The sequence below is a fragment of the Onychostoma macrolepis genome, chromosome 02 (assembly GCF_012432095.1).
Source record: "Onychostoma macrolepis isolate SWU-2019 chromosome 02, ASM1243209v1, whole genome shotgun sequence".
NCBI classification, from domain to species: Eukaryota; Metazoa; Chordata; class Actinopteri; order Cypriniformes; family Cyprinidae; genus Onychostoma; species Onychostoma macrolepis.
In genome coordinates, this window is record NC_081156.1 from 18,499,359 (window position 1) to 18,571,447 (window position 72,089).

General features: G+C 36.7%; 1 protein-coding gene across 1 annotated transcript; it reads right to left on the reverse strand.

Moving 5' to 3' along the window:
* Positions 1-5,231: 5,231 nt before the first annotated feature.
* Positions 5,232-34,737, reverse strand: cdh6 (cadherin 6). The gene is made up of 12 exons (XM_058750831.1): positions 34,617-34,737; positions 21,871-22,207; positions 19,483-19,777; positions 18,020-18,139; positions 16,334-16,507; positions 15,549-15,736; positions 15,144-15,394; positions 13,414-13,550; positions 13,036-13,166; positions 9,943-10,060; positions 9,485-9,736; positions 5,232-7,450 (listed from the first exon to the last, which is right to left on the reverse strand). The coding sequence occupies exons 2-12, from the start codon at positions 22,081-22,083 to the stop codon at positions 6,945-6,947; spliced, it is 2,385 nt and encodes a 794-aa protein (XP_058606814.1). The 5' UTR covers positions 22,084-22,207; positions 34,617-34,737; the 3' UTR covers positions 5,232-6,944.
* Between the last annotated feature and the right edge of the window lie 37,352 nt (positions 34,738-72,089).

Below are 72,089 nucleotides of genomic sequence, written 5' to 3' on the forward strand. Positions count from 1 at the left end.
TCGATATTTCAAGCTCTAATGAATTTTTGCTGGCCTTTTTGACATCGGCTGTCTTCCATACCACTCACTCTTCTGTTGTTCTGATGGGCAGACAGTGATTACCAAATACCTGTCATGTACCCAGATAAGCAGGGTGAAAGGACAAAAATTGAAGGCCCTGTGAATTGTCTAATGCCACAGTATCGTCTGGCACTAGGACTTTTGGTTCGCAAATCACAGTGGTAGATGAAGTACACAAAAAGTAGATAAACCCTAATAAATTATTACTCTGGCAAATGTATATCTGTAGAAAAACGGATACTGTTATCCATTACCAGTACATTTTCTGTTAAGTTTACAGACATTTCCCTCAACCTTAAAACATAGCACGGTGCAATACATAATTCAAAATATGAGTGAATAAAAACCAACATCAACATTTGCAGAAGATCAATGTGGAAATTCTGTCATAGTACATTGGTCAAATATTTATTTAGAGTGTATTGCTCAAAATACCAACACATTTTCATGTCAGTTCTTAATTTGTTAGCATTTTGGTCGAACTGGTGGCTAATTCGACCTCATTCATATTGATTTCTCATAACACATTGGTATTTTTTAAATAGAAATTGCATGTTTTTGTATGATTCACATCATAAAAAAATTCACACGAAATCGCCTCCTCATTAAATAGGTTTTCCTGTGAGATTTGGTTTCAAAATACCTAAGGAGAGAGGGGTCTAATGTCCTAGACACACACACATAGGATAGGATCTGACATTATTATGATTTTTTATAAATTCATGGAAAAATTACTAGAAAACTAATGTAGTTGTCAACATTCAAATATTTCAAGTTATGAACCAAGCTGTTTGCCCTTAACAGCAGATTTAGTTCACATATAACTGTGTTGTCACATAGAACTGTCATGTTACAACCGAATAATGATTTTCATTTACAACAACTTAAATTCACTTAAATTCAGCATTAGTGTCTTTTTGTACCATCAGTCAAATCCTCTGCACCCTCAAGTTAGAATGGTTAACAAGAGACTCGCTTCATCCAGATCACTGAATCAGCTGTTGATTCGAGAACAGATGTAATTGGATCAGTTCGCAAATGAATTGTTTACTGCAATTTGTGAACCAATTTAATAGATTTGTCAAAGAATCAGCTCACATGAGTGATTTGTTCATGACTCAGACATTGCTATCCTGCCTCGGAGCTTTAGTTCAAAAGAACAAGGAATGTAGTCAAAATGAGTCAAAAGTAAGATATTACGTTTTGGAATTAAGTTTTCCAAAGTGAAAATGCTGTAATAAAGGAAAGGCTACCTGCAAAAGGCACTTAAATAAAATGACTTTATCCACCACTGGCAACACCTGTCATATTTTCATTATACATTTTCTAAATGGTTTAATTTTTACCAATTCATCATACAGTCACATACAGTTTTTCCCCACTAGCTTTTAATTGAATCAGTTTTATGTAAAAAAAAAAAAAAGAAGACAAAAAAAAGAAGGATACTGTGGGTGATAAAGATCATGTTGCATTAATGCTGACAAGATTTTTTGCTTCAGAGACTCAAAGGAGTTTTTTTTTTTTTTAAGTTCAGAAAGTTTGGACACTTTTGAAACACAAGATGTATTGGACTCTGAGATAAGAGACTTCCCATCAGTACCATTCCAAGAAAAGCGCAAGAGTCCATATTAATTAGAATAATCCATCAAAAGCACTCACTGTATCAGAGTCTAATGATGGCTACGTAAAATTTTAACAGTCACTGTTGCTTAAACTGTTGAACGATGGTGAACGTATCACTAAACATGCTGTTCGGGAGATTATTTTGAGCCATAGCTAAATGTCTTTTGTATGGCAAATAAACAGCCTATTGCTTGTTAAATGAGTCAGAACTACAACAAGTAACCAAAATGAGTGTACAAGTGAATGAGACTCATTCGGTGAATGACTGGAAAATAGGCCATGACACGAAGCATTCAAAACAACATCAGGAGCTCTTAGATAACACAGACAACAGACCTTTCAGTGCACTTCACAACATTTGCAGCTTGACAGATTGAATATAAACATCATTTTTGGCACAAAAGAAAGCAGGAACGGTGCTTTAGAACTCTCGGGAGTAAAGTTTAATCCGAAAAATTTCACATGGTTTTGTGAATAACAATGAAAACTTAGCCTGTCATCGAAGATGATGGCAATGGCACTCCATGAAAGCGTTGGGTAGAAAGAGCCAAATCAAAGCCCAAGATGAGGTAGATTGGTGTTTAGCATTTCCCCTAACATGACATGCCCATTAAAGATTAAGGCTAAAGAGACAGGCGAGGCTAATGGGAAGCGACGCAGCGTTTTAAGCCTTGGCCATGATGAGTTACAACCCTCAGCAGCCGCACTGCTGCAGTGACATGTTGACTGCCCTTGATTCAGCCGGCTCCTTCTCAGAGTCGGCCGTGAGAGCGACGGATCCCCAGCGTACATCCAGCGCCGGCCTCAAGCACAGTTAACCTTTAGTCGGCTTAACGTTACAGAGATTAAAACACACTTGAGTGTACTTTTTTCTTCTGCTTTGTGCCGCCCTTGCTTTCATTACTGCGTAGTTCATGTAATCTTGTCTTCGGGGCTTATGCTACGATTACCAGCTGTATTTGATTCGAGATATACGCTTGTAATGAACTCAAGTCTAGAGGGAGTTTGCAACATTTTAGTGCAGCAAAACTTCATGTCTTATGCATATCAGGTAAAAGCTGTTTAAGTTTTGCTCAGGCTCTTTAATTATACATTATACTGATGACTGAGCATGTATTGTTAAACAAAGTTCACCCATTCCCTGCTGGAAAAACTAGCTGAAACCGGTTGGCTGGTATTAGCTGGTCTTCCAGCCTGGTCATATCTGGTTTGCAGGCTGGTTCTACAAGGGTTTTGACCACTCCTTTAGCTGGTCAGGCTTGAAGACCAGCTAAAACCAGCTAAGACTAGCTAACTACAGGCTCGTTTAAAAGGTTAGTTCACTCAAAAAAGAAAATTAGCCATTAGGCATCCTAGGTGTATATGACTTTCTTCTTTCAGACGAATCCAATCGGAGATATATTAAAAATTGTCCTCGCTCTTCCAAGCATTATCATTACAGTGGGTGGGTGTTTTTTTCAGTCCACAAGACATCAAATAAAGCTTGCGCATCCATAATAAAACGTGCCTCACACGGCTCCAGGACGTGAATAAAGGCCTCCTGTAGCTAATCAATGTGTTTTTGTAAGAAAAATATCCACATTTCAATCGTTATAAACACTTTTCTCTCACTTCCGCTATCTGTCGTATGCGGAAGCCGTTCCGGCAGATGACGTAGGACATATGCGCAGCGTGCGCGACTCTGAGATATGCTAGTCTCGCGAGTTTGTTTACAGGAGCAAAGGAAGCAAAGTTTCTTTACTTTCGCAAAGGAAAACCAGTCCCATCTTGGATTTAATCGTAATCCTCCAACATTTTTCTTTACAAATCCTCGGTTTGTACTTCTAATTCATGCTCGGCGTTTTGTTTTGTTCTCTCTCCGCTTTCATCACTAATCATGCAACGCCGACGTCCTACGTCATCCGCCGGAGCGTCTTCTGTGAACAACAGTTAGATGATGTTTGAAATATGGATTTTTTTTCTTACAAAAACGCATGGATTTGCTATAGGAGGCCTTTAAAACCCCACCTCCCACTCCCCTGGAGTCATGAGAGGCACGTTTTATTATGGATGCATGCGCTTTATTTGACACATGCGCTTTATTTTTGGGTGAACTAACCCTTTAAGTTTAAAAAAAAAAATTCAGCAGTAAATAATTATTTACTCACCTTCATGTCATTCAAACTCATAAACTGTTATTGTTACTTCTGAACACAAAACAAGAATATTCACATAGATTTCGCTGCAACCACAGTCAAATGAGCTTCAATAATAAAAATAATAGTTATCGCTAAATATTAACTGACATTCGGGTCTGCTTTTCATAGAAAGCTATAGATAAACACAGTTTAGAATATAACTTGTATGGATGGCTCTTATGGTCCCTTAAATACAAATAAAATTGATAAAATCCTTACTTTTTTAATTAAATAGGCTATAAAATGACAGCAGGGTAACCATAGAAGTGTTCCCCTCATCTTTTTTTTCATAGACAAAGAAAAACTTTTTTGTATGTGTGCATATGCAACAATATATTGGTTTTAATTGACATGTTGGTTTGTAAATCTTTTTATTTATTTATTTAATTGATAATGAACTATTCCTTTAAAATAGCAATCCTTTATATAGTTTTCAAATGTATCCATGTGTCTGCTTTTTCAATAGTAGTCTGCATAAACCTCAACCAGTTTCCCTTAGAAGCAAAAGCACTTCTGATGGAGCACAGTTTTTCCATCTCCTTTCCAATACATGCATACTGACCCTTCTAAATGAGGTTAGTGCACCTGAATCCTGGAGTGCTGCTTTATATTTAAGCCCATAATGGCCTTGTACAGACACACAGAAAGACCAGATGAGACTAGTGTCTACGTACATATTTGCAGAGAGCGCTGGATGGCAGGGTGATTGAGTTAACATGGGCATTGTTTGAAATGTCACCATCTGCCTCACAACTGCTGATCCCCAATCAATTTAAAATGAATACTGTTTCCTCTCCCTCCAAATCCAGTGGCGAGCTTTGAGATCTTCATTATAGATTGGCCTAATGAGCTGACGATCTGGGACAGACACTGGAAATTTTCCGATAATGATCATGACATTTGGCCTCTAAGAATCATGTTAAAGTCATGCACATACAGTATATTGAGCATCAAAGGAAGTAATACTATTATCTACATCTTATCATATATGTAGGAAATATATTTCGGATTAAATCAAATAAAATACAGTATAAATATACAGTATATACTAGATATGTTTATATTTTATTATTATTATTATTATTTGTAAATATTTTATAAAATTGTTTCGTATTTTTATACAGACACATACATATGTAAAACATATTTCATATATGTATAAAATATGATTCCATTTAAATAAATATTAAATACATTTATTTTAGGTTCTATGATTGAACTTATCTTTGCTCAGAAAATGGGCAACAGCCCAACAGTCATTTGCAAAATAAATAAATAAATACAAATTGCTTGTGATAAGTTGAAAGCTTAACGTAATGCATTTATAAGTGTTTCTGGGCGTGCAAAGAATTGCTCAGGTTTTCTGTAAAAGAGAACATTTATTTTAATGAAAGTCTGATTCCATTTGCACATCATCAAATGAACTGCAACCAGCTCACATTTACAGTTTAACACTTCGAAAACACGGAAACAATAATACCGAATGTACATATTTCAAGAATATTTAGTCATCATTGTGGTATATAAATATTTGGTACAAAATTTCACAAGATATAAAGCAAAGTAGTACATGGACATAATCTACTCTCCCAAGCCACTGGTACAAAGCACTGTTCATTAAACCAAGTTTTTACAGCATGAGTTGCCATCTTTTTCTTCATTTTTTTCTTTTTACAGCATATCAATGACAAAGTATGGAAATTCTGCTTCTAAAAACACAAATATTTACCTGCTGGAGAGCTGTTCAGAGCTGACTCCCCCCTCCTAACTGAAGAGGTGAAGGCAATCTCAGGCTCATTTTGTGGTTTGAAGAGAGGGCGCAATCATTGCAGAGTGATTTACTTTAAGATTTGACTCACACCTCAATACAACACTGTTGTGGTTAACATTCAGCCAAGGAATAAATCAGTTGAGCTTTTATTACTTCCCTGGTTATTCGACGCTCGCTATTAAAAGCAGAACGTTGTCAGAGGAAAGGTGAGAATTGCAGCTTCAAACTGTGATTAATTAGCAATTTTGCTTTCGATCTCTTGGTCCATGAAGCTGTAATTCTATGTATGGATATTAACGCTTCATTCTCTTCCGGCTGGTTCGACTCTAGCGGTTCATGTCAAGGTCTCATCTGAATGAATAGACAGAGAGGAAAAATAACACACGCATACAGTGATTAAAGGTAATAGTATGGAATGTAAATTTTGCAGCACGTCATTAAGGGACCGTGTGAAAGTCTGAAAGTCATACTAAGCAGTTCTGAGTTCAACCAAACGTTTGTTAGACTGCTAAAGGAAGCAAAACACATTTAGGTCCAATGACATAGCAGATAATTGTAAGCTTCTGGCTTTTTTTTTTTCTTCATGTGGATGATGAAAACCAGTGCCAACCGTGAAACATCTTCTGACCCATTTTCTAGATGGGCTTCATACAATCCGTCTTGATTCGGGTTACAGGACAACACATCTTTTCTTGAGTGCGTAAGTAGATTAGTAAAATTATGCAAATGGTTAATAGTAAGGGTTTGAAAATTTCTCCATGTTATTAGACAACTCCTATGATCTTGAACTGTTTGATTCTGAGCTGCCCGCTACACGTTGAGGTCTGATGGTGAATTCATAGGCTCGAGTTTGGCGGTGGTTTCATTACTTTCATAAAGTCCTCGGCCTTGGCCTTTTCTTTAGTCAATGACCTGCTCGAATGTTACTTCAAGTGTTTCACAGGCTCACAGTCAACTGATAAACTGTTCTTTGCAGCAGGATTTGAAGAGCGCTTCTGCATTAGATGCTCGGTTTTTCAAAGGAACATTTTCAGCGATGGTTACGGATATGAAAAACTGCAGACATCTCCAGAACAATCTGGGACTATGCAGGAAGATGTCACCGCAGATGATCTTTCTGATGAGAAGTCGGCGTACAGATACGTCCTCCTCGCCAGAGCGTGAAGTTCGTCAGCCAATCAGGACAGAGAAACCGGCTGCCTGATTGTAGGACAAAGAGAAGGATAAAAGGGCACTTTGTAAAAGAAATTAGGCTGCCTCATTCTGCCACTCCAGTCTTCATGTAGAGGCAGATCAGCTCCACAGTCTGTCCGTTAGGAGTCCCAGTCGCTGTCCTCGCCGCCGTACATGTCTGCTAGCTTCCTGAAGCGTGGCCCCCACTCGCTGAGGTAGTTATAGTCCTGCTCCCCTTCCGAGGACACGGACCCCAGTGAGCTGAGCGACTCGGCCACTGATCCGTTACCTTCGTACGCGTAGGTGGCCAGCGAGTCGTAAGGGGGAGCCGTGGGGTTGCCGTCGTTTTCCTGCACGCGCTGGTTGATAAAGTCCCGCACGTCTGCGTTCTCTCGGGACGGCACCATGGTTCTGCGGAGTGGCGGCGGAGGGTAGAGCGACTCGGAGGGCAGGATGTCCCGCCGCAGTTTGCTCTCCTCCATCACTTCCGGATGGCGAAGTGCTCCGATGTCGAAGGCCTGCGTGTCCTCCTCGCCGCCGCCCTCGTCGTTGTAGCTGACCACATTGTCTCTCACGTCCTCCTTGGAGATGATCAGGGGCTCTTTCTTCTTCTGACGTTTCAGGGCAGCAAACAACACCACGATCACTACAGTAAGAGAGATGGAAAAGTGTAATTATTAGTGATGCACCAGAATGAAAAACCCTTGCAAATATGATTTGTACTCATAAATGTATCAAAGGTTTGGGGTCAGTAAGATTATTATTATTATTTTTTTTTTTTTTTAAATTCAGCAAGGAATTCAGCATATAAATTGATCGAAAGTGACAGTACATTTATTATGTCACAAAATATTCAAATAAATGCAGTTCTGAACTTTCTATTTATCAATGAATTATGACAAAAAGTATCAAAGTTTCCACAAAAATATTAAGCAGCACAACTGTTTTCAACATTGATAATAATACATGTTTCTTGAGAAGCAAATCAGCATATTGGAATGATTTCTGAAGGATCATGTGACACTAAAACCCAGAGTAATGGCTGCTAAAAATTCAGCTTTGCCATCAAAGGAATAAATGACATTTTAAAATATCATTTTAAATGACATTTTAAAAAAGGTATCTTAAATTGTAATAATATTTCACAATATTACAGTTTTTACTGAATTTTTGATCAAATAAATGCAGACTTGGTGAGTGTAATAGCAAACATCAAAAAATCTTACCATACAATAGTCTTTATTTGTATAGTCTTTATTAATAGTCAATAGTCTTTATAGTATTTAAAAAAATCTAAATAAAAGTTTGTTTACAAGTACACAGTGTGTACTGTGTGTATCTATTATGTATATATAATTACACACACACACATATGTGTATATTTAAAAAATGTTTGTATATGTATATATATATATATATATATTTATACTTGTATATAATTTATATTATATATAAATATAAATATTTGATATATAAATCTAACATTTTTTCCTTAATATATACATGTATGTATGTTTATTTATATATACATAATTAATATACACAGTAAACACACATGTAAACATATACTTTTATTTTGAATGCCATTAATTGCGATTAATCATTTTGCAGCCCTAATATATTTATACTTCTCTATATACTATACATACTTCAACTTCTGGTTCACGTAGACTTTAAATATATATAAATAGCGTTAGATAAACCACCCACAGAAAGCAGGTGGTAAATGAAATGTCATTTGCTACTGATCATTATAGCAGATATTCATCAAATGATGAAGAAGAGCATTATAAATGGCCATATATCCAGATGTGCTGTGTAGTGAAGTATGCTTTTGGCATTTTGAAGAAGTGATTCAGACAGCGTGTGCAAATAAACCACACTTTCAGTGGACCGCAATTTGTTTTTAGTAACCCCCCCCTTAGTGCCATTTGGTTGCTTTTATCAGTGAACTTTCACTGTAGTGCAGCAGGAAGAGTTTCATACATGATGCATGCTTTCACCCTGTGGGTGACACCTAATGTAGGTGTCAGGTCGTTAAGAGAGCCACTGCGCATAGTTCACAGGTGAGATCTAGCTGACGTTAACAGTTTTCAGAACTCAAATAAGCAAGCTTTCCTCAAGCAATTCTAATGCATTTTAAAAAAAACAAAAAAACATTATAAATCGATCAATTACAGAAGCATGTTAGTTGTATGAAGACACAAGTGTTTCAATTAAAATCAAGTCTAAAACTCAAATGTGATATTGCTTTTTTTGTTGAATTAAACCAAGGCTGGATTGAGTTTAATTTAAATCTAGCCCTCGTTACCCAGTTTCCTGATTAAATAACCAACAAGTGAGTTTTATCAGTTCAGCCATCTGAGCATGTCAGAAATTGTTTTTCTTTATTTTCCTTTTTTCCCCCCCATAATTGCAAATTATTTTACATGCAGATCAGGCGTACACACTTCAGACCACTGGAATTGTAATTAATCAAACAGCAGCACAGACAAAAGCGCTAACTGACAGGAAGACAGGTGGGAAAATGAACTGAAAAGTCTAACTAACAAAGGGCTTGAAAGATGAACAGTCGGATTCACAGCAGACAGACAGATGGAGGAAGCGGCCATCAGACAGATGGACGTTGGAGAAGTGATCTGATTGTTAAAGTCAAAGGAGAGAATTGAAGGCTACTTACAGAGCAGGATAAGGATGCAGAGCAGGATGGCCACCAGCGCCCCCGTGCTGAGCCCCGCGGAGCTGCTCAGAGCCTCGGCGTTGCACATCTCCATGTTGCCGTCTCGGTCGCACGTGCACACCCGAATCGTGAGCGTGCCCGTGCTACTCTGCTTGGGAATGTGTCCATCTGAGATCAACACAGCCACTAGATGAGTGCTCTTGTGCATTCGGCCAAATCCCGTGCGTTGTGTAAAGATCCCAGCTGTGTTATCTGTGGAGAGTTGAGTGCTTAGTTTATTAAGAAACGAAAGATCTGGCCTCTCTGCAGACCTCAGCAGGCCCAGACTGACCTAAAGTTATGGCTAGACGAGGAGAGGCCATGTGTCTTAAAGATTTCTCCTGTTTGATTGGTCTGTGTTGTCATGAAAAGAGACAGTGAGCTAGTTAGAAGGCCAGACAATGTGACAGGGCACCCACCTCCATTATCTCGGACTGAGAAGTTTGCTCGCACTGGGCTCTCTGGTGCTAAAGAGAACGAGAAGCGATGTCCACCGACTGGGTCATCTGGATCCACTGCGCTTATCGTCTGGATTTTCTGTGGCAAAGAAGCAAATGATGACAGTCACATATTTAACAAAGTCCATAGAACAAACATTACAAATGGTATTTGGGTTGGTTTTGTTATGTCCCCATCATAAATATATATTATATTATAATAATTATATTATATTACAGACAAAACAGTTTTTTCATGCATTGGCCTTTTTTATTTCAGGTGTATTTTTTCTTCAGACTAGTGGAATTAAAAACTAAAAATACATGAGTTTATTTGATTGCATTTTATCTTTAAATTGTAATAAATACACTGTATTTAAAAGCCGTTTCTCAAAATTTTATTTTTTATTTTTTTTCCCCCTTGCACTGAGCCAGAAATCTCCATTTCAGCAGCACTTACATACACCAAACTTTATCTACATTCTTTTTTTTTTTTTTTTACAGTGGGATTGTTCATATATCATGTGTGGGATTTTAGGCAACATTTTATTCATAAAAACTATTTTTTTTTTTTTCAGATTTATGGAATTTTGAGATTATTGACTTTTGAAACTGGCTTTATTCAATGTTCAGATTTTTATTCTAGAAATGTATGCAGATTAGTGCATATTCAACTATCTATTGCCTAATTTGCATATTTAAACAAGAAGTAAAAAAAAAAAAAAAAAATGTTGCAGTTCTTAATGTCATAACCATACTTTATCTGGGGAAGTATGGTTTATTTATTAATTTATATTTACATATTCACCTGGGGTGTCTTGCCTTAAAGATAAAAATCACATTTTTAGTTAGTTAGTCATATTAGTTTAACTAATTTAACTAATCTAGTTTATTTAACTAAAAGACAATGTTGCCATTTCAAAAACAGACATTCTTTTCTAATGTAGCTGAAGAAAAAAAAAATTCTAATAGAAAAATGTTTCAAACAAAACATTTTCAACATCTTTCTATGGATATTGTGTTAATTAGCAATGATTTATTTTTTTTCATTTAAATTTCCACCATTTGTTTTAGTCTTCTTCTAACTCCTTTTAGCTAACTTTTGCTCTGTATTTGCATCCAGTTAGGCCTCCAGTTAATTCTCAAATTGTGTGATAAACAACATTTAAATGCATGAGCTTGACCAGCACATACCCTATTACTTGCATATTTTGTTCATTTTTATTTAAGGTACAGATCTGGAAAGGTACTGCATAATAGGAATGACCCATTCACAATATCATCTCTCAGACCTTACATGAGTTTACATGTAAACACTATAAGCATGTTTACAGCGAGAAAAGATGTTTGCTCAGTGATAGAGGCTCATGGTTATCTTTAGTTGTCACCAAGGGCAATTTTAGTTTAAATGCATCTCTCAAGGGTGCACTGGCAACACGCTGTGACAAAAATGTAATCATCCATTGTGTGCTTGGTGTTTTTTCTCTACCAGGCTTACGCACTGGCCAGATTTCTCGTGTTGCTGGCTGGCTTCCCTTTCCTCTGGGCTTTACTGCAGTCTGTTAGAATATAACTGCAGAACAGAACCAAAATCCCAGTCTTATCTCACACTGCCGTCGCTAATAATATAGCTAATACACATCATAATAATTTCTAATTGTTTAGTTTCATCATGCATGTAACAGCACTGCCACACAAGTCTGCTGTTTTGAAACTGTCTTTTACCTATACATATTTAAATAGGAGACACAAATTGTTTAATGATGTATTATTCTTATCTGTACAACAACTGTACAAGTTCTTTTTGCCATTATCAGGAAAAAAATGCAACTGAATGCGCAGACGCCTTCACTGACCTCTATACTATACTATACATATACTTATATTTATACTTTTGACAGACATAGTTGATAGCATATATGCTTGTTTCTGTAAAAACTGTGTAATTTATATAATAATAAGACTTTTTTAGAGAATAGATATTCAAATATTATTATCCATCCATCCATCCATCCATCCATCTTCCAAATAACTTATTCGCTGTAGGGTTGCAGGCAAATTACTAATATATACAGTATTTATTTTATTTTTAGATACTTTTTAGATAACCTCAATAAACTGTGTTAAATTTATGCTTAAAATAAGAAAACAAATAGCACCGCGGCACTTAATGTCTTATGAAATTTTGCTTCTCAAGTAAATTGAGAAGGATGTTCTGACATTTTTACTTATAGATTTTGATAGATGTAGTTAATAGCATTGCACTTGTTTCTGTTGTCTAACTGTGTAATTTACATAATAATAAGACTTTTTTTGAGACTAGATATTAAAGTATTATTCTCCATCCATTTTCCAAATAGCTGTAGGGTTGCAGGCAAATTACTATTATTTCTTTATATAATTTATTTCTTTATTTTTTTAGATACTTTTTAGATAACCACACTAAACTGTGTTAGATTTATATACTACTTCATACTACTTTAATACTTCAATATTTCAAACATTTTCCATTTATATATATATATATATATATAATTTTATACTTCAATTTAAATTTTTTTTTTACATTTAATTTATATCTATTTTAATTGCGTTTACCCTATATAAACAGTCTTTGATCTTTTTGTACCGGGTAATAACTAAACCATGGCACACACCAGGTTGAACAATTCTACCAGGAGCTGAGGTGGGCGGGTCAGTGAGGTGGGTGATGACGGACAACGAGGGATACAAGAAGAGTCAGGAAATGGAGGAGAGAGGTGGACAGTTATTATGAAGTGCCTGTGATATGTGACAGCCCCTGTCATCCACCATGACACATAATCTCATCAAGCCTGACAGAAAAAGGCTCTGCCGTCTAATCCATGAAGGAGAAATACTCATCACTGATCTCTATCTCGCTCCGGAGGTGTGAGTTCTGTAGAGGTCACACACTGTTTAACAGACGCCCCTGCTTTAAATCGACACATCCATCCGCCAGCCGAACAGGAGAAGTGGACTTATTCCCCCTTATCTTACATCAAAATTGACAATGTGGCAGATAAAATGGGAAACGTATACTAAAATGCTCTTTACCTGACCGCCTTTGGCGTTTTCACAGACGAAGGTCTCGTAGAAGGATGCCAGCATGGGGGGGTTATCGTTGACATCCAGTATGCGGATGTACACAGGCACTCGGCTGGTCTGCTCGGGGTTGTCTAAATTACCTTAAAAAGATGTGGCAGATGATGGTTGACTACTTGAGATGATAGAAACTCACATTATTGGAGTCGCAGGAGGAAACTGGATTTCTAATTTAAAAACGTAAACTAATATATTTAGTCAATATAAGCTGTCATGGTAAATGAAAATGCGTAAATCCTATTGGAGAAGTTTAATGCTGGATGACTTGAGCTTATCAGCCTAAATTCAGTCCAAATGAACTGCGGCTGTGAGCCGTGTGGAGTTACTTACTGAACTCGGTTGCGATCACTGAGATGTTGTGCCAAGCGAATTCCTCTCGATCCAGAGGCCTCTGCAGGAATATAGATCCATTCCCAGCATAGACACCAAAAATCCGGTCCACATCTGTATGCCGGTCAATGGAGTACCTAGAATTCAAACCATTTAACTCAATTGTCAACATGTTTTCAACAGTGTTAAGTTATTTTGAAATGCGTAACTCTTCCAGTAATTAGCTACTTTTAATTAGCATTTTAGCATGACAAAACATGTCATGTGTTACAAGTTAAAACAACATTTCTACACATTTTGAATTGAAATTGGGTCTTTTAAATTAAGACATGACCTGTGATAAACAGGCTTGGCTCATTTGCTCAGAGAAAATGGAGCGTGAAAATCATTAAAAATTCTGCGGAAAAAAAGAAACTGAAATATTTTTTTGTCAGTGTTGTCATAATTGTTGTTTTGTCTTTGTAGGGAAGAATAATCAGATCCGCTCTGCTGTTCTTGCACCTTTCACTCTCCTGTTTAGTGCTGGAAAGTCTAACTGATTCAGGAAGAATCAGTTTGTTCTGATGGTTCATGTAAATGAGCTGATTCTATCAAAGTGACTCGCTGATTTGAGTCCCTTTGCAAAAATCACTTTTTAGGTCTTCCTTATTTAAACAAAAATATAACTAAATGTTGTTGCATTTAGCATAAATTAATCAGTTCATTCAGTTTCTATGGTCATAGAAAACCTGGAAATGCCAGAAAATGTTATTTTTTTTAACCATAAAAAATATATATATATATATTTTTGACAATACATTTTTCTGGTTATGACCAGCAATGATCATTTATCTATTCTTTGTAAGCGCTTTGTAATCACTATTATATGTGTTTTTAAAAATCCTTACACAGTAAAAGGAAAAACAAAAAAAAAACATGAAAGTTACTACTTTTTCAAAAGTGTGCATTGACTAGTTTGACCACTTAAAATTCTAATTAGCTTGTAACTTGGCAAAACAGCTTCCCCAACACTGGTTTGCACAAACGTTAGATCCTTTAGAGCAGGAGACACTTGAGAAAGCTTGATGCACACCACAGCTATAACTGCATGAAATCCCACTGCCCTGAGCCCACACATGCCCAGTTCCCATTTGTTCTTCTTTCACCAGAAGATCACAATATTGCTCTTTCAAATGCAATCAATCAGTGGGATTGTTCAATTTCCTAATTAGCCTCCTGATGTTCAGAGCGACAGTGTTGCTTGTGCTTCTGATGTCCCTGATAATTACCAGCCCTGAAGTCCTGTTCTGTGCTGCAGAGGGCTTCTTAATTGCACTTCCATTCTGCGTTCTTATTTACTGTGGTCTCCGGAGGGAAAAACATCCATTTATTGTCCTCCTGAGCCTTCCGCATCAGTTTTATGATTACGGCGCTTTGGACAGTGATAATATCCTCATTTATTCTCATAATTGTAGTTTATTACAATTATCTCATAAAGATGCTGCGATTGAAGGACCTCTCGAATTAAATGTGAATTTAATAAGCACGTTCTGAGGAAGCAGTCTATCTAAGCTCAGATCGCCATAGCTCCAGACAGATTAATCAGGTTTTCGAGATTATCAAAAGGTCACTGGAAGAAACGGGCAGATGTTTAAGAGGCTTCTGCCAGGCTATTGTGTCAAAATTTACCACAATCTTGTACATATAGATGATGGAAACAATGTGGGACGATATTAATGCAAAGCCCTTACTTGACCGGACTGCGGCGCATGTCAGGATCCACAGCGCTGACCGATCCTATCATGGTGCCCACAGCCGCGTCCTCTTTCACCTCCAAAATATAGCTGATTTTTTCAAATTGAGGGGGCTCATCCACATCCTCAACACTGACCCTGACGGTCGTCATGTCCTTAGCGTCCATGCTCAGAAAGCGAGGGTCTGGATGTGTGTTTTGGACCTGGATCTGAAGCGTGTACGATTTTTTCTTTTCATAGTCCAGAGGCTGCAACGGAAAAACACATTCACAGGAATAAATAACCCACTCAGGGTCAAATTTTCAGCACAAAAACCTGCATTTTATTCACAAACCATTCAGATTAATTAAAAAAAAAATTTTTTTTTAAACTTGCATGAGTGAAATGAAAAATCCTCTGTACCTTCTTAAGACTAAGTATGCCTTCTTGGGTGTTCCTGTCAGTGTTGATGTCGAACACATCCAGACCGTCTCCGCCAACAACGGTGTAGTCCATCTCCGCATTTCTGCCGACGTCAGCATCCACAGCCCTGATCCTGCCAACCGATGATCCTACCTTGGTGATCTCTGGAATGCTGAACTGATACATACCTGGGGGACATAATGTCAATGTCAGGTTGTGCTTGAAACCATGAATTCTCAAGAGTCTATAGTGAACCCAAATTTTTTAAATTCAGAAATCTGATCCCTGTATCTAACAATGTAGCCAATGAAAGTGTTTTTAAAGCATAGTCTTGGTGTTCTCTTTACTGTAATAAATGGCAAACGTGACTGATATTGTGCTGCCTGCTATAAAATGCGCTTTGTGCTCATACCCTGCAATTCTCTGATTAACATGACAGAAATTCCAAGCATTTTCTATTTGCATGTAGGCTAAAAGAATAGATTATATTAAGAGAAACACAAAAGAGTAAGTGAGCTGAGCCCACTCTGTCCATTTAATCAGGATTAACACAGAGACCTCACACAGTTGCTAAAGCTTTGCCGCTAACCATTTTCCTTCACACAAAGATAAAAAAGTATATTCGTCTTTGTTTTTTTGAAGCTTCTGTAAAGTATTTCTTGTTATTTGCATGAGTCCTATCAGAAATCTTTGGAATTATGAAACAAATGTCTTGTGCAAATATCAGATTGATGATATCTCTGCATTTACATACATATTTTTCTATTTACTGAATGCATGCTTACTCTGCGTGAAACGAGGAGGGTTATCGTTGACATCGGTGAGGCTAATGTTTACTGTGGTGGTGCCTGTTAAGCCCCCCTTCTGGCCGGCCATGTCCTTGGCTTCGATCACCACCTGGTAGTGCTCCCTCTGCTCTCGGTCCATATCGGAAGGTCCCAAAGCTGTCCGGATTATACCTGAGGGAAAGATGGTTTATTTTAAATGCGTTAACATCCAATCCAGCCCAGTTCCTTACTCTAGGAGATGAACGACTCTAGATTGCATTGGCAGCTGAGTCTTGGTTGTGTTTGAACAGTGCAGAACTAATTGTGTACATGCATTGAGACTGACATTTTGCCGCAGAGATTATTATAGGCAGCAGCTGCTGATTGAGAGATCGCTGCGGGTTCTGAAGAAACAAGACCTTGGATTATTAAAACCGGTGTTTTACAATCTAAACCAATTTGATCGCAAGCAATTTCAGAGTAAGACAGTGTCAGACTTGCTTGACAGATTTGGACCAGCAATTCTTTGAAAAATAAGTGAAGATAAAGGGATAGTTCACCCAAAAATGAAAATTCTGTCAAAAATATTTTAATTTGTGTTCCGAAGATGAACAAAGGTCTTACGGATTTGGAACGACATGAAGGTGAGTAATTAATGACAGAATTTTCATTTTTAGGTGAACTATCCCTTTAATTTGTATCCACAGCAAGAAATATAGTATCAGACATGATGTAAAGGTACTGTATGTAAACATTTGAAATAAAAAAAATAATAAAAAAATAATAATTAAAATTAAATTTTAAGACAACATGTAGATAACCCATTAAGATAATCCATAATTATGCATAAAAATGCATAATTGTTACATTTTATTTATATTATTAACTGTACATTTATATGATACACAATAATAATAATAATTATTATTATAATTATTATAAAAATATTATAAATTCCTTTTGTTATTGTGAATGTTTTTGATCACTGCACATTATTTTAACTCTTGAATCTTAATGTAAAAACTCTAAGAAAACCACTCAACTACTGGATAATGTTAACCAATAGCCAAATATCTTTTATGGGATTGTGGGATTATTTAGTAATCTCACTTTCTGGTTTGTAACGCCCTCAGTCCCATCCTACATTTTTTGTCTTTGAAATTCCTGTTACGTCACATTACAGAAGTAAAACGGCTTTCAAGCACATTGACTTTGAACATGAATACGCCTGATGTCTTGGTTAGACCAAAAAAAGGCGAAAGGCAAATCCAGTAATTCATGTAGAGAAGAACCCAGGCCCTGCTGCTTCTTTGAATGGCACAAATGTTCCCAGATTAACCCCCAACTCTAATGAATATCCCTTTTTTCGGTCTTTGGATTTCGTGTGCTCATGGACATCATCGTTCGTGTCCCATCTGGGCTAAAGCATATCAGTGTTAAGCTGGACACTAATCTGCCATGGGAGCTTTTGTGTTTCTATTTCTCCTTTGTTTAAACAAAGACCTCTGTGGGAAATGTTCCAGGGCACACATTAGCAATGATTAAACTCGCTGGGCGAATTTGCTCGGCTAAAATGCTTGAACGACAGAGCTGCAGTACAACCCTTGCCCTATATCAAATAATACAGATACACACACTGTCCCTGTGTCTCTCGGGTTTATCTCACCATCTCTGTCTATGATATAACAGTTCAACAGGACTGACCTGTATTTGGCTCTACTGAGAAGTATGGATGACCCTGGCTGATGCTGTAGGACAGCTTTGCACTGTAGCCAAACATTTCATCATCTGCATCCTGGGCGGTAACTTGAGTGACATAGGTGCCTGAAAAACAAGAAATCAGTTCACCTATAAAAAACGAAAAACCTGTCATTATGCAGTCACTGATGTTTGTTATGACTTTCGTTCATCAGTGGAAAGCAAAAGGAGGAAATATGAATGTGCTTGTTACTCTTGTCCACGACTAATGAATTGGAACTGAAAATTTCAAGCTACAAAAAGACTACAAAGTTAAATTGAACCAATTTTTGCAGAATGTGAATGAGTCATTCACAAATCTGACTGGTTTGGTTTTCAAGCTCAACTCACTGATTCTGTAAAGTATTATATTTAAAATACATTTAATTCATACTAGTTCAAATCTATTAACATATTTACTGACATATCGTTTGAGACTTAATTTGTTTTAATCAACTTTATTTGGAGTACTACTTATTTCTTAATATTAGGCGTTTTGATGTCACTATTGATGAGGATTGTATGATCTTTGAATAATATTGGTCTAATATCAGTCAGATACTTAAAGTATACCTGAAGTATACTTGCAATAGTTCCACTTTAGCACAATCAGATATATCTCAATATATCTTCAGCTGGACCTCAGCAATACTTCCACACAATAAAAGTGCATTAAATAAAAAATTATTTGTTCCAATTTAGCAGACTTTAAGTATACCAGTTTACCAAAATTACAATAGCAGGGTATTTTTATTACGCGCATAAATATGCAAATGTATTTGTAGCATACTTAGTATGAAATAAATGTATTTTAAATACATTTTTTAGTATATTTATTTTTCACAAGGGCAGTTGCAGCAGTCAACAGTTTTCCAGGGTAAAATTATCAGTGAATAATGACTAAATGACTAAATTTGCATCCTTTTTACAGCTAAAAGGTTCCAGTCGCTATTAATTGAACTGTATGGACAAAATTAACTTTGGTGTCAATTTTTCAGTGTGGAATGACATGAGGGAGAGTAAATAATAACAAAATTTGGTAACACTTTAGAATAGGGAACACTTATTCACTATTAACTATGACTTTTCCCTCAATAAATTCCTAATTTGCTGCTTATTAATAGTAAGTAAGGTAGTTGTTAAGTTTAGGTATTGGGTAGAATTAGGGATGTAGAATAAGGCATTAATATGTGCTTAATTACCACTAATAAATGGCTAATATTCTAGTAATATGCATGCAAATAAGCAACTAATTTTTATTTTGGACACAATTATTCCTTAAAAAGATGACATACATACTAAAATATTATGATACAATTTTGTTTTGTACCACTATATAAAGCAATAGATTGTTTTGTATTACTTCTACAATATTTATATAATTGATGTGTGCCCACAAAACGCTTTCAACGCTTGTTTTTGAATCTTACCTATGTGTGACCTCTCAGGTACGGATGCTGTATAAACCTCCTTGTCAAACTTGGGCTCATTGTCATTGATGTCGTGTAGTTTCACAGTAAACTCTGTCTCTGGCTCCAGTGGGAGGCCAGTCTTCTTGCTGACAGCCTGGGCTCGGAGCGTGTAGAAAGGTTTCTCTTCTCTGTCCAGGGTCCTGGTAGCATGCAGATCTCCTGAGTTGGCATCTATCACAAAGATCGTCCCCGCACCTTCACCTGAGAGAACATACATCACCGTGCCGTCTCCTCTATCCATATCTGAGTGAAGCTGTTGAGAGGAAGCAATTCAAGCATTTCATCAGCACCTCCGCTCATTCTGCTGTTGATAGGGCTCATGAATATGTATTGCATTCAATATTCTGAATGTATTCAATATCCGTTGATTTTGAAGGAATAAAACAATGAAGAAATACTACAGGGGAATGTACCAAGAGACAGGTACTCCATGGTAAATATGTGAAAATGAGTCCTCGCGGAATTGAATTCTGATGGCATATCAGATGAAAGTACAACACGCTGAATGTGCAATCAAGGTGAATGCACGTCTATTGCTAACAGTGATGCTGCCACATGGTATCTCTTAGTGCAACCACTTTTGTCTGATATTCATAAGGTAAATCAACTTTTCTGCGTCTCGTCTTTCAGAGATGTGTCGAACTCTTTTTGAATTTGTGATATTGACTATTGTTGGAAGAAATGACGGAATTGATTGATAGGAACATCACACTTCAGAGCTGAAGGTGTGATGTGATTAGCTTTGACAATGACATCTGATAGAGGAGTGAGTGAATGATTTGACATTTCTTTCCACTTGAATGAGCCGCTTTGTTATAATAAAACGGGGTAGTAAAATACAAAAGACCATTCAAACACAATGGCTCTTTTGCTCTTCGTGATTTTCCCTCTGAACATTTTAGAAATAGCTGCTTCTACTCCACATTGACTGCTACATGATCCAGACACATAATGTCCATAGCAACAATGAGAGCTTTGTGAATTCTGTGCTTACAACATCGCACATGAATAATCCAGTGGTCGGTGATCCTTTGCAAAGCTTTCGAGTCTCTAAGTCAGGGGTTCTCAGACTTTTCAGGCCAAGTAGCACCTTTGATCAAATCAGAACATCCAAGTACCACCTAATACATTCGCCTCCCTGCAGTGCAAGCTTGAGGACTGTGCATTAAAGACAGTGCCATGTTTTTATTAATATCAATATTCCTGTAAAAACTCTTATTAGTTCCTTCACAGGGCTTATGCAGAACAGCATTTACAAGATCCAATTCAAACTCATTATTACTTAATATTGTATAATATACAAATCGTGTTTGGTGTCAATAAGATTTCTTATTAGAGATCAGTCATTCCAATATGCTAATTTGGTGCTCAAACAACATTTCTGTTTATTAATGTTATTTTCAGGATTTTTTAATGAATAGAAAATACAAAAGAACAACATGTATTTGAAATATAAATTTTGTAACATCATGTCTTTACTAACAAGTCACTTTTTTCCATTTAATGTGTCTCTTAATGTGTATTAATTTCTTTCAAAATAAAAATGTTACTTAACACAAACATTTTGAACTTTGTATATTTAGGGATGCATAATATATGTAATATATTGGTTATTGTTACTTTTATTTGTTTGTATTGGTTTGGTGATATTTGATATTTAATTGTGACATGCTAATTTCTCTTCCCATCATCTAATCTTTAATAAAATTAATGATTTAATAACATAGTTAAATGTATTCTTATTAATATCAAATATTCATATTGTACAATTATTTTAGCCTTAAAATTAAAATTACAATCGACTTATCTGTATTGGTCAAATTTTTAATACTGGTGCAATTTTTCGTATACATATTTGACATTGCGTCATTTTTTTGTTAATTTTTTGCTTTCACTAATGTGATGCTTCTTGAGCCATACCCATGCTGTTCTGTTTACTCAGTCAATGAATATTTTTTACAGAATATTTGAACAAATTAACATGTTAAACTGATGACCTGAAGTTCTGAGTTGTGTCGCCACAGTTTGAGATCTTCTGCTATAAGCAACAGTATCAAGCTGTTATATTTTATTCTAATCTTTGATCCTCAGCAGCTCTGAGCTTCAGATGAAGTGTGAGGTATCAGGGAGGTCAGATTTCACCCTGCTCCTTATCTCAAATCCAGCAGGCTCTATGCTGGAGATCCCTATATACGGCATAGCCATAGTTTTGATCAGTCTCTGTTTATTAACCTTAGAAGACAGGAGTGATGAAACCAAATCTATCTCTGCATTCGACTCCATCAACATTACTCGAGCATTGCTCACACCACCTTTATACCATGGAAAAGAAACACGATCTCATACCTTGCCAATGTACTGGTGCTCCGTTCCTGTGTACTCCTCTTGAAGAAAAAACTGTCTCCACATCCATCCTCTCTTTGAACGTCTGAGCAAATCTTTGTCTTGCCGTCCTTCAATTTCTTTGGTTTTCTTTCGAACTGGCCCTCTTGAAAGGGCAACTGCATTCACAATCTGGTGTGCACATGCCCACAGAAGAAGTACAATCCAAGTCCTCATCTTTTCCGCTCTTAGGGTGTCTTACAGGGGGATAATGATCCTATCTGCCAAAGTTACAGAGCTCTGCAGTGCAGGCGGCAGCCACCCTCATAGTCCTTCCGGCTGCCAGCGAGCCACACAGTACCTGTAATAAGAGAGAGAAAGGAATTGAAAAACAATCAGTTATTGGGCAAAGTCTCACAGTGTTATCCCAAGGCTTCTGGCAATGCTTCCCTTCCTAATTAAAGGCAACTTGAGCTCCTGTATCATACGACAGCCATCCCCTTATTAAAGATATCTTTGAAACATTCTCCATAAGACACCAATTCCACTGCAAGTTTTGTGGCTGAGGCTCTGATATCTATATAATTGGCGTCCCACATTCATGAAGTATAAAACCAGAGGCCATTCAAAGTGCTGCAGCCATCACTATAAAAGGCAGAAAGGCTTTTTTTCCACCTAGCCATTAACCTCCGACTCTTAAAATACTGCAAAGCGGGCCAATGGGCGAGCTCTCGCAAATCTGTAATCAATGAATCAATACGCATGCTCTCTAAACGCCCCGCTTTAAAGATCTAAACACTCGCAGCGCTATTGAATTCAGCCGGCCCTCAAAAAAATCCAACAACCAAAGTGTGTTGGGTTTTATCAGCATGCGTGGTCACAATAGCCTGCTGGCTCTGAACTGACCTGCTGGAATGACAGTCTGGGAGACAAAAGCATCCTGCCACCACATAATAATCAGCAATCAGCACGTTTCCTGTTTCCACATCAATCTGCGGCTTTGTCTGCGACTCAACGCCTGCCCTCGCTCCCTCTCGCACTTTATCAAGCAGATTGCAAATGTGATTGCGCAAAGTGGCGAAGGGGAGATGCGGGCCTCTCAATGAATCGCGTTTAAGTACCTCTGGTTTTTTGATTTACAATATTGCTTGCGACATTCACGCACCTCTCTCCATCGGTGTAAAAATGCATCAGGTCAACATCACCCTTCATCCGGGAAGAGCGGCGGTTGAGGGCCAGTGATTCAAATGGAAATGCACAATTGCAATGCCGAATTGACTTTCGTAGTTCCGTGCGTGACTTAAATGGTGCCGCTATTCCCCTAATAGTGCTTTCCATTAGCTCCATTATGTTCTGCTTTATGAATTGGCCTAATTGAATTAGGTAACAGTAGATAGCGCAGGATATTGATTTGCTGTCAAAGTCAATGAGCTAGAAATTGTCATGGGAGCTCTACGTATGTATAAATATAAGTGTGCGCATGATTCTATCTGTGTATTTCAGTACAAACAGGAAAGCGAAATGGGAAAAGCGGGCTCTGTTATGTCCAACAATTGTAGTTTATGGATGCTGCTCTTTAATGAATTTCAGCCACCCAAAACTCCTGGGCAAAGGGAGCGGGCTCCTGGAGCACATTAGTCAAACTCAGGCAGCCATTTTGCTCAGCTCTGTGACCTGGCAAATCCCTTGACACAGTCCTGCCGGGGGAACTCAGCTGGATCTAAAGCGGTTTTGTTACATGGTGTGTCAGAGTGAACAGACACAGTTTCCAGCACAAAATGTCTGCTCGTTCATTTACAAGTCCATCCTGCTGAGAGGGAGATGGATAGTGAAGGATGAAAATTCCCCTGCTGTCCTTAAATATAAGCACAAAGCTAGGAGAACTCAATGGGACACTATGGTTTCACACAGCACTTCATTTTACGGGCTCACTGTTGTGTCATTTTGATACATGCTGATCCACAACTACGGACTCTTTATGTCAGTCTTATACTGTGAAAGTCGTGATTGAGTGCCTTAAAAGGATAATTCAGACTAAAATGAAAAAATCTTTCATCATTTACAGTACACACAATTATGTTGTTCCAAAAAAAGCAAACAAAAAAATAACTAAAAACGTAAACTGAATAATATTTAGTGTTAGCTTCTGTTGTAGCTTTTCTTAAACCTTCAAACCCCACCACTACCAAAATGTAAAGGTGCCACTAGAGGGTGATAATCCAAATGTCTATTAACCTCATTCAGCATGACTGTCTTCTGCAAAATGCAAATGAAGGTAAATTGGGGGAAAAAAAACGAATGTTGGACCCCAATGATCCTTAAAACATTTTCATTTGTGATTCACAGAAGAAATAGTCTATAATATATAGGCTAGTTAATTAATATTTGCTTCACTTGATGAGTGTGTGGCAATAATGGAGAAATATAATTTTCACACTGGAACATTTAAAAAATATATATTCCTTGATTTGATTAAAATGTGATAATCCCCCTAAAATTAATATAAAAACAGAACTTTACGTAATTTGCGTCATCCATTTTAAAGCATGCTTTGCATGGCACATCATTGTGAAAGTAAATGCCAAAAATAAGACTTATGAGTGTCCTAAAATGAAAAAGGAGGAAACGTGAGTATGTTATGTTCTGGGATTTAGAAAATTTTATGTTACTAACCGCTGGTTATTTTATTATTATTATAATAACATGAACATGACCAAACTCAAAATGAGATTTTTGTTCATTACAAAATAAACAGATTTTGGCTTCAAGCTTCAAAATGAACTAAAGCTGCAGTGCGTAATTTCGCTAGGCATCACTAAAACGGAACTGCAAAAATAATGAAAGTTTCCCCAAACATTCTCCCTGTCAGCGATTGGTCAAAAGTCCTGCCCAAACTCACACCATTGGCTGAGCCACTGTTGCTGTGTCAGGCTGGTGTGTGGTAGCACAAACAACCAACGTTTTGAAAGCACCGCACACCACAGAGTTTCTGAGAACCCAACCCACAAACTGTAGAATAAATTACACACATCACCTTTAAACTGACTGTGTTACACTAGCATGTTTACATTTTTCATGTTTCAATTAATGCAACGATAAAGTAATTAACTCACCGGGTGCCTGCCATAAACAGGGCCATAGTTGTCTGCTATCCAAAACACAGACAAAACAAATTAACCTCAATAGCACCTCACTTACGTCTGCCTGAACGTTATCTGCTGTTATTTTCAGATCAGGCAATTTACCATGCAGTCTGACCTTGAGACATCTGATGTCCTATTTTTTTTTTGGTTTTGTTTTTATTTTTCTTTCAAAGACACAGTCCCCTCAGAAGCCCTTCGGGAACGTGAGCGAGGCGGGGGCTGACAGGTAAGGGAGGACGAGGAAGACCGGCGACACCTGTGGAGGACGCGGGGAGTCGGTCAGGCGGCGGGAAGCGGGAGAGAGAGAAAGCGAGTGAGGCGGGGCCTCGAGCGCGGCCCTCGCTGAAACTCTGCCACACTGCAGACAGCCACAGCAGACCTGATAAGTCCCAGAGGGGCAATTAGGAGTGAGAGAAGGAGAATGTCAGCCACGGGCAGCGAGGAGGGAGGCGACAGGTAACAAGTCTTGCTGCAGGAACACAGACCAGCAGAGCAGAGAGAAACAGAGCTAGCTAATGCCACACACTGTCTCCGGGCTCTCTATTAAAATGAATAAGGCACCGGACCACCACCCATTAACTAGAAAGACTAGACGCCACGGCTCTTAAATAGGTCATTCTTGTTTGCATAGCCAAGGTACATGATATAGCGTCTCATGATAGCGATATAGCATGAATGTTTGATTTTTCTGAGCTGCGCAAAGCTCTTATTTATTTATTTATTTTTATTTTTTTGCCTCTGCTAAGAAATTCTCATGTAGCTTCTGGCTACATCACATTTTAGTGAAAACACTAAGAGAAAACTCTCCAGCTAGTACTCATCTCGCTCGAGCAAATGGTAGGAGACATGTGCCATGTTTGATTGCGGTTCTCTTCCTACCGCTGAGCAACAGTGCATGAGAGGCAAAGTCGAGATCAGGTGAACACAAATTCAGTCAGGGTGGCACACTTAAACAGATTCAAGCTCCTCTTCGGTCCGTTCAGTGCACTTGCCTGCCAAGCAACGTATCCGTGTCATTCCCCAGGGCATAGTGGGTAATCAATATATATTGATTTGTCTGTTTGGGGGGAAAAGGGCTGTCTAGACAGCTGGGTTTTCGAATGCTAAGGTATCACTTATCCTGCAACACTCTAGCTCGGCTGTAAGCGATGATTGATTTATTCATTTTAGACATACGTTTTTTCCCATATCTGACCTACCCTACATTTTGCCAAGGCTATTTATACACATCACTTGATGTTTAAAAGCAATAACACATTTACCTGAAGGCAAAAAGGCTAAGATGTGGAATAAATCGGTGATGAAAAGGTAAATACTGCACTGTTTTTGCAGCTGACACAAGCAAAAGGACAGGAGTATCACATAACAGCACACAATCGATTGATATACTGTTTTTTTGATCGCTAGTGAGGGATTATTTTAATGTTAAGAATTAAGTATCCAATAACTGAAATTCAAAACTAAATTTGAATTATTGCTTTATTTCTGCTGTTTGACACAAATGAACATAAAGTACAATAGCAACATAACATGTACTATTATACAGTATAAAAGCAAAATTAGATGAATTGTCGAAAATATTAATGTTAAAAATATAGTTATTATTATAATGATAAAATATAATGCATATAATTTCTCTATAATAATAAATTATATTATTTATATTTATTTTTAGAAAATTATTTATGCTTTTGCACTATAATTATTTTAATTATTTGCTAATTTTTAATCTACAAATTTCTAACTTGAGAATAAATGGCTGTTATTTGAAAAAAAAGGTCATTAATTATCCAAATAATACATAAACTTTCATTATCTGCTGTTGGGTGCTATTCTGTAGAGACTTGCCAATTAGACCCAGTATTAAAGAACTCCTATATGATTAAGTTGGAAAGTATGAAAAATATGAATATTGGTCAAAACCGATTATCTCTACACATAAAAGGAGTTACTTGTTAAGACACAGCACACCCGGCATGTGACTAGATTGCTGGAAGTACTTAACCAATAGGGTTACCAAACCACAGACTTAATCCTCAAGCCTCGACCCTACAAGACACAAGCGTCGCTCGACCCTCCGCCATAATCTCCCCAGCAACATGTGCGCCTTAATCTGAACAGTAGGAGATAATGGATTCAAATGTTGGAGGTCTTTTTTTGCTCAATGGGACGGCCATGTGCACACCAACACAATTAGTGTCAGGGAGCGCTGCCCGTACCAGATGGGTCCTCTTAATTACGTAACGAGAGAGGCCATAATGTGATCTGGAAGCAATGTTGTGCCACTGACTTCGAATCTGCTTTTCCTGGTCGGCCATAATGACGGTGAGAGCGTGTGTTTTTGCTGCACAAATTGCCTAGAGCAGACCATACTGTGTGGTGAATTAAAGCAATTTAGCCAAACCTGCTAAAATCAAATGTTCCTCAAATCTCCATTTAGCCGCGTACCATTCATTTGCTCACGAGAGCGTCGCATGATAGACTGCAGCTTGCCCTTCCTTTGTCGATTCGTGCAGACTGTTCAAATAGATAGCACAAAACACCTGTTAACCTTTGTGTCCGTGTGGCGCTAGCGTTTACAGTGGAGCTGGAAAGGTTTCCCTGTAATCCCATAACAGCATTGTGGGGTGTTTGTTTAGGGTTCCCCTCATGAGGCACAGGAGAAGCCGTGGGAACCGCAGTTTTACGGCCTGTGTAAAGAGCTCCGCGGGAGCCTCTGAGACAGCAGCCTCCCTTCAGCATTGTGATTCAGCCCTGGAATGCAGCTCCCATTGCAATGCAAATGTCTCCACGTCTGGTTGTTTTGTGTGCGCGCGTTTACGTGCGTGCTTGTTTACTTGTCACTTCCACGACTGACAAATACGCAAATCACAAAGACTGTGCTAATAGAGTTTGCAGAGGCTGTCAAAGTCAAACAGACTGTTTCTCGTATCATAGTTGATATTTATTGCGTGTTCTACCCTGAAGGACCTTTTGCAACTTGACAATGCCATTAACTCATCCTCAGACTCACAACATCTTGTAAGTGTGGCACCTTTACCTTGGTAAACACAAGAGTTCCAGACAGACTGTGACGTGGTTGTTTAACCCCCAGACTACGTTTCAATTTACGGCCGGGATTTACATGAAGGTATCTAAATGGAACCGTTCCTGGCTTGGGTCGTAATTCATTGTGTTGTTTTATGCCTCTAACCCTTGCTTTGTAGAAGAAGCCTTAAAGACAGGATTTTACAATCAAGGTAACAATGCTTCCATTTCAAAAGGTCACACGAAGTCATCTTGATTGCAATCACAACAAAATCTGACATTTGATTCTGCTTCTTTGTTGATATTATAGTTCAGGGCCCACACGACAAGGAAAGAAAAAGTATATATCAACAGAAATAATCAATAATGACATTTATTGACATTAACAAGCGCAGCAATACAACTGAAAATCCCAACGCTCTGTGACCACAAATAAATAAACCCTGTGATCGGCAACTGGAAAATTCTTCGCTTTAAAAGCCACCGTATATGCCAAAGGCAAACAGAGAGCAAAGGTTAAAGGCTGTTGATTAAAACTGACTTCTATTCTTCTATATTTTCTTTCTTTGGACTTGGCTCTAAAACGGTTGAAAAGCTTAACTCTATCGACCCTGGATTTTTCAACGTTGATAAGATAGGCCAATAATATGTATATATATATATATATATATATATATATATATACATATATGGTATGGACAAAAACAACAAAAATGCTACAATAGTTTGTCTAAATAAAAAATAAAAAAATCAATTGTTTTAATGCTACAAGTGAATTTATTAATGTTGTATATTACAATGAATGCAAAAAATAAAGATCACACTTAGCAGTTTTAGCAAAATATTAGCATTTTTAAAGATTAACTTCAAGTGAGTGTTAAAATAAGTTTATTTTAAATAATAAATAATAATAAATAAGTTGAGAATTCAGAATGCACAATTAATTATAAAAAATAACTGATAAATGTCTGATATTACAATTCTATATAGATTGTCTAAATTACTTGTCTAAATTATTCGAAACCTTAAATCATTTTAAGTGAGCTTATTAACACTGTCTTGAGTATGAACATGAAAAGTTGATATGCAAAGTAATATTTGCTAAAGATTAACTTAAAATGAGAGTTAGATGATGGCAAATTTAATTTACATGTAAAAAAAAAAATGAATGAGCATGCACAATCAAATATCCAATAAAAAACCAATAGCCAATAATTGAAAAAAAAAAAAACGTAACAAATTAATACAAGGAAAATAAGTCGATAACTGATTAAATACCAAAATATTGTGCTTACCTACAGTACTTCTATTACAAAAGAAGTTTGTTCATCCTTTCCATAACAAACTGCATCTCATTTAGCATTAAATATATCAGCCATACAGTAATCTATATGTGGTTTGTATTTCTTGCACTTTGCTCTTGGGGCTTGTGCCCTTTCTGCGACCACATTCTGTCTGTGTCGTCTTCCAGGTAATAACTATTTGCTTTTGGGCCATGCTGCTTGTATGATAGTTTGTTTTTCCAAGGGTAAATATATCAGTATCGCAGTTTCAGTGCGAGATGTCACCGGCAGAAAATATCCAGGCTAGATTGTCTGACCAATCTAGGTTTGAGACAACCGTGATTCCTCAACAGAATGGACATTTTCGGCGCTGGTGTAATTCATATCACACACGTCCAGGGCAGGTTCGAAAATTGGAGAGCTGTAACACATTCTGCCTCATTCTGACTCGTACGTAATAGGAGAAAGCAATCAATTGAAAGAACCATGACAACCGAGAGGAACATTAATGACATTAGGCCTATTATTGTGCCTGAAAGTGGACTACATGATTGGATGCTGCCTGCGCAGATAGCCAATTTTTGACAATCCAGCTCTGGTGAGTAATTAGGTGCCTCCATATATTGTGGACACAGTTTCAACTTCCAATGGGAGGATGCTCCTCAGATATGCAAATCTAGACTGTATTACAAGAGGCTATGCTGAAGGAGATACATGAGCACTAGAGTTCAATGGGCTGTATTTCAAACACCAGCCACCAGATAATTAGCCACACGCAAATTTCAATGCAACTGGGGCTTGTTCTCTCCTACTATAACATGGTGGACATCTGGAGACAGTTAGAGATGTCTTATATATGACTATAAAAAATTGATTGAGAGGACTCGTGCATCCCTGCGTACATGGGTGGAGAACTCGGCTTCGACATGTACCAGCCAGAGCAGATCACATCAGCAGAGACAGCCGAGCTGAGCAAGTCACTGCAAACATGAATCAAAAGTCACTTCAAACACGAATCAAAAACTTTGAGGAGGATTTCCGATTAAAGGCTCTCCATTCTCGTGAAAACAGATTCGAGCTGCGTTTCTGTGCTAACGACAGGACTAAAAATGAAAACAATTTTAACAGTAAATGACTGTAAAAATGCTATAGTAAAAAAACGATTAGCCTAATTGATTGAAAATAAGTTCCCTTACTTGTAGTAAGTATGGTGAAAAAACATTTTGTGTAATCTTTCAGTTTTTAGAAGTGAAAAAGAACAAGCAATCTTATAATTTACAATTAAAAATGTAAAAATTGACATTCAAAATGTTTGTGACACTTCACTTTTGAAGATTTTTCGTTGAAATAACTGCTTCTGAATTTGTTTCGTTTCAGTACATTAGGTTTTATGTTGGTAAATTAATGCTTACTGCATTTTTAAGTGCCATGTGTGCTGCTGTCACATATTCTACATTTTGGACTTTAAAATTAAAGTCTTGACTTTGTTTCCCGTTGTTACTTGGCAGTTGTGCTCAGTTTCATTTATCTTGTGTTTTTTGTTAATGAACTTTAAACTTTTATATACTGTGCACCTTCTATATTAGTATTTAGGCCCTTACCTCAATTTATGGAAAAGGTACTTGTGATGAACTTTGATTCATCATGTGGTTTCTCTTCACCAACTGAAGGATGGTTGTCATTATATTCTAAAGGTAAATACAAATTGTAGTATTTTGGTATAGTAACTCAATTTAAATGAATGAAATATAAAGTTTTTTTTTTTTACTTTGAATTTAAGTCCAATCTGTATAACATGAAATGTTGCCATTTTACAGATTGTTTTTACAGTGAACGTTTTATGAAAGAAAATGTCTTAAAATCTGACCAGTCATGACTAAAGGCCATATGCACGTCTGATTCAAACCGCACCCCATCCTTTTGACTAAACCGTACACGCTCAGAAGACTCGAAGTTGAACTGAAGTTTACCTGATTCACCAGGGTCACAGTGATTAAGATGGAGGGGAGTCACAGGTCAGAGCAGTCATGTGCTGACTGAATAAATCATCTTACATAAACGCAGCCATGGCAGGACTGCCAGCACGGTGTCTCTGTCATCAGAATTCTTATTTCACACTGCACTCGGCACAAAAAGAGCAAGCGATCCTTATTTATTCTAAAGCACCAGCCTGAATGGTAGAAATATTCATTGTGCATAGCGAATTCCGTTTCAAGTTTGTTTTTCATCATCAATGCTATTTTTTCCCCCCAAATTCCCTCCAACTCGAACTCTCTGTGATCTGCCCTGTCATCTTACACACTGAACGATGTGAGGAGTATGCTATGGAGGACGTCCAGAGCTTTCATATACCAAGGCTATTTCCTATAGAGACGTGTGGATGAAAGAAAATAACAACACCCTGCTGTAAGAAGTAAACTTATTATCATAGACAGAAACCGCGGAGAACATATTTTCCTTTGTGGGCCCATTTAAAGATTCACCGGAGACACTTTCATTCGTTCGCCTCGCTCCATCCCCATCCTTGCGAATTAGTAAACAACAAGAATGAACACGAACAAGCCTGGAAACTGAAAACAGATAGCGGACGATGAATTGGTAAAGAAAATCAATCGCCTCGTATTGGACTAAAGCGGGTGTAGATAAACACTGTTCTATTGATTTTGGAAGTGTTCTACACATCAGAACAGCAAATTACCCATATCTTGGAAAAATAGGCTTAAACTCCAGTCGCGCTTTTCTTGATCATGTTATTTTGCAGTTCAGTTGTCTGAAAGTGCTTAATTTTGGGCCACATTTATGAGGGGTTCCATTATTGAGGTAAAAGCAAGATGGAGCTCCATAAATCACTCTTGGGTGAAATTAATCACGTGTATGTGCTAATCAATGTTATCCTGCTTCATCTCCTGCGAGCAAACACAGCTTTTGCTGGGCCATTGTCATGTCAGGTGACAGATAGCTCTGATCTAATTATCATACAGAGCCTACTGAAACATTTGCATACAGGCATCCTCACAATCTATGTACTCTCAAACTATTAAAACTGTCAAAGTGTGAAACTTTTGATAAAAAGAGAAAGTCGATTGTTTGCGAAAACATCATATTTTAAAATCTGTTTGTTTGAATATAACATGACACTATGACAACTTTTTTTGTTTTGTGTTTTTAAATAAATTAAAAACCTCTCAGACAGTCTCTCAGATTTAATTAAAATGCCCGCGATAAAACAACAACAGACATGCACGTTATTCTCCATTCAATTGTGATGTGGCTTGTTGTCAAAGAATTTCAGCAAGTCAAAGGTCATTTGGCGTCACTATCATATAGACTTTGGCAAACTATTCTGAACCCAAACAGAATTTCAAGTATTTTCTAACCCTTTGATTATTAGGTGATATATTTCTCAGTATGCTAACATTTAAATGATAAGTTTGTGTACGCAGCTTCACTTTCTTCCATTGAAAATCTATGTTTTGCATCAAATCTTCCTTTAGAAATTATGTATCAGGGTTCTTTGAGTCTTTAGTGAACACCCAACTGTTCAGAATCCATTATATTCCTTTAAAAGGAGAACTGAAAATTTCATATCTTTGCATCCAGTATACTATTAACTAGCATCAACTTGAATAAACCCATCTATCAGTTTCCTTATCATTTCTCAAAAAAAAAAAAAATATTCCTAACATCAGCATTATCAAAAAGGATCATATCTAAGAGGTCTCCTGTTTGTTACGTGTATGGCCTAAAATCCAATCACAGTCCAAGCAGAACACTACAAAACAATCAATATACTGAAGACCACAGTTGCTTAACCAATATTTGCAAGACTAAGATATATTACAGTGTGTCAAATCCAGCAATTTATAGGATTAAAAACTGCATTGCCACAAAGACCGGAAATAACAAAGATTAATATTGTTTTGTATTCGTATGACAAAATAATAACACTGACCAATTAAAATACCATTTCACACATTTTAGAAACACTTGCAACTATTGTGGTTCTTCCTCAGGAATAAAATCTAAAGGAGAAGTCTTGAATTCATGAATAATTTACATAATGTAGAACAATTTTAATCAATCCACCCAGAAATCTACAGGTGCCTGACATAAAAGGACTCAAACAGAGCTACAGTCTGAACATGTTCCCACACCTTTTGATCATTGAATTTCCATGACTTCTCCATTACTTTTTCAGTCATCCTTGATTACTGGATAAGGATTTTCTTAAAATAATTTCAGAGTCTGCACTCACAAAGAGTGATGTCTAGCCATTCTTTTTTAAATATTTAATATATATATTGTTACAGTTTTTTTTAACAAAACAAGGAAAACTAAATATTATCTTGCATGGCTTTTCTGGATCTGGTCAGTTCATGTCCACATCTGTGAGTAGGCAAATCTTACAAATATTAAATTTAGCATCTCAGTTTTAACAGGCCTGACATTAAAATATGGCGAATGCGGTAACAAGGTTCAACAAAGCAACACAGAGAATCTCTGGCATATAAACAAGTACTGACAAAAATAGATGTTGCATATACACGCTGAAAAATACAGTTATTGTTCAGTGTTATCTCTGAAGAAAGGCCTTGAAATGTAAATAACTAAGGACATCACTTTCTGACACTCCACACAACAGATGGAGAGTGAGCACACTGCATAAAATGTCATTGTCAACCCACTAAAACTGAAAAAAAAGTTTAATAGCTACCTTAAATCATTAAGTAAAATCATCACATCACAACCTGCAGTGATGCGGTCAGTGCACTTTTTACTCCTTTGAATTCAATTACAGATAAAAACCATAAAAACACTTTAAAAAGTTATTATTGTGGCAAGGTATATGGATAGATGGAGAAGAAGAAAAAAAAACATTTTTACAGTAGGTTTTGCAGCTTAAACGGCAACTACAATACTTCGACTTCCCTCAAGAAATAATATTAACATTTTAAACTCGTATATTACGTTAATCATTAAAAACAAGAATAAACAACACTATGGAGTGCAGTATTACAACGAGCCTTTTAAAACTCACGAGCTTTGAAAAACAGGAAGCTGCCTACATGAACCATAAACATTAAACACGTAGAAATAACATAATGCAAATGCTATGGGAAAATCACTTATATGTAGCTTAATAGTTTAAAAAAGTATCCGGGCCAATTTTGACAGGCATCATATCCGCGCGCATCCGCCAAAGTCAGTATACGGCATAAGCATAGTCTGTAGGGGTCAAATAGCGCAGGCATATTCAGAGCATTTCTGTTTAATTAAACGCGAAAATTAGATAAGTCTAGTTAATTTCCCTACTCACCTCAATGCTGAGGAGTCGAGAGTAGTCCTGCTTTCGATGTGTATCCGCTGAGCGCTGTGAAGACACTGTACTGTGTGGACTCCCTGTCTCTCTCTCTCTCCTCCCCTGTGCACAGCATCACCTCTCTCTCTCTCTCTGTCGCTCTCTCTCTGAAATCTCGTGCGGTGTAAGCGACAGAGCCGCTGATTGGCTGTCACTCGCTGCGCGGTGACTGAAAGGGATCATGAACATTAAGGGATGCGAAAGTAGTTTGAAAATTAAGCCTGCGTTATATGATATCGTCGCGTCTGTTCAGAGATTTGGGTCACTACTATTAACTCTCTACTTTGATTCAGTTTATCATTAATCTATTTTTGGCCGTGGAGGAAAGAGAAAGAGGCAGAGGCAGCTTTCAAAAAAATCCAAATAACCAAACTTGTGTTTACGTTGCTTTTAAATTAATATTTCTTTCTATTCAATTCTGTCATTTACTCGCCATATTCATGCTATTTTAAACCTGTATGGCTTTTCCGAAGAGCTCAAAAAGAGATGTTAGGAAGAATATTATGGACTGACAGCCTTATCATCATTCACTTTCATTTTTTTTTTCCCCCCATACAATGAAAGTGAATGGTGACTTCAGCTGTCATTTTTACATCTCCTTTTGTGAAGGAAGGTTTGAAACAACATGAGGACGAGCAGGCACATATGACAGGGTTTTCTTTTTTGGGTGAACTATCCCTTTATAAGGCTTCAGAATCCTGAACATGTTATGCGAGATGGAGAACAAGCTTTTTAGTTCATTTTTCAAAGTCTCTGACTTGGTGTCATACATCTATTGACCCTGTGTAGCTGTTTGGGGCATTGAAGCCTACCATTTCACTGAAGTTTTACTGTCCATATATTTTTCTCTTGAGAATCAAAACCCCCTCAAGACCCCTGCCTGACTTCTTTTGCACTAGCACTTTTCTGACTAGTGATAAAATAATTACTGATGTATGATCTCTGGTTATAGAAGCATCTGTATAGTTAGACTCCACAATAAATTGAAATGCATCAGGCCGCCTACATCAGAAGCTATTTAACTATTATGCTATGTTCTTGGCCTTCTTGCATTTAATGGAGTTCTGAATGAAATTTTGGGAGGAGCATGTTTTTCTACTCCTGTCAGTCATAAGGATATATAAACAGCTGCTCAGCTCACTCCCGTGACAACTGTTCTCCAGCATCCTTTATTTTGTTGTATCTCTACTGAATATTAAATTATGTAATCCATGGGGGAAATTTAACACTTGGGCCCTCCATTGCGGACAGCAAGCCAAATCAGTTTACTTTAATAGTACCACTATCAAGGATTAGATCAGGGGTCTCAAACTCAAAAGACCTAGTTGGATACTGTTGTCAATCAGGAGACAAACGTTTCACAACCATGCATTTTATCCATAAAAAGTTATTGGCACATTTATGTAGTTAGCTTACAAAATGGCATGTTTGTTATTTGTGTGCATTCTTGATTGTTGTTGTCAGCTAGACAAGGGGTCTTATTCCTAACTATTGTATTAACAGCATAACTGTTAATAATATATATATGAAGAGTTCAGATGCAAAAGCCTCTAAATGCCATCTGAAATTTTCATCTAAATTAGCATTTTTATCAGGCTCCTTTGTGTAGGTTCAGTAATTTTACTCTAATGGCAATGTTTAGGTGCATTTCTATGCAATTAAAGTGAAATAACTGAACATAAATACAGGAGACTGATAAAAATGCTTATTTTAGAAGAAAATTTCAGATGGCATTTAGAGGCTTTTGCATCTGAACTCTTCATATATATATATATATATATATATATACTCCATTAAACTGTAATGTTGAATGGCTAGTCAATGGTTAAATATCAGGAAAAAATGTTAGGAAATAAAAAAAAAAATAAAAAAAATAAAATATTAGACAAAAATCCTAGAGATATCAGTAGTATTGGCATCAGTGATACATGCCTTCAGTCATAAAAAAGCTGCCATTAAACAAATATTAAAAGTATTCTGCCGTTATGTTTCTACGTTAAATTGAAGATTGAATGTGAAATTATTGCAATATACTGTAAAAGTATATTTTAAAAGTTTAATGTTAGGTGGGAATAATCGTGATTAATCACAATTAATTTCAGAAAAAAGTGTGGTTAATTAGTTTCATTTTTTTAATCAATTGATGGCACTAATATAGCTAAAAGATCACCGTCAACATACAAAGTATACTATATCTCCATATAATATTTTAATAATTCTACCTTTATGACTGTGACAATATCCAAATTTGCATAAAAGAGTCATTATACATGATATATATACACTGTAAAAAAAAATTGAAGCTTTAAATAAAACAAAGATTACTGAAGCATGTTTGTGTCTTTCTACTTCAAATTTTTTTTTTATTTCAATGTTTATTGTATCTTTGTAATAGTTGTGAAATTTGCGATTTCTGAGTGAACATTTCTTTTTCCAAGAAGTAAATATAACACCATTTTTTGTTTGTTTTTCAGTGTACCTCTCATCAGAGGCATAGGTTACTGTTTAGCAAACCTTAAGAAAACTATAGATAACATTAAATGCCAAATCTAAATGCAGAGTGAAAACTGATTTACAGGCTGTATTGAGTGATAAACCATACTCAGAGGAACAAACAAACAAATAAATATATAAATACTGTCAGATTCTGCCCAATAGTTCGAGACTCTTGGAATCAGATAGAATTTGTGAATTGAGTTTGCTTTGATAACTTAAATACTTAGCTATGTATTAAAAGTCAAGCCCTGAAGTCAAAAGCCACATACCATGTTCAGTCATCAGACAGACACCCCATGAAACCTGGTCACACTTTAACGAAGCAAGCCCCCTTCCTGTCGACTCCAAACACTCCTAAACACAATGGGAATTCCTCTAGGCCTGATGATGCCTCATTAGCGGGGGCACAGAATAAAGTTATTGTTTCAGCAGATTTATGACTCAGCATTTAGGAGCAGACTTGAATGATGTGAAATTTCTATTGCTTTGCTCACAAGACCCTGAGACATTTAGTGACAACAGAAGAAATTCAAACAATCGTCTTTGCAATTTTTTTTTTCTTTAAAAAAGAAAAAAAAAAGAATGACCAACACCGCATTAACAATTCGAGTTACCAGGAATGTGACAAGAGCGCTCACAGGCATGATGCTTGACTTTGGAAATGCCACGCGTTTACACACACCAGCTGAATTCCAACTGATGAAATCCTGACATGACCTAAATGTATTCTTTGACATGGCTGATGCACATTCCACTTGACTGCTGACAAAGCAGAAAGTCTTGCTCAAGTCAGCGTGAATAAACCTACAAATGCTTGTACTGTATGTGTTTGTAAAAAATGGAAAAATGGGAAAAGTGCATATATCCTGTATAAAGCTGTACATGCATGTGAAGAAAGAAAAGAAAAGAAAATGTACAGAATAGTATATATGGACTATTGATAACAATACAAATGGTCTTGACTCCAATAAACCAGCATGATACTGAAAATTCTCCTCCTTGCTGTCTCCATGCTAACAGAGATTACTGCTGTAATGTGAAGATGAGTATAAATGTGGTGATGGAGGATGGAACGATAGCGCACATGCTTTACGTTAACAGCCAATCACTCAGCAGATGTTTATGTTTATGCTGCATTAAGTGCTATCTAATCTAGCATAGATACAACACACACTCCATCACACATTAACTATGAAAATAGCATTAAGCTGATTGGAAAGAAGCTGAGATTCATCCAAACTAGTGTGTTCGTATGTGTTTTGCAGATTAAAAAAAAAAAAAATAAAAAAAAAAAAAATAGATATACCCGATCTACAAGGGTAAAAAAAAAGAAAAAAAAGAAAAAGAAAAAAGAGGTCTGTTGTTTCGTTTTCTAATCCAGGTCTGCCAATATGAATATTTTAAAGGATTTCACTGAGGCTTAGGACAGCAAACGATAATCCGCTTTAAATCAGTAACAGCATATTGGCTCAGGCTTATACCTTATACCACCCAAGACAGAGTCAAGGAGCAATGGGCGCAATGTAAAATAATAAGCAGCCCAGATATGTCATGCAATGCCTTCAGTATTTCAAAGAAAAAAATATGTGCACGGAGCAAACGGCAGTTTGTATAACATACATAATTATGCTGATGACTTCTTGTCACATCCGAGTCTTCGTATCGCCATGTTTTTCCGAATGCAAATGTCTGAATTTCTTTTAATGAATGTTGAAACTTCAAGGGCATCTTATTTGCACGCCCTGTAAGGCTGGTGTGTTAAGAGATGAGCTGTAAAGTATCTATTCCCTGAGGATTCAAATGTGAGTCATTGAGGCCTAAGAGAGTAGTCCCGAATGCTCTTGCTGAGCATGGAAAATCGCAGGGGTTGACCCGTCTCCGGCACTGGAATGTGATTTCCACCCTCAGCAAGAGAGCAGATCCCAAGGACCCAGGGCAACATCACTACAGCAGGGGGAAAAATTTATTAGACGTGCTTCTCAATAGACTTTGTCATGTTGCATTTATAGCGCTACTGTCATGGGGAAACAAGAGCGAAAGAGACAAACACTGGCCTAAAGAATTCTAGAAGGACATACAAGTACATGGGTGTGTTTTGAAATAAAACTACCAAAAAAAAAAAAAAAAAAGACGGTAACTTTGCAATAATGTACAATGTGTTAACAGTAATTAATGCATTGGGCAAACTGTAAAAATGATTTTTCATCGTAAATAATTGGAGTATTTTTGGAGTACGTTTTACTAGGATTTGCTTTCTACTTCAAAATTTTCTACTAGCAATTTTTAAGTGAAATTGTTTCTACATTTGATTTTTTTTCAGTGTATAATACACTAACAATAACAACATTTTACAGCATTTTAGTTTTGTTCATTTCCACATAATAATACATTTTTAACTTTTCTAGATGTATAAAGTAACTTGAATGTATTACAAACATTACTATTAATGATATGTAAAAATGATTTAAAATGTATTATTATTATGAAAATGTATATTTTAAATGAATGTTAACCATGATAGTTCATTATACATACAGCATTAACTAACATTAAACCTTATTTCAAAGCGTTAAGAGTAACAGTAAAATAAAGTTCACACAACCAATTTACATTGCATATTTATCCATTGCAATATAAATATATAATCAGTTCTAATGACGATTAACAGCCAAGTCAGTGGTGATGACAGTCAAAATGATTTAATAATATGTTTGATTTGTACGTAACATTAGCATCAATTACCCCTTGATTGTCTTGCATTGATAAAGATGCTGACAGGTGATAAAAGCTGTTGAAAAGCGAATTAACGGGCGATTACGTTAGTATTTTGAATGAGATTTTCTGCTGAGGTGTTGAGCTAATCTAATCTTGTTTATATTCTGAAAAGGCATCTCATGTGGGTTGAGGAAATTACCATTTGAAGGGCGGGAGGCAATCAAATCAATCATATTTTGAGCCGTAAGCTGTTTCATGTGAAATAAAAACAGTTCTCTCGGCTTTCATTGTATTTAGACAGGTCCTTTTTCAACTGTCCATTCTTAATATCCCTCATACTGCACAGAGCCATGGATTAATCAGCCCCCCCCTCGCTGGCCCAGATGGACAGAGCCTGTTCAATGTTATTAAATCCTGAAGTGTTTTGTACTCAAATCATCAACACATTTCACAGCCCCCGTCTTCATCAGATCACATATATATATAGCGTCAGCATGCATTCTGTAGATTTCAAACGGAAAAACATAGAGCGATGTATATACTGTGGGCTAGATGGTCCAGCGATCTCTTTGTGGGTCCTCTGACGATCGCTCAGAAATCTGGGGTTGGCCCACTAATCTAGCTGCATTACTCTTTGCCAAGGGATTACGGAGTGACAATTTCAAGAGGAAGGAAAGATGTAATGCCGCGCTTAAGCCTCTGGTCCTATTAAAAGCCAAATTGTGCTGTGACATCAACACAAGCGCTGCTTCACAGTTGCTAAACATTTCATAAAGTTGATGCATTCTCTAAATGCAAATAAGGATATTTCTGTTCCGTCCCTCAGGAAAATCACTTTTCACACTTGTGCGGTTCCGGCTGTCTGAAGACTACCCTTAAGCACTTGGCATTTTTAAAGCTTTAGAGACTGTTCAGTCGATTAATCCAAGAGGTATGTTTAAATCCATCTTCAAATTAACAAGGCAAAAATGAGAAAATCTTTAGCCAGAGTGTGGCCCGTTTAAAGGCCTTTTCAGGTGCTGGTGTTTTACAAAGCCAATGGACGTAATCCTCTTTTTTTGAAGTGGCCCGGAATCTGCTTTTTCTAACTGGTAAGAACCAGGTCTGAGGTTTAAAAGAGCCTATGTGTGATGACCCACAGAGCCTTTGTCTTGACTGAAGAGAACATAATGGAAGGATTAGTCAGCAATAGTGTTCAGGTATAGAGCTACAATAAGCAGGAGCAGGGACTGTTGAAAACTTATGGTAACATTCACTGGAGGTTGACCCTTTTTTAAAATGAGGTGGAAGGCTTCAGGAAATGGCATGAATTCACAAGTTACTGCTTTATTTTTGCACTGAGGAAATCCCACGGGGAACACAAAATAACTTCAGTCTACGGTAATTAACTTTGGTGCAACCTTTGGTTGGAGAGTGCACTCGACCCTGCAATTCTTTTGCCACAGCACTTCAGCAGCTGCCTCTGACTATAGACTTTCAGCAGTAATGCTTTTATACAAACTAACCACTCTTGCCCATGCAATTTGTAGCACATGTCTCATATCTAAAACACATTAAGGTTGTACAAAGATGAGCATTAATAAGATGTTAGATGAACTCTCTTAAGAGGAACAGTAGCTTTAGCTTATTCATTTATTTTCTGTTCCTTGAACTGTATTAGGCACAGATTGCTTCACTGAAGAAGGATTTCGTCTAAGAGCTACTTGGTTTCCAAGCTGAGTGATTTGGTCTTTAGTGGCTATATTTTCCTTTATTTCTCATTATTATAACACATACAGGAAAATATATAATTATTTTTTTCAAACACTAAATATATTTTGTAAATAGCACAGGTTGAGGAAGTAAACTGGAAAACAAAACACAACAAAAACAAAACAAAAAAAGTTCTAATCAAAATGGACAATATGAATATATTCAGACTGAAACTATATGCACTGTACAACAAAGGCACCCAAATATGTAAGAAATTGTATAACATACCAAAATACTGTATATGATTATGTAAATTATGTATATATACATTTTTAAATGACTAATTTTACAATTTTACCAATTTTGTGGTCTGTAAGATATTTTTTCTTTATGTTTTTAAAGAAGTCTTATTATGCTCACCAAGGCCAAATTAATTTTAATCAAAATACAGTAAATACAATAATACTGCCAAATTTTATTACATAACTGTTAATAACTGTTTTCTAATTGAATAGATCTTAAAACATTTGTTACTACACTGTAAAAAAAAAAAAAAGTTGAGCCAACTTAAAATTTTAAGGCAACAAACTTCAGCAGATTTTTGAGTTTTCTCAACTTGTTGTTTTAAGTTTATACAACAAAAATTTGAGAATCTCCCACAAAAACAAGTTGAGCAAACTCAAAAATCTGCTGAAGCTGGTAAAAAATGTTTTTTTAAGTTCGCTCAACTTTTTTTTTTTTTTTTACAGTGTATAATCAAAGTTGAAAACAGTTGTGCTGTTCATATTTTTGTGAAAACTGTGATACATTTTTTTTTCAAGATTCTTTATGAAGCATTTATTTGAAATAGAAATCTTGGTAACACTTTAGAATAGGGAACACATATTCACTATTAACTATGACTTTTCCCTCAATAAATTTCTAATTTGCTTCTTATTAATAGTTATTAAGGGAGTTATTAAGTTTATGTGTGGGTAGGATTAAGGGATCTAAAATATGGCCATGCAGAATTAGGCATTAATATATGGTTTATAAATATTAATAGTAATATGCATGCTAATAAGCAACAAGTTAATAGCGAGAATAGGTCCTTAAAATAAAGTGTTACCAAAATATTTTCTAACATTATAAATGCCTTTACTGTCTTTCACTTTTGATCAACTTAATGTTGAATTGCTGAATAAAAGTATTAATTTCTTTAAAAAAGTATATATATATATATATATATATATATATATACAGTGCTGCTTGAAAGTTTGTGAACCCGTCAGGATTTTCTATATTTCTGCATAAATATGACCCAAAACATCATCAGATTTTCAAATAAGTCCTGAAAGTAGACAAAGAGAACCGAATCAAACAAGTGAGAGAAAAATATTTTCTTTGTCATTTATTTATTGAGAAAAATGATCCAGTGTTACATATCTGTGCGTTGAAAAAGTATGTGAATCTCTTGGATTAGCAGTTAATTTAAAGGTATAAAGGTTAACGGTAACACTTTATTTTAGGGTCTCTTAAGTTGCTTATTAGCATGCATATTACTAGAATATTAGCCATTTATTAGTAGTAATTAAGCATATATTAATGCCTTATTCTACATCCCTAATTCTACCCAATACCTAAATTTAACAACTACCTTACTAACTATTAATAAGCAGCAAATTAGGAATTTATTGAGGGAAAAAATCGTAGTTAATAGTGAATGAGTGTTCCCTATTCTAAAGTGTTACCAGGTTAATTTAATAATATATATACAGTATATGTGTGTGTGTGTGTGTGTGTGTGTATCTTACTGACCCCAAACTTTCTAACAGTAGTGTATTTCTGTAGATGTGGAGAGTCAGGTCAGGCTAAATTGAAACGTATTTCCAACATGACACCTGTGGTTTGAATTGATGTAAAGCCTCAAGACCTCATTAAATAAAAGACCAGCATCACTAGATGACCAGTGAGCTCAATTTAAGAAACTCTGCACTGAAATTAAAATGATTTTATGGTCTGATTTTACTTACTCGGATTCTGTTTGAAGGATTTCTCCTTTGATTGGTACCTCATTAGCAGGCCCGCAGGAATGTGAGCGTGCAGAACTCCACAAATATATCTAGATGTGGAAAGCCGGCATTCACAAAGTTCTGCACATCCCTGTTTGTTTATGAAAGATTTTGGCTAATTTGATTATGCTTGCAGCTAGCAAAAATTGTCTAATACTCTCAGCTGTTTAACAGATTTTACCGTGTTTAAATAAATCCCACGGCCCACCCCCCAAATCAGCATGGAAAATACGAAGAAAGTCCACAGTTTCCGCGTGGCTCTGCTCATTAGTGAGAGTGTGATCAGCAATGCTGAGCCAGCCATCTTACAAATGAGCACTAGTTTAGGATCAGTTACCACACTGCAGACAATCACTCTCATGTGCCTCTCTGCTGAAAAGACTTTAGGGCCTGAAAAAGGCGAGAGGGGATTGTGAGATGTAAGCCTTTCATTACATGCAATAGATAGCAGAAACCTCCTAAGATGGAAAAAGACATGTAAACATTAAAAATTTAAGACATCTTGAGGTTTGATTTCTTCATACCACTTTGTAACATCTGCTGATATCTGTTTCTCGCTGCCATTTATGGTTGTGGTGATGTAAAATAAAGTCTCACTACAATATTTATGAATTAAACTCAAGTGTTTTAGAGGTTTAAAGAGGCAAAAGAACCATTTTTATGTTTAAAATTGAGATATTTTAGTTGTAGTTATTGCTTTGCTAATAGCGAGAATTGGATCTTAAAATAAAGTGTGGCCAATTATTATTATTATTTTATTTAGCAGGGAGACAATAACAAATTGCTGTTTTTAATGTTAATTTATAATGTTAAATATTTCTAAATAAAATGAATGATGTTCTTTTGAACTTTGTATTCCTCAAAAAATACCAAGCAGCTGTTTTAAACACTGATAATAATAAGAAAAGTGTTTTGAGCAGCAAATTGCATATTAGAATGATTTCTGAAGGATCGTGTGACACTGAAGATTGGAGTAATAGCTGCAGAAAATTCAGCTTTGCCATCACAGGAATAAATTAAATTTTAAAATACGTACATAACAGTAGAAACATTGGTAACACTTTATTTTGATGGTCCCTTTTGAACATTCTGTTGACACTAAGTAATGTTGCAACTACATGTCAACAAACTCTCATAAGAGTATTAGTAGACTGTCTGCTTCGTATCTACTAACTCCTTATTGTGTTGGTCTCCCAACAGATATTCTACTGACTATAAGTAACTTTGCAAGAACGTGTCAACTTAATCTAACCCTAACCCTACCAGTCAACTAATACACTACTAACACTCTAATGAGAGTCAGTTGAAATGTATGTGTAACATTACTTATAGTCAATAGAATGTGTTAAAGGGACCATCAAAATAAAGTGAAACCGAAACATTATTTTAAACTGTAATCATTTTTCACAATATTGCAGTTTTTACTGTATTTAAACATTAATTTATATTACTAGCATAGCTTGATACCTTGTGCATTAATAATTTAATACAATTTCTTTATATATATATATATATATATATATATATGTGGTTCAGATTCGAACACCCACATTCACTGCTCAAAGTTTTCTCTCCTGTACTGACTGTGCTTTACATAAATTTAAATGCAATGGACCTTTCCTTTGTTGACAGCAGTACTCTTTTTTTTTCTTGATGTTACCTTGGAACCTGATTTTTTTTTCTGTTTACCAGGTCGAGACAGGCTGATTAATCTACTGTTATGTGGTTTAGGAAAAGCCAGAAAAAGATCCTCTTGTTTCCCTCCACCTGCACACGTGTAGATATGGAGGCCGGGAGACAGGCTGGGTGAGGACATTCTGTGTCTGATGTCCACCATTATCAGTAGTGGCGCTCTGATGTCTATGTACTTTTGTTCTCTGACAGGTGATTAGCATTGTTTCACTTATCTTCACTTGATGACTGAACAATGGGGCCCTAAAATGGGGAAGATAGATGAAACACAGTTAGGACTGCAGGGGGTTCTCCACTATCTAAATGAATCCTAAGGTAAATTTAACTGCTGTTTGGTATGGTTTAAAGAGTAACTCTTCTGGATGACCTACACATTAGCCACGTAATGCTACTTTATTAGCCACTTAGGCCAAAAAAAGCTAGTTTAGCATTATCTACTGGTAAATCGACCAGCTATCCACCAATCTTAAAACTAATTTATGTTTTTAGCTCTGACTTCTTGTAGCAAATAAACCTGTAACTCAAATAAGCCCTTAACAGATGAATGCAAATACCCCGGGAGCAGATTTTAGAAGCAACGTGTGATTTGTTCTGTCAAAGTATTCATTGCAGCAAGTTTGATTTAGCTGGTCTTGGTAGATCTAAGCTGGGTTCGCTGGCCAATCACCAGCAGCATCAGAAATGGAGCCGGCACTTTCAAGGAACTTCAAAAAGATGGTTCAATGAGAGTGCGCTTTAATCAAGCACATCTCTTAGGAAGCTGCTTGTCAGGAGAGAAACTTTACTGATGTTAATTTTATGGTCAATATTTTGCATCTGTTGCTTGGTAAAAATAACAAGATTTATATCTTGTTTTGTGAAAAAGAGGTCATTCTAAACGTATTAGTAGCAAAATGCTTAATGTAAGTAAAATTGTATAGCATGGAATAAAAAAAAAAAAATAATAATAAAAAAAAAAACACTTTCACATGTACGTGTTTATGTATTAATGCTGTAAAGTGGTACCTCCCCACTTTCTCAGTTTGAGGTGTGAAAATTTGCTCATTTAAACTGTCACACAATGTGTGTATGACACAAGATGATGGCTATAGGGGAAATACAGAGATATTATTTTTAAGACTACTTGTTGTGTCGTCTTAGAATTGCATGAGCACAAATTCATATTAGTACGTCAACAGCATGAAGGTAAGATCTTGTGGATTTATGAATGAACCATTCGTTTTAAAATCTTTCTGGTCTACTGCCATTTGTTATGACATTTGCTTCAAAGATTACAATACTTATAACTTTCATTAACTCTACAATAAGTAAATCCACTCCATCAGCGACGCCATAGAAATATATAGAGCTACTGCAAAAAATGTAAGTTCAAACACAATGTTCTTAAGAAGGTTGTGTGCTTGTTTCTCCAGCACATAAGGTCAATATACTGTATATGATACCATTACTGTAACATAAATAGTAAAATAGAATGTGAGTGTGGCCCCAAAATGTATCAGCATTTCACCATTGTGCTCTAGCAATTGCAGAAACTTTTTAACACATGTATCCCCTGATTTTACCTTGTCAAAAACTATAGACACATAACATATTAGTTTGTGTTAGCAAGTGAACTGAACCAGCCCTCTCTGCCTCATCTACACCAGAGGTGTACATTCAAAGCATATACCGTAAATAAAAGCACAGGCGCTCTATTTTTGGAATGGATTCTTCAAAGCCTTGTGGATAATATTGTGTTCCAGATCAATTTAGAGAGAAAAATGAACAGCATCACAGAACTGAAGCAAAACAATGCTAGTTCTCTGAGTGACTCCAACCACTCTGCAGCCCAATAATGAAGTGTGAAATTGAACTGTCAGTACTCTGTGATTGTGTGTCTTCTCTTGCCAGAGGGATCACATTGTGGCTGATAAAGCTGCACACAATGCAGGTTCTGACACACGGTCGCAGAGAACATGTCCTCCCAACCTCCACTTATCTGCTCGTCATTTGTGGAGCTACAGTTGCAACAATGACACCCCCAACACAAATCTCCTGTCATATCAGACGTGGTAAAAGGGCGATAATTCTGATGAAATGGTGATAAACCACTGAGGAGCTAAGTACTACATGGCACGTTGATTGGATTTTATTCCTTACTCTCACATTTCTTCATGTCTCTTCTTGGATTACAGTCACCATAGTGGCTTAATTGCTGAAATTAGCTGCTGCCACTGTTTCATGGATAACAGCTGCCTGAGCTGTTGTAGCACCCTCTAACTACCTACAAGGAAAGGTGGCATATTTATCTAGTTACTTCATGAGGTGAACCTTGGGATCCTTAATTAGAGATGAATGAATCATTCTGTTGTGCAAATAATATGAAATCATATAAAAGCATCTTTACATGTTATTGTAAAAGTTATCTATGGGTTCCATTTTTTTCTTTTCGTAAAGTAAACATCATTTTTATCTCTGAGTCACCAAGCTTTGTTACCAAGTAGTATTATGGAAAGAAATTCACTTCCATACTACTACTACTACTACTACTAATAATAATAAAATCCTAATAATTTACTCACCCCCACGACATCCAAGATGCATTTCTTTCTTCTGTTGAAAAGAAGTTAAGGTTTTTGAGGTTTTTTCTTCATATAGTAGACTTCAATGGGTTTAAGGTCCAAATTGCAGTTTCAATGCAGCTTCAAAGGGCTCTTCACGATCCCAGCTGAGGAATACAAGTCTTATCTAGTGGAAAAAATGGTAATTTTCTTAAAATAAATAAATAAATAAAGCATGACGTAGGTGGAAGTAACGATCCAGTGTTTAGCAAGCGAACGTGCAAAGAAAGTCAAACGGCCTTTACAAAAAAAGGTAAAATAATGATGTCGGACGATTTTGAAGTTGGAGGAGAAAATGAGATGAAGTTTATCGCCCTACCCTACACCTTTTTTAACCAAAGTACACAGATGAATAACTAACCACGTGAGACTTTTAGAACGTGATTACATAATGCGTGAAGTTGCGCATACACATTGCAGAGCTAGTGCAAGACAAGCATTTGTCGTTAAAAGTATATAAATGTCTTCTTTTTTTTTTTTTTTTTGGAAAAAGAAAATTCCTCAGCTGGGATTGTGTAGAGCCTTTTGAAGCTACAGTGAAACTGCAATTTGGACCTTCAACCCGTTGGTCCCCATTGAAGTCTATTATATGGATAAAAATACTGGAATGTTTTCCTCAACGACTTTTCTTTTTGACTGAAGAAAGAAAGACATGAGCATCTTGGATAACATGGTGGTGAGTAAATTATCAGGAAATTTTTATTCTGGAACTGATCTAATACTTTAATACTTTTATTCAGCAAGGATGCATTATATTAAATACATTACAAACTTACAAAAAAAAAATGTTACAATATTTCTATTCTCTTTTTATTTATTTATTTATTAATCAACCAATCAAAAAAATGTGTCTACAAAAATATTAAGCAAGCACAACTGTTTTCAACATCATAAAGAAGTTTTCTTGAGCAGCTAATCAGCATATTAGAACAAATTCTGAAGGATCATGTGACACTGAAGACTGAAGTAATTTTTAAATATATGCAAAACAGAACAGTTATTACAATATTACAGTTTTTACCATTTTTTATCAAATAAAATGCAACCTTAGTCAGAATAAGATATTTCTTTTGAAAACATTAAAACAAATTTTTCCAACCCCAAACTTATGAATAGTAGTGTAAAATAATAAATCAATAAACCAATCAATACTAAAATAAATAATAAGGCAGCCACTTGAAGACAAAGCGACCTCACCTCATTAATTTTCAATGATACTTGGCGAGATGCAATGACACAAGCAACAATCAGTGACCATTGGTGAAAAGATGTTGGGGTATGCAGCAACAAAATAAATATACATTTATGAAAAGGCAAATTTGATGCAATACACGTGAAGAAAATAAAGTTCACATGATCCTGTCGGCTAATTAAATAAGAAACTTTAAAAAACATACTTGAAAACCTGTATCAGCTTAGTGTGGTTGATGTCCCTAACTGTTTCTAGGGCAACCAGTACTAAGAATGCCTAAAAGTGACCAACCAGTAGAGCGACTGGTGGCATGCAGAGACAAAGATGTTGACTCTGTGAATGGGGTTTTAGAGAGGAGTGCAGTGCCCCATGCTGCTGTAGAGTACAAAACTGTGTCTGGGCGATAATCTTGTCTTTGTCAGAGTTACTGATTTGAAGGAAACATAATGCTTAGTGTACTAAACTTTAAAGGTGGTTCTGACCGAGTACACAAACTAAATGGAGCATTACTGAATCCACAAAAACTGTACAGGAGCATACGGGAAATGGAATGGATTGACAAACAAATTGAATCTAAGTTGCTGGCATACTATTCAGGATCGTTCCGGCCCAATTTAAGCCATAATCCATTACCCAGGACATATCAAATTCCTGAAGATGAGACACTGACCTACATGCAAAGGAAAGGTGTGTGCGAGAGAAAGAGAGAGGACGCGTCATAGCTGGAGACAGAGCGAAAGTGAGCGAGAGAGAGAATTATCACACTTCCTTCTGTCGGCTCATGCTCTCACCTGTCTGATCCCATTGTTCCAGTCATGCACATTGTGCCATTATCCACAGTATGCACCAGTGGCCCAGAACCACAGGTGAGGTCCGTCTGTTCTCCTCCACCCAAGAAAACAGCACCGCAAAAGTCAATTTCCTCACACAACCTCGAATGCGGTTAGTCCTGGTAACAATGTTGAAGGAGAAGTATAAGCAGAATTGATCAGTGCTGCTGCTTGTGGGTGGGGGTGGGGGTTTCATTGGGGCGGATGAGGCAGTGTTAAGAAACCTGTCTCAGCCCGAGCCATTACTGTCTACACGAGAGTCATAGATGCATTCTGCAGAGCACATCAGCTGTCTCCTGTCGTTTAGTGGAGACAGATATGTGTGCAAACACTAGGGTTTGGCTCAGGGGTCTTGGTGAAGCATAGGGATGGGATGAATTCTGCCTCTCACTCCTGCTTTAAATTGACTGTGACATTTAAAACGCTGCATGAGACAAGATGTTTGCATTAATAAGTTGCGCGAGCTCCCGAATGGAGGGTTCCCTCTGGAACGGCACTCATTTGCACCCCTTTTCCTCAGCTCTAGGGAACCTCTGAGGTCTCCCTGCTTTATTGACAGATGTTGTTGTTATTGTTGTTGCTCTCGTGTCAGCTTTACTTCTAATTTAACATTCTCTCCTATGATTAGAACAGGTTCAAGACAAAGTGATTGCTGACGGTGAAACTGACGTGCCAATATTCATAGAAATAAAACATTTTATATGACAATTTAAACTATTAATAAAAACTTCAATAGTATCTCAATGATACTAAAATAAAATCTTGTTTTATATTTGATTTTGCAGTATCAATTAAATTGTTTTATGAGATAAAACAATGATGTGTAACATATCATAATGGTAAGAAAACATGTCTTTCTATTGCTCACAGAAACAGCATGACTAGTGTAGTTCAATTTACGAATAAATGACTCTTCTGAGCTGGTCCTTTAAATGAATCATTAAAAAAATAAATAAATAAATAAATTCTACATTTGTCTATGGAAGTTTATACTGTAGCTAAGTATTTACGATTTTATAATTTTATAATATTGTAATAAATAATATTGCTGTCATTTTGCAACCTAATCTTTAATTTTTTACAATTACTATAAATATTTTCGTAATGCACAAAGCTAGATGATATCTGAGACTCCAAACATAAAACATGAATTTTATTTATTTTTTCTTTTAATTTTGTAGCTTGAAATGACCTTCTCATCAGAGGACGCAAAGTCATAATATACCAACATTTTACTTATGTTGTGTGTGTGTGTGTTTTTTTAATATTAAAAGGGCCTTGGAGTTTTTCAGACCTCAAACAGAATGTGAGGCTTAATATATTGTTTATTCCTTCTTCTTTTTTCTTTTTTACAGTCTACATCCCCACTGTCCCACCAGATGTCTTCATTCAGAGAGCCGGTTACACTAAACTGCTTACGCCCAGCACATGATCCTCTCTCACATCTGTCAATTTATTTCCTCAAGGTTGAGATATGTATTTCCAGACCCTGTCAATTACAAAACTCTTTCCCCCTCCCCTGCCACATTCATAATTAAACTCTTGAGGTACAGTACACGAATGTGAACACCAAACACATGGAAAGAAAATGGAAAGCAGGGTTTTGGCTTAATGAGAAGCCTCGGCTTTGATCAGGTGAAATACAAGGGGGAAATATTACGGGATCATCAGGCTTATATAAGCTGTCTGGTCCTCTCACTCGCTGGACAGCACGACAGACAGCTGTCAGTCAGACGTTTCACCGCTGTGTACATTCGCGTATATGTGCACTTCTCTTTGTGCCTGACTTCCACTGAACATGTGCACACAACATTGTTTGTGCACAATACAAAATTAAAGAGCGATTTGGGAAATGTTGGGAAAATGTGCGTCATAATTTTTTGTCTCTGTCCTGGTTTTGATGCCATCTCTCCGCAGGAAACATCTGGCGTGTGATGCTAGATTTATCGTGGGAACAATAATTAAATGCATCACAGATGACCCCATCAGTGCAGCGAGATATGAGAAACATGAAAAACAAAACCAATAGAGAACAGCAGAAATTGTACTCGGTGACAAAACTGCTACTAGAATCAGAGAAACAAAACGGATAAAAATAAATTACTCTGTAATTGAAGAATAATCACAAATAGAGTTGCGAGAGGAAGCGATAGGCCTAGATAAAACAAAATAAATGAATAAGTAAACAGATCACCCCGTATGTTCAAGATTGGTTGTTTTTAAATGTCAGTTCTTCTGTTTCTCTCTCATTTCTTTCATACACACACATAGCCCCCAACCAACCCACACATACACACACACACAAATTTTCTGAAAGGCAATTGTTTGAAAGACCTTGATTCTTTTTATTAGCTTGGTAGCACACTTTGGCTCCAAATGATGCCAAGCTTTTGCTTCCAATAGAGGGGGTGTGGGGTGTACAACAAAAGCTTTTGCCAGAAAGAAAGAGGGGGAAAAAATGGAGAGTCTGTTCAAATGACCATGAAATGCAGGCCAAATGAAATGCCTTGTGAATAACTAGGCCCACAGAGGTAGCCTTCACTTTCTAGGCTTGAGTTATAGGTTATATATCATCTCCTCGGGAGATCATAATTTTGGCAGCGGCGATGCTTTCCAAAGAACTGGTGAAATGAAATCACTACGTTTTAAAGCAGCGGAGAGGCTTGCTGAGCATATGGGCGTAAGGCATGTGTCTTTCACAGTTTGCGATTTCAGAAATCACTGACTAGAGTGAGTCATGGGCCTACGGGTCATTTGTGCACTCTATGTGAACAGGGAATTAAAATGATTTCCAAATGGCAGTCTCTTACTTGTCTTCACTGGTCATATTCCTAGTTTTGCTCCAGTGATTTTTTTTTCTTATTTACATGTATAGTAAATGCTGTTAACACGTCTGGGCATAAACTATTTGTGATAATTAGCTTGACTAAAGGCTGGTGTTTAGCTTACTAAATCACTGCTGACAGCAATTTAATTTTCCTCGTTACAGAAAATAACAGAAAACCCCAAAACCAAGAGAAATAATTCGGTCTTCAGCTAGGCAGAAGACATTTAAAGAGATGAAAATAAAAGAGAAAAATAAAATTCACATGCCTTCATGTTTTTGGAAACTGTACAACATTCTTCACCAAAGTAGATATTTATGTATAATATTCAAGGTACTCTTTACCATACATTGGAAGTGAATGATGTCCATATCCATCCAGCAAGATTTTCAGTGCATAACTTTAAAAGCACGCACAGATTTCACAATGAGAAGATGAAGCTTATGGACAATTTCTTTGTGATATTTTATGGTATTGTTGTGCTTCTTGGAGCTTGACTCCTCCTGGTCACCATCAACTTTCATTGTTTTGAAAAGAACAGCCTGAACATTCTTCAAAACTTCTTCTTTTGTATTCCTCAGAAGAAAGTACATCATGTGGTTTTGGGAGGACATAATGGTAAGTAAATTAGGTAAGCTTCATTTGTTAACACTAGCTGACATTAACTAACACTGAACAACACTTTACTGAATTTATTAATATTATGTTGATTTCTACATTTACTAATATATATTTTGGTAACACTACAGTATAGTGACCAATTAGACTATTAACTAGTTGCTTATTAGCATGCATATTATTAACATATTGACTGTTTATTAGTAATTATAAAGCACCTTTTCTGTAATTAACAACTACCTTACTAACTATTAATGAGCAGCAGATTAGGAGTTTATTGAGGTAAAAGTCGTAGTTAATTGCTTGTTAATAGCGAGAATTGGACCTTAAAATAAAGTGTGACCATATTTGTATATCTGTTAATCATTAGTTAACACACTGTGCACTAACATGAAGAAACAATCAAGAAATTTATACTATTAACTAATAATAACAAAGGTTAATAATTGCTGTAAAAATATATTGCTTATATTTAGTGTGTGTTAATGAATGCATAAATGTTAACCAATGAAACCTTATTGTAAAGTTACCATAAAGTATAACAAACTTTTCATTTTTGAATGAACTGTCCCTTTAACCTGAGCTTCTAATTTGTCAAAGAGCATATGCTATGTGATGAAACACATAAAATGAAACCAAATAACCTTAAACTTCATTAAAAGACGCAAAGCAAAAGAGAGTGAGATATAAAGAGAGATTTGGGGTGTTACTGGAAACTGGTGGGCTAAGACCTAACTCCGACTGTAATTACAGACTCTCTCAGCAACCGCTAGTCAAGTCTCATTACAGTCACTGCATGATACCGTTACTACCGGTGACCAACGCAGCATATCCCCAACACCTAAAAGACCAACCATGTTCATCTTCCATTTCTTCCATTTCTCTCAGTCTCTCTCCTGTAAAGCTCAAATTCACTTAGCATACCTTTTCATGTTTCCTCCTATCCCTTTATTCCCTCTTTCACTGTCATTTACCCTCTCTCTGTGAGTGCCTCTGTCTCTGAGACTCCAATTTACTCTAATTCAATTCCATATCGAACAGCTCATTCACTATGAAATAAGGTCTTTTTCAGCACCGCAGTTCTATGGACCGCTGACGCTCCAGCTCTTTCTTTCTTCCCTGCAACACTCTCTGCCATCAGCACCCCATTGCCCATGGGCTAACTTATCATCACATTGATTCTGGTCCTGTTGATCTGTTTCTCATGGCTTCTGCATGTTCTTCAGTAAATCTTACTGTGAGAGGGAGGTTATTTGCGTACTGCACACTGAGCAGATGTCGTTATGTCTGCCATATAAATGAATGAGGCCTTGTAAAACTAACGTCATGTTTCTATCGGTCAATTAAAGCCTGAATGATAAATGAATGCATCTTTTCATCATAACTCCCTTAGTACCCCAAGACATGGCTGGTGTATTGTTGCCCTATTCTTTGCTAAATTATATTCATGAATTTGTGAACACCATTAATATACAAATGCAACTTTAAAGACCACATGATATCTCTTGACAAGTGCTGTTTTCTTTCCGGCTGACATGTTTTCTATTGCAGGGGTTCAGTTATCCACGGGGGTCCACAGGGGGATGTTTGGGAGTCTGCAGAAAATCTGTGAGAGAGAGAGAAAAGTTCTTTACAAAACATATTTGTTAGAGCTGTCAAACTTAACTTAAAATATTAATTAAATATGTTAATCACAACCATTCTGAATACAGTCGATATTATTACCATTTTATTCTGCTTTCTAAATTTGTGAGATTAATGGTTATTTTATTATATTGACAGCCATAGTTTCTAACAGTACAAAATGCAACTTAGGAAAGAGATAACTGTAAAACAATAACATAGCTGACTTATAAATAAATATTTTACAGATGTTTTAATAATTTTGATATTTGTATTGTAATAATTTATAATCATTTAAAATGACATAACAAAAGTCTGCGTAGTTCACGGTGAGTCATCAACATTTTTGGTGCATTTTCCTGGAAGTCAAAGAGCATACTTTTTTAAAGGTTTATATCTTTTAATTTTTTTTCTTGACAACAGGACATAGATTCAAACCTGTAAAAGTTAATAACCAAAGACTAAAATTCACAAAACTCTCCTTTATAGGGGGCCTTTAAGACTGAACTAGTACTAATAACACATAAATCCTCACTCTGCAGCTCATTAACCTTCTTTCAACTCAGAAACAAATCTAAACAACAGTTAATATCTTATTTACCTCTTAGTTTGATGCCAAATTGGAGTCAGTCTTAACCAAACAAAAGCCTCAGTGCTGTGATATTACAGAATTTCCAGTAGTAATAGTCTCTCAGAGCTTAATATTAAAGTAAAAATAAACCTCTTACCCCATGCTGTGGATTTCACCGTAACTCATAAATACTAATTTCCCTATCTCATCTGCAAGCCAGACGCAGATGCATTCTTGGGAGAAAGAAAGCTAAAAGATCTAAAAAGAAAAAAGAACATTCCGATCTCATCTGATAACATGCTAATGCTGTAATAATTCAGTTGTGATATCGTCTATGAATAATGTATTCATGATTTATTGGTGTACAATCCAAAGTGATGTTGAGATATGGGGTGTTGTTACCAAGCTCAAAGAAGCAGACTAACTGGCTAACTTTAGACGATCAGCCAGAAATGAGGGCATGTGCACTGTAGAAAGGTTCTATGAAGCCCACCAGGGGTCAAGAAGCCTGCAAGATGTCTCAAAGAACTGGGAGCAGTAGTTCCCAAGGCCCTTTGAGTAAAGGGCGTCATTACCATCTCCCCAGCAGCCCACCCTCAACAACAGCAGCCCAGCGTGGTGTTCTGCGCTCGGGGCACAAATACCATTGGCCATAGGGTGCCCTGTCTGCAGGAGGCACTTTAACACAGCAGGAATCACCAGCAGCGTCTCCAAAGAGTTTATTAAATTCATGGCAGGTTTAATACGCATTATCTCTGACAATATACACATTTGAGAGGGATACTGTGCAAATAACATCAATCAGAGAATTGGGTTCAAATGGAATTTAGGTCATAATTTGTAGAATCATCTTAGTGCCAAATGTCACAGTTGGATCAGCAGCTGGTTCTCATCATATAAATGGAACTGATGTATTTTATAGATCATTTCCTACATGTCAACATGTTCGTGGCTGATCTCTCCACAATGGACAATGGTTGCCACAAATCTTGTGTTAATGCAACGTTGATATTAACTACTTGAGGCTGACACTCCTCAACAGATGTTAGAAATTAAAATATTTTGTGAATGACCAAATATAACAGTTTCATTATTTTTTGTAATGAATAATGAGATGCTTATTGTACTTCGCCAAGATGTAGATTTATTGCAGTAATAACATGTTCCTTTCAGTGCACTTTCAAGTCTTTTGGTCTGGAGGAAGCTGGAGGAAAAATGCACTTTAAAGTATGCATGTCGAATGTGGTGTTATATAGTCTGGCTTATGTGTGTTATCAGTTTATTGGGATGGAAATGTGACGTGGAATAACACGGGAGGCTCAAAGATAAGTGCCGATATCATTGCACAGAGATGTCGAGACGTAAATTACAGAGAATAAAGATGAATCAAGAGGATCTTCTTTTATTTATTATAATACAATCCCCTCAGAACAGCAGCCCGCAATGAAGACAATCCACTTAAGTAAGAATAAATGAGGTTGCTTTTAATTCATAAAGCATGCATTGCATGGCTCAGACAGATATTATTATGGGTCATGCAAGTGTACACCTGAAACTTAGTTCAGAATGTGCGTATGATTCCTAAAAATGGATCCATTATGGATGAGAATCAGATGCTTACTTTAAAACCTTATTGCTTTTCTTTATATAAAACCGAAGGATGCTATAAATTACATTGAAGCTGCACATTATGCTGATGCGAGGCTTAAACAACTCAACCAAGAATGCAGAACAATCACTGAGTCAACTTCAGTGGGTTGACTTGAAGCAGTGCACCATTGCTCATTAAAAACTAAAAAAAGAAAGAGGATTTTTGCAGTTAATAGGCAGGTTCACTTGTCTGAACCCAATGAATCATGTTACTAGAAGTCAAAGGTCTGAAACGTTCAGCCCAAATCTCCACGGCCAAGGACTGTGTGATCCCAGATGGTCCTATGCTTATAAAGCAAATGATAGCACTATTAGCTCTGAGTGGTAGCACATGTCTTCTATTGATTCTTTTCATCAATTGGTCAATTACTAGACTTTTAAGGGTCGCAAGGTTATATAGGTGTTGGCAACAATTATATCTAAAATTACCACAGTTAAACTGAAACAGCTGGTCAATTACTCCCAATTGATTGCACTTTACTTCTGCTGCCTTCACCTCACTTACAAGGACATACTTTATGGAATCTGGTTTTGCATTTGGCACAAACAATCACAATGATATTAAAAAGAAGCTCAGAAATCAATACTTGTAAAATTGACATCCTTCTCACCAGTTAAGGGTGTAAATCGGATGGCTCCTCACGATATGATACGATATCGATTCTCATACCCAGCGATACGATTTGCCACCTCAAAAAATTCTACGATGCGATTACGATTCGATTCGATACAGGAGTATATCGATCGATATTTCGATATTATGATATTATATACCTATTTTAAACAACCATATACATTTTTATTAACTCACATATGCAACCAAAATATATAACATGAACAGGGGTGCACATAAGTGGTCCGCATTTTAGATCGACAAACTGTACTGTATAAGATTTCTATTCAAACTGAAAGCATAATCTAGGCTACCCGCTGCCGTTTTCAAGGTAAAACTGTCTGTGACATTTCATTCACTGACGCAAATCCATCAGCAGCGCTAAACCCGGAAGCCCATAATACTTACTTGCCGGCAACCCGCCAAAATAAAAGCTCGCCAATTTTACGTTTGAAAATGATGAAAATAAAAATAAAAATAATGATAATAATACTAATAATACTAATAATACTAATAAAAATATTAACATTTTATTTTTAAGTTTACTATAAAATAATTGCATTTGTATGTAATACTGTCTTTTTATTTTAAAATAAAATAGTATTATCACACTTGATTATTTAGTTTATTATTTTAGTTAGTTATTATATATATATATATATATATATATATATATATATATATATAAACGAAATAAAGTGCAATAATATTATTATCACTATTATTAATTTTTTTTTTTTTTTTATAGTTATATTTTATGGGTCACACTACATTCCATGGCCCGTGTGAGGACCAAGCCAAATCTCCAGTTTCTCACATGAGAACCAGGCTGAAAAACTTATGTGCACCCCTGAACATGAACATTTATCTGAAATTTTCACATCCTGTACCTCAATTGGGACATTCACAACAAAAACATAGGCCTATACACTTTTTTTTTTTTTTTTTTTTTTTTATAATAAAGAAAATAAACAATTTGAAAAACGATTCTGGCTGCTATGGGCTCAGTGCTAAAAATCTTTTCTACAGATAACCAAATTACAAGCAATTGCAGAAAATAAATACAATAGAACAAAGGCACAAGTTCAATAAACAGTGCTTTTTAGGTTTTTCTGCTCAGCCTAAAATACATTTTGAGGTATGCTACAGAAATGTAATAATCAAATGTAAAATAACTGCATAGTCTTCACAGTATAAATTAAATATAGAATAATCATTTTTGATGTTACAAAGGTTATTTAGTCAGGAGCAGTGAGCACTTGTATTGTTCTTTGACAGCATTTGCTTTCACTTTAAGAACAAAAGCACGGATTTAATTTAGGCTACTGATACACATGCATTTTCTTTCTCAACTGTTTACTTTAAGACATATGCCTAACCGACTGTGTTTACTATATTCGCCAAAACATTTTTTTTTTTTCTCTATTTATTCATCCATACACAAAAAAGCGGAAGAGAGCTCAATTTAGTACTTGCGCTGTGTAGACGCGGCAGTCTGTGTGCTTGAGCTTCAGGTGTGTCGAGTCCTGAAGGAGAATGCACGCCTTTGCGGTAATGCCTAGACTGACATTATATGAAAATGTGGACAGTGTAGAGTTGCCACTCGTCCCTTAAAATACGGAATCGTCCCGTATTTAAAGGTAAAATGATGCGTCCAGTATCTAATCAATATGGGACGCGATTTGTCTCACATTTTACACATTTTAACAAATAAATAAGTATTCTGCACTGTTTATAATAATAGTAATTATAATGAAATCAATCTCATAAGAAATATTATTAGAGAAGCTCATTTGCGCTTGATTGCATTTTGGCATCTTTGTTTCCATAGCGATGGAGCCTCCAGAACGCGCACTGTTAAAGCCCTTTCACACGAGCGCAGCATGCGCTGAACCTGTGCGGTTTACAACATATAGAGCTCACATCCGCCCTTTAAACACAAAACTCTCCAGATGTAGGGCTGAATGGGAAAGTTATCAATGGTCTGTCCTGTATCTAATGATGAACGCACAATTTGCAGAGACGCATTTGGTCAGTCACTGTGGACTGTCTGTCTTAAAGGGACAGTTCACCAAAAATGTTTATTTATTATTTATTTATTTATTTATTTTTATCGTTTACACACCCTCAGGTTGTTCCAAACCAGGTTGTTCATTTCTTTCTTCTGTTGAACATAAAAGAAGATACTTTGAAGAATGTGGGTAACCTAACAATTTCTAGTACCCAATGACTTTATCTACTATGTCTACTATGTTTTTATCTACTATGGAAGTTACTGAGGACCAGCAGCTGTTTAGTTACCCGCATTCTTCAAAGTAATCATACCGATGAAGTGACAGACACATCGTATAGGCCTATTGTTTTATTATAATTTGGATAGTGTGTTAATATAATATTCCATACATTATCAGAGCTTGGTAGAGAAAATTCTGTTGCAAGTTTACATACTTGAGCATGTTTTCTCATGGTTTATTGGTGAGCTATGAGTTTCTCACTCATTATTTGTGTCTTTGGTTTTTTTCTTTTCTTCTATTTATACTACAGATATCGATATTTTTCATGTGGCATCGATGCATCGTATCGTCAGACATCGTATCGATGTATCGATCCATATCGATGAATCGTTACACCCCTACTCACCACATTTCCTTGACGGTTAAAAGTAGAGTATGAAAATGTGGACAGGACTGTCTTTGACATTGACTTTTCAATGCTTCAGGGTTTGTGAGTGAGCATCTGTAAGACACATGTGATTTATTTACATCAAGGCCGATTTCCTGTAATGGAAGGTAATTCAGCGATCCGGTCAGCCCAAGGCCAATTATTTTTGAACCTGAATCCATGTGCTTCTGCGAAATTGCTTCTGGGGACGACAGTCTAAAGGTCCAAGCAGAAAATGTGTGTCCTCTGTATGACAAAACCAAGCGATTCAATTGCATACTCTAAGATTACGTCCACATGCTTGCCTTTTCTTAATTAAAAATACCGTTTATGATCATAAATTTGTGAAATCAATAAGAAAAGTAGCGCAGAGGAATATTAAAAGATTATATATAGTCACGTCGCCTTGCTTTGTCCACTTTACAGCGGAAATTTTCCCTGACTGCAAGGTTGAGCAGGGAATGACATGTTTCCAAATTGTTCCTATACTGCTGCCCCCCCCCACCCCACCTGAGGGATCTCTTCACTGTCAAAAAGGGGGTGAAACCGGGAACGATGACGCCAAAGAACAAGGACACAGGGGCTTGGAACGCGTTGAGTCCTTGTTTGGATACAATGCGAGGGAAATTGAATCATTCACAAGGAACTGGGCCCGATTCAGGGATTAGGGGACTTTTGTCTCATTGGTCAATGGCTGGCTGACTTAAAGGCGGGGAATGTGGAAAGTCCTGGTGGGTGGTGGAACTCAGGAATCATGGGGGGCCGCAGCAGATTAGCTCATCTGAGGTCTGCAGAAACATATCTGGAATGTGTACATGATGGTTTTGCTCAAAATGGTAAGAATATACAAGTGCAGGCGCAGAGTTTTTCCTTAATCCTCCTCTAAAGCGCACAGGCTCTTGGTTGTTTGCGCCCTCCATCTGTTGCCTGTTTTGGCAGTCGGAGCCGGGCTCAGCATTTTGAACACGTTCACCCAGATGGCATAGACAGACCCATAGTAACCTTGAGTGCTGGATTTGAAGAGAATTGAAATATAATCCAGATAAGAATATGTTTCCAGATTATTTAAATCAAAAAGAACAATTTCCCAGTGCCTGGATTAGAGCGGAAAACAGGAAAAATAGCAGCAACTGAAAACATCTACGGGTTATAGCAAATGAAATAAAGCTAAAATATGATGTACTGACATGAACATGTGCCGAATGTAAGGGAAAAGATGCAAGATTCTTTGATTAATCTTATAAATGACAAAGGAACGATATCAGTTTATTAACTATCCATAGGGGCTTGTCAGTCAAGTTATTTTTCTACGGTTTAAACGCCTAACTTTCATAGTTTCTTTGTTACAAATACAAATATATAGGCCCCATATCAATCTTTAACCTTAATGGGCTTGTGCTGTTGTTATTGTGCAGACGGTCAATAAATCATACAGGCTAATCTAATGACCAGCACATACCTCTGTGAATTTCCATCCAATTTTGCAGCTTAAAATATGGTTGGCTTAGCGACTCAGAGGAGGCAGGAAGGGGAAGGATCCCTCCCGTGTTATCTTCTCCGAGTTTGAGCAACAATTTGTCATGTTCTCAGAATCGTACATGAGCAGAACATGTTCACTGAAAAAGCAATATGTGAACAAACACAAATCAACAAACATAAACAGAGCACAGGAAAACAAAACAATACAACTGATGACACCATGTGATAAACTGTCAGTCACACTCCTTTTATGGGCTTGGTACATTTCGATACAAACTACATTTGTAAAATGCAAAATAACACTGATTGGACAGATACAATAGGTAAAAAAGCATATAATGTGTTTCAATAACTTCTTGCCCACCTGTAGACATATTATTATGTAAATACTTTCTAAATATACTACACATATAATAACTCAAGAAAAAAAAAAAAAGATTGCAGTCACTGTTCAGCACTTTTAACAGTTTCTCTAAGACACTGAAACTAACAGCAGCGTATTTTTAAAGTTTTAGCATCGGAATAAAGCACTATTTCAGTTTATTATTGCTTTTTTGTTACTAGAAATGAAAATTTTAAGAAATGTAATAATTATGGTTCCTTAACTATTCCATTAAGAATTCTTTTAATACTTTTGAGGAGAAATAAAATAAAAATAAAAAGATAAAAATAAAGAAATTTAGGTGGCAGAAATGCAATCCAATTATTTGCCTTATGTTAAATAATACTAAATAAATCATAATGTGTATCTTAAACTACACATGAACAACTGCCTTATGAACACCCAGTCAGTCAATTAAATTTTATGTGTGATTCACCAAAAATAATCTACTCATGAGACTCATTTGTTTAGGAATCAAACTACACTGGCCCACTATGGTTCTGATTAACAACAACGTACTATCTCATACAGTCATTTCAGGAATTGGACTAGAATGGTTGTGATTAGGGATGTTGTGATTACCCAATTTCATAATTAACCATGCTTAAAATTATTAAAGTTATTAAACTGTAAGAAGCTATGGTTAAAAAAACCCAACATGTTATGTATTTTTAACAATGTGCTGAGCATGAATCTTTCAGAGTGGGTCACGTGTGTGCCCTGACCTCTGCCTGGATGCTCTGTGAGGCTGTTACTAGGTAACTGAGTTCATGAGGTGCTTGTCTAGGTAAGGCTGGGCACGTGCAGAGCATGAACTTTCAGCGCACGTGAAACTCAAACTTAAAACATGGTGGAACAGTGGAACAACACAATCTCCTGGATTTATCTGCTGAAAAAGTGAACTAATTAAGCTATTTTGAAGCTATTTGCTACTTGCTGTGCCCTGTGTTTCAAGGTGAAGTGCTGCATGTACAGTTCATGATCTGCCTGTGTTTTTAATGTCTCATAGCGGCTTGGTTCACATTAAACTGCATCACTACTTGTGCTTTGAGTTTGGGAACACAATGTGCATCTGTCGCTCTTTATATTCATGTTTGCATAATTTCCAACTGTGGCTTGATGATAGATTTGTAACAAGAAGCTTTGACCTGTTGTCATAGCAACTTTTAGCTTTCCAAACAACTTTTTAAATAAACAATAATTGTACAGTTTAAAAAATCACATTGTGGAACCCATATTTGTGATGTATGTTTTTGATTGACAAAAAAGAACCAGTTCATAAAGCCATGTGTTTGTAAATCAGGCATGATTATGCTGTATATTTTTGACTCACTAAAAATAATCATAAGAATCATTTGTTCAGGAATCAAACTACACTGTATTTCTCTGATTTACTAAACAGGACAAGTTTATATAGTCGTTCATTCAGGAATGAGTCTGGTTGTGCTGTTTTAAGTCACTAAAAATAATCAACTCATAAGAGTTACTTCTTCAGGAATCAAACTACACTGTATGTTTCTGATTTACTAATCAGAACAGACTTATATAGTCATTCTTTCAGGAATCAGACTACCATGGTTGTGCTCATGTATGGAGTGAAAACAGTATCACATCCTTCCACAAATGCACGCAAGAGATCCACGCTCGCGCACACAATCCACAAATGCATGTGAGAGATCCACACGCGCACACGCAATCCAAGCAAAGGCAAGTGCATTATTGTTTCTTTGCTCACAGAATGATCCTCAAATATTGTTGTAACCGTTATGTCATGCACAACAAATCGCGAGTTCTTTGAATTAGTGGTCTGCCTTAAGAATGTCTATAAATACATGCTTTTGTATTTGCAGATTCTTTTGAGACTGTCATTCCGTGGCCTTAACTCACAAATGCGCACAGGCCTATCTGTACACTTTACCTCTGTACACTGGGCACGTGCAGAGCATGAACTTTCAGCGCACGTGAAACTCAAACTTAAAACATGGTGGAACAACACAATCTCCCGGATTTATCTGCTCAAAAAGTGAACTAATTCAGCTATTTTTAAGCTATTTGCTACTTGTTGTGTCCTGTGTTTCAAGGTGAAGTGCTGCATGTACAGTTCATGATCTGCCTGTGTTCTTAATGTCTCATAGTGGCTTGGTTCACATTAAACTGCATCACTACTTGTGCTTTGAGTTTGGGAACACAAGCCTATCTGTACACTTTACCTATGGAATGAATGAAGTAGGCAGTCAGACAAGAAGAATGTCGATCTGAACTGTACTGTATTGTGGTACATACCAAGTTCATATACAATTCTTTGGTATTTGAACTTTTCTAGTGTTTTTCATCTACTGCAAGATTACTTTAAAGTAGTAAAATGAAAATGATCTGTTCCCAAAAGTTCATTGCTGAATTTATGATTGCTGAAATATTATTATCAGTAATTTAATTTATGTTGTATACTGTAATAGACATGATTGAACTGCAAAAATAATTCCTGAATCCTAAGAGTTTTTTGTTAAGTGTTATTGATCTCATGAGTGTTCATTGGGCAGGAAAGTCATCTGTGTATTTGAATTGTAAGCATTTAAGAATACCTGTAATAACTAGATTGAAAAGTTTGAAAGACAAAGTTATGCTGGCTTGTCTTAAAGTCTTGTTTAAGAAACATAAATAGTTTGGTCAGTTAGATGTTCTAGATGTTTGATAAAGTGTTGCTAGTTGGTTACTAGGATATTCTGGGTGGTTGCTAGGCTCTTGCAATGCAGTTGCTGAGGTATTGCTAGACTATTGATAGTGTGTTCTGGGTGATTACAGACATTCCCACCTCTGGTAATAACAGAAAATTAGAAAATCAAACATTGGATTTTTGAAATCCAATGTTTCAAAAGTGGAAATTCAAAAGTGTTACTCTTAAACTTGCACTAAAACATGATTTTATACCATCTAAGTAGCCTATGTAATATTAATAGAACCGCATGTCTTCTTTAATGATACAAGCTCAGAAACATTTATAACCTGTTGAAGTTTTTTATATTGTGTATTGACTTGGTGCCATGATGGATATTGAAATGTTATTTATTTTTCATTTTAAACAGTATTACTTAATAGTAATGCAATATTTGTGAACACAACTGTGCATGTCAGACAATAAATTCCCAAAAACGATGTATGGGGGCTTGCTTTAGTGGTGCCACCCCTCATAGACCCCATGCCACCCCTTTGCCACCATAAAAATTATTTTCTAGATCCGCCCCTGTGTACGGGGATACTAGACGGTGCTAAATACCCTCAAACGAAAGCACAAGCAATTAAAGATCTGGGAAACTATCCAATGTGTTTTTGTGGCATTGAGCAATGTAGCCAATCACAGACATATCTGGTGATTTCTTCAAGGCAATGGCCAATCAGAAACGTTGTAGTTTTTAGAATTCACTCACCGCTAAAAGCGCCAGAATTTTGCACGCTCGTGAATTATCACATGACTAACTAAAGACGCGATGTAAATAAGATATTCATTAGTTTAGAGAGCTTGATTATAACAGAACTTTGTGAGATCGCAATGAACTTTGATGAGTGATGCTTTCAGTGATAATAAATGGAGCGTGCTTTGTGTTTTCCAGGCTATAATCCATTCAGAATTTGAATAAAACTTTCATTTTACGGACACATACATGCCCCATTTACACTAGTGCGTTTTCATTTTAAAACGGCGTTTTAGAATGAAAATGATCCCTGTTTACACTGGCGTTTCACTAGCCTGGTAATACCAAACTCTGCTACTTCGCTTTGCTTCGTAGACAGAGTCTTGAAGGGCATAATTGACAAGCGTTTTCTTTCTCGTGGGCGGGCGCTTGTCTGAAGTTTAAAATCATTGGTGTACCCGTAAGTCAATCACATAACGGTTGGTTATGACGTATGTTACGTGCCGCCTCAAACTTCCGCTGTAAACACAGGTATGCGGCGAAAACAAAACCATCGAGCGAAATACCGGAGTGAAGATGGCTGTGAACGACTTTTGCAGGTTATGTGAAGTAATAACATCACACACACACAATCACAATTATTGCCTTTGGCCTCCCCAGTTTCTCACTGACGATCGGTCAACATCACCTCCATTCAAAATGTGAACCAAACACTGTTCTTGTTCGGGCTTAAGTTGGCAAATGCCGGGAATATTCTCCACAACAGAGCGAATAGCATCCCGTGCCTCCATGTCCGCTGTCGTGTTAGATTTCCCTAAACTAAACCTAAACTACAATCTTAAATTCGGCGCTTAGCATCTACGTCACGGCTCTCAGCCCGCCCTCTGTTCGTTGATTGGCCCGGCTGCTGCGGAGCCGGAGATAAACTGAGAGATGGGCTGCGTCCGAAATCGCATACTACTTGTGTAGGTACTACATTTGAATTCGAACGTACTACTCGACCGTTAAAAAAGTACGTTCTATATAGTACGAATGAGGGTAGTATGAATGGAATTCGGACGTACTACATCCGCCATGTTGATGTTGTCACGTGTCATGCGTCTTCACAATAGCGCGAAAATTTAAAGAGCCCACTTCACTGTGCAAACATCGTTAATGATTTAAATTCTTAACGCTTAACGAACCGCCTATTTAAAGAAAGCAGCGTTAACAAGCTGATGTACTACAATGAGGTTAACATAACTCCATCTGATGATTAATGATTAGAGATCTTTTTACACACAATTCACACAATAGTTTAATCTGTTTGTTAAACCCTCAACAAGTCAGCCGTTTACTTGGATGATGTTAAACAAGTACAAGTTAACCACAATGAACAACAATGTTTTTCCTTGAGGTTTTTCCCGTTACACTTGAAGACAGCTGCGTCGTCATTTTTCGAATATGATGCCGCCTCTCCCGCGGCCTCATGGGATAGTAAAGTGTTCATCGTATGCCTACTACAGAATTCGGAAGGAAGTAGTAGGTCATCCGGGTACTTCTCACCTACTATTTTTCGAATACTATGAATTCGGACATACTACTCGCCTCGCATACTGTTTTTCGCATACTATATAGTAGGGAAGTATGCGATTTCGGACGCACCCATGGTCTGCTATATCAGACTGAGTACAGAAGCGAAATGAAATTGAGCGGAAGTACAAAGTCTGACGTAGTCAGGCTAGCGTTTCGCTGCGTTTCAGATACGATCTCCGTTTCCACTACACAACCTAAAACACATGTCACATGACCATTCATGCAGGTACAAACTACCCATACATATCTATGGGTACAAGAATGAGCATGATGTTATTGTTTAAACGGTCGTCAAGGATATGCAGTGCGAATTTGGGCTGCCACGCCATCGTTTTCAAAAGTTTCCGTTTTGCTCCGTTTACACTGAAACACAACCCCGGAGTTTTCAAACTAAAACGGGGTCTGCAGCGTTTTCAAAAGTGTCCGTTTTCGACCTCGAATGTCGAAATGTAGAGCAGCGTAAACGATAGGCGTAACCGTAGCAAAAGTTATGCGTTTTAAAACGAAAATGCACTAGTGTAAACGGGGCCTATAAGAACCTATAAGAACTGAGATCAGGACATATCAATCAGTAATTTCATTTCCAGTAACGGACGGTAGAAAGTTCAGAAATGAATGGTATGCGATTTATGACAGAATAGTCCCACAACTGTTCGTGTCTCACCACGATTTAAAACGGACACAAAAGACACGGAAAACTTAAATGAACATCAGAAAAGCAGCGCACACATTTCTGGTTAAAGATGAAAGGCCATAAACTGACACTTAAAATGGGGAGCATCACCATTGAAATCAGAAGCAAGAAAAGTTCCACAGTTTAGTAAACACAGGCAACCTTTTTAAGTTATTTTTCACTGCGCTGTACTGACGCAATGCATTGCAATATGGTAGCGCATTGTTTTGAGGCATACATCCGAAAAAAAAAAAAAAATCTTTTTTTCTTGCCCCCCCTGACTCCAGAGTCAAATGTTGCCCATGGTTGTGCTGTATGTTTTTGACTGGCTAAAAAGAATCCACTCATAAGAATAATTTGTTCAGGAATCAAACTACACTGGTATGGCATATGTTTCTGATTTACTAAACAGAACAAGCTTATATAGTTATTCATTTGAGAATCAGACTACCATGGTTGTGCTGTATGTTTTTGGTTAACTAAAAAGAATCAACTCATAAGAATCATTTGTTCAGGAAACAAACTACACTGTATGTGTCTGATTTACTAAACAGAACAAGCTTATATAGTCATTCTTTAAGGAATCAGACTACCATGTTTTGCTGTTTAAAATCACTAAAAAGAATCAACTCATAAGAGTCATTTGTTCAGGAATTGTACTATACTGGTCACGTACATTTTGTGCTGTAAATTCTTTTGTCACCTAACAATAGTTTAGTCTGTAAACACCCTGAAAATACAAGTTAGTGCTCCCTTGAAATTTCCCCAAGGTTCACAGAGGACCACACAGAATCTGAACTTCCACCAACAACAATACCCCAACATTTTTCTTTCATCAACCAAAAAGTGCGAGGAAAACGAAGACAGGGAGGCTCATAGTGCACACTTCCTTTGTAAACCGAACACACGATCCACACACACAGTCAGCGACTGCTGGGAATTGAGTTTGACAGAGTACGCTGAGTGAGTAACTTCGGCTTTGTCGTGCAGGTGGACAGATTTAGGAGGACTGGCAGAGGGAGAGAACTTGCTCCACAAATGTTTAACGAGCTGAAGAAACATTCCCTCTCCACCCCCACAACAGAGGCTCCAGCTCCGTCAGATGAACTCCACCAGTCGAGCTCCCCCAGAGCCTGTAAATCACTCCCTATCCCGCATTGATAAGAGCCGGGGGAACCGTTTATGTGCTTCGAAACTGGCCTAAAACTCAGATGAACTGTAACAGCTAAGCTCACCATGACCCTTCCAACTTCCTTCTCTCCTCAACACACGTATCACTCCCAGTCTAAACAGGAGATTCGAGAAATAAATGCCTTGTCAGAGAGCCATAAGCCCAGTGTGGGAGCGTTTACCTCCACGATTCACATCACCTTCTTCGTGGTTCTCATGATGATCATCAGACTCATTTGTATTTGGAGCGGGACAAACTGTTGCTAGGGTGACGCTGATTAACCACGATCCAAAGCTCTTGTATCCCATAGGTTGAACACATTGCGTGAGCTATCTCTGGCACAGCAGGTCAGGGCTGTGGCCTCTGTTCTGAGCATCTGCTGAAGGATCACACGCTCTTTGATGTGCTGTTGATCTGCTCAGGCATTGGTGCAACACCATCTGCTTTTAGCTGGTGCGATACATTTTTCAGTGATATGAGATTGACTCTCTCCCTTGCGCATGCCATCTCATTTTCTCTCGAAACTACGAAGCATGTGTGTTGAGCTTTTTTTAGTGCATTATGGTGGTTGGTGTTTCTGAAGAGACTTCTCAAACTGAATGTGATCAGCCAGGTTACTCACGGTCAGGAGGGATGGATCAGGCAATGACTCACTAACCCAGACAGGATTTTTTTCTTGCCGTTTGGGTGGTGGTGGGGTGGGGGGTCTGTGGTGCATTTAAGGTGCAACAGCTTGTGCAATTAATCATGACCCCATTAACACAATGGAACTTAAGTTAAATGTGGGGGGAGACTCAGAACAAAAGAGAACTTTCCCACACTGATGCTAGCAGATGTTAATATATTGTTCAGGTGTGGTTTTTCTTGTAGGGAAGAACTTTCATTAAACATTGTAGATTGAGGACTGTTTTTTTTTATACGTACTGCACGTGCAAGAGGCTACGCCCATGTTAATCTGGACAAATGCATCTTTTTTTCCTCTGTGTTTTGGCATTATGTCTATTTTTTATTTAAACAGACATTTTTGAAAAAACATTCTTTCAAAAAAATAAAATAAATAAATCTCACTTCAAAATGTAAATAACTGACAATTAATTAAATGTTTTTCATTCTTTTTTTTACTTCCCATTTATCCTCTCCTTCTTTCCTCTTTTTTCTCCTACTTCCCGTTTCCTTCCACCTCCCATCTGCTTCTTTCATTGTTCCTTCATTTATTCCCTCTTCTTTTTTCCTTCCTTGCTCTTCCTCCATCCTTCCTTCTTTCTTTCTTTCCATTGTTACCTCATTTTCTTCCCATCCCTATTTTTTTCTTTCTATTCTTACCTCCTTTCCTCCCACCCCACATTGTTCTTTACTTCTTTCTTTCATTTTTATTTCCTCCTCCCTCATTTATTTATTTTCTTTCCTTCTTTCTTTCTTGACTTTTGGAACTGTTTCATCATAGTTGTTTCTTCTGACCTGACAGTAACTTCTAAATCATGACCTACAAGACCTTCAAGGTTTCATGATTTGGAAAATAATGTGTTGTTTTCAGCCACATTCTGTTTCTTTTCCAATCCATTAATATTCTTCATTTGTGCTGAAACACAATTCCTTGACTAAATGGACATAAGAGATTCATTAAACCAACTCAACAGATGGGCAATGGTCAAACGCTCTTGGCAAACTCCCATCAGCAGCCCACTGTATTATTATTATTACCACACAATGACTGACATATCTATTTCTCTTAGTAATAGCACTGGAATGTTTATTACTGGCTCTCCAACTAACAACAGACACCAAAACAAGTGAATAATAATGAAATGAAACAGGTCACTGCTGCGTCGACATTCAAAGCCAACAGCTAAATGAGTCTGACCTTGAAGCTGCCGAGGCAGAGAACTCCTGGCCTACAATTACTGGGGAATTGGGAGATGTTAAACCCATCAAAACACCCCCACCTCCCAGATCTGCCCAACATCCAGATTTTGACCTTGAAGGTGGTATAACGCCGGGCATGCCGACACTCTCCCCAGCAGAATTTAGCTATTTCAGACACTTGTGTGAAACTAAGCGTTCTGGCAGGGCGTGACTTTCTAGCAAGTGCTCGTGGAACAGAAAATAAGTTTAAACATCTGAAATCACAAGGCTCCATATCGTCAACGCCCATCTGCTAACATCAAACCATTATGGTTTGCATGATTAATAAACTAAAGTAATGATTTTCGGATACTAAATGCTATTGTGGTGTGACAATGTGAATGGGTCTGTGGTCCATAACAACGCAACAGATAATAAAGCTGTGTAAATGACTTTTTTATTTATTTTTTAATTTTTCTGAAAATGAAAAAAAAAAAAAAAAAGTTGTGAAAATTTTGTCATCATTTACACAAAAGAAGATATTTTGAAGAATGCTAGTAATCAAACAGTTGATGGACCCCATTGACTTCCATAGTATTTCTTTCCCTACTATAGAATTCAATGGGAACCAACAACTGTTTGGTTCTTCAAAATTCTTCAAAATATCTTCTTTTGTGTTCAACATAAGAAAGAAACATATACAGGTTTGGAAGGACATGACAACATTTTGGGTGAGTAGTCTGGATTAAATCTATTCCTTTAAGTTAATAAGGAGAACAGTAAATGGGCAAAAACAATATATATATATATATATATATATATGTATAATAAAAATAAACACTGTTATCTAAAAACATTATTATTATTATTGTTATTTTATTTTATCTTTTTAATAAATATATTTATTAAAAAAATAGTTCACTTTTAGGTCACTTAGGGCACCCTGTCCTCCCACTTTCTTCTACTGATGGCCAAAACTGTTCTATCACATGGTACGTATTTCATAATTAAAAGGAAAACAAACAAACAGAAACTATTTAAAACAACTAACAACCCTCTTTTATTCACAA

What these genes read in the sequence shown, in the direction of transcription:
- cdh6 (XM_058750831.1), bottom strand. Translation starts at nt 22,083, where the DNA reads ATGAGGACTTGGATTGTACTTCTTCTGTGGGCATGTGCACACCAGATT. An exon ending in GCATACTTAGTCTTAAGAAG is followed by an intron (nt 15,395 to 15,548) that starts GTACAGAGGATT and finishes TTTCCGTTGCAG; the next exon opens with CCTCTGGACTATGAAAAGAA. An exon ending in ATGCGCCGCAGTCCGGTCAA is followed by an intron (nt 13,551 to 15,143) that starts GTAAGGGCTTTG and finishes TTTGAATTCTAG; the next exon opens with GTACTCCATTGACCGGCATA.